The sequence below is a fragment of the Lampetra fluviatilis genome, chromosome 72 (genome assembly GCF_964198595.1).
Source record: "Lampetra fluviatilis chromosome 72, kcLamFluv1.1, whole genome shotgun sequence".
Classification (NCBI taxonomy): Eukaryota; Metazoa; Chordata; class Hyperoartia; order Petromyzontiformes; family Petromyzontidae; genus Lampetra; species Lampetra fluviatilis.
In genome coordinates this window covers 3,373,130-3,445,218 of record NC_136346.1, presented here as the reverse complement: position 1 = coordinate 3,445,218, position 72,089 = coordinate 3,373,130, and the positions used below count along the sequence as shown (strand labels likewise).

The following is a 72,089-nucleotide window of genomic DNA, read 5'->3' as shown; positions in this document are numbered from 1 at the left end:
GGTGATGATGATAGTGATGATGTTGGTGGTGGTGGTGGTGGTGATGATGATAGTGATGATGGTGGTGGTGATGATGATAGTGATGATGGTGGTGGTTGTAATGATGATAGTGATGATGGTGGTGGTGATGATGATAGTGATGATGGTGGTGGTGGTGATGATGATAGTGATGATGGTGGTGGTGGTGATGATGATAGTGATGATGGTGGTGGTGGTGATGATGATAGTGATGATGGTGGTGGTGGTGATGATCATAGTGATGATGGTGGTGGTGGTGATGATGATAGTGATGATAGTGATGATGGTGGTGGTGGTGATGATGATAGTGATGATAGTGATGATGGTGGTGGTGGTGATGATGATAGTGATGATGGTGGTGGTGGTGGTGGTGATGATGATAGTGATGATGGTGGTGGTGGTGGTGATGATGATAGTGATGATGGTGGTGGTGATGATGATAGTGATGATGGTGGTGGTGATGATGATAGTGATGATGGTGGTGGTGGTGGTGGTGATGATGATAGTGATGATGGTGGTGGTGGTGATGATGATAGTGATGATGGTGGTGGTGGTGGTGATGATGATAGTGATGATGGTGGTGGTGGTGGTGATGATGATAGTGATGAAGGTGGTGGTGGTGATGATAGTGATGATGGTGGTGGTGGTGATGATGATAGTGATGATGGTGGTGGTGGTGGTGGTGGTGATGATAGTGATGATGGTGGTGGTGGTGGTGGTGATGATGATAGTGATGATGGTGGTGGTGGTGATGATGATAGTGATGATGGTGGTGGTGGTGATGATGATAGTGATGATGGTGGTGGTGGTGATGATGATAGTGATGATGGTGGTGGTGGTGGTGATGATGATAGTGATGATGGTGGTGGTGGTGGTGATGATGATAGTGATGATGGTGGTGGTGGTGATGATGATAGTGATGATGGTGGTGGTGGTGGTGGTGATGATGATAGTGATGATGGTGGTGGTGGTGGTGGTGGTGGTGATGATGATAGTGATGATGGTGGTGGTGGTGATGATGATAGTGATGATGGTGGTGGTGGTGATGATGATAGTGATGATGGTGGTGGTGGTGGTGATGATGATAGTGATGATGGTGGTGGTGGTGGTGATGATGATAGTGATGATGGTGGTGGTGGTGATGATGATAGTGATGATGGTGGTGGTGGTGATGATGATAGTGATGATGGTGGTGATGATGATAGTGATGATGGTGGTGGTGGTGATGATGATAGTGATGATGGTGGTGGTGGTGATGATGATAGTGATGATGGTGGTGATGATGATAGTGATGATGGTGGTGATGATGATGATAGTGATGGTGGTGGTGGTGATGATAGTAATGATGATGGTGGTGGTGGTGATGATAGTAATGATGATGGTGGTGGTGGTGATGATAGTGATGATGGTGGTGGTGATGATAGTAATGATGGTGGTGGTGGTGATGATAGTAATGATGGTGGTGGTGGTGATGATAGTGATGATGATGGTGATGACAGTGAGGATGATGGTGGTGGTGATGATAGTGATGATGGTGGTGATGATAGTGATGATAGTGGTGGTGATGATAGTGATGGTGGTGGTGATGATAGTGATAACGATGGTGTTGGTGATGATATTGACGATGGTGTTGGTGATGATAGTGATGATGATGGTGGTGGTGATGATAGTGATGATGGTGGTGGTGGTGATGATAGTGATGATTGTGGTGGTGGTGGTGGTGGTGGTGATGGTGATAGTGATGATGGTGGTGGTGGTGATGATAGTGATGATGGTGTTGGTGGTGATAGTGGTGATGATGGTGGTGGTGATGATAGCAATGATGATGATGAAAGTGATGATGGTGGTGGTGATAGTGATGATGGTGGTGGTGATGATAGTGATGATGATGATGGTGATAATGGTAGTGATGAAGATGGTGGAAATGGTAGTGATGAAGATGGTGGTAATGGTAGTGATGAAGATGGTGGTAATGGTAGTGATGATGATGGTGGTGGTGGTGATAGTGATGATGGTGGTGGTGATAGTGATTATGGTGGTGGTGATGATAGTGATGATGGTGGTGGTGATGATAGTGATGATGGTGGTGGTGATAGTGATGATGGTGATGGTGGTGGTGGTGATGATGATAGTGATGATGGTGGTGGTGGTGATGATGATAGTGATGATGGTGGTGATGATGATAGTGATGATGGTGGTGGTGGTGATGATAGTGATGATGGTGGTGGTGGTGATGATAGTGATGATGATGGTGATGACAGTGAGGATGATGGTGGTGGTGATGATAGTGATGATGGTGGTGATGATGATAGTGATGATGGTGGTGATGATGATGATGATGATAGTGATGGTGGTGGTGGTGATGATAGTAATGATGATGGTGGTGGTGGTGATGATAGTAATGATGATGGTGGTGGTGATGATAGTGATGATGGTGGTGGTGGTGGTGATGATAGTGATGATGGTGGTGGTGATGATAGTAATGATGGTGGTGGTGGTGGTGATGATAGTAATGATGGTGGTGGTGGTGATGATAGTGATGATGATGGTGATGACAGTGAGGATGATGGTGGTGGTGATGATAGTGATGATGGTGGTGATGATAGTGATGATAGTGGTGGTGATGATAGTGATGGTGGTGGTGATGATAGTGATAACGATGGTGTTGGTGATGATATTGACGATGGTGTTGGTGATGATAGTGATGATGATGGTGGTGGTGATGATAGTGATGATGGTGGTGATGATAGTGATGATTGTGGTGGTGGTGGTGATGGTGATAGTGATGATGGTGGTGGTGGTGGTGATGATAGTGATGATGGTGTTGGTGGTGATAGTGATGATGGTGGTGGTGATGATAGCAATGGTGATGATGAAAGTGATGATGGTGGTGGTGATAGTGATGATGGTGGTGGTGATGATAGTGATGATGATGATGGTGATAATGGTAGTGATGAAGATGGTGGAAATGGTAGTGATGAAGATGGTGGTAATGGTAGTGATGAAGATGGTGGTAATGGTAGTGATGATGATGGTGGTGGTGATAGTGATGATGGTGGTGGTGATAGTGATTATGGTGGTGGTGATGATAGTGATGATGGTGGTGGTGATGATAGTGATGATGGTGGTGGTGATAGTGATGATGGTGATGGTGGTGATAGTAATGATGATGGTGGTGATAGTGATGATGATGGTGGTGATAGTGATGATGATGGTGGTGGTGATAGTGATAGTGATGATGATGGTGATAGTGATGATGATGGTGGTGATGGTAGTGATGAAGATGGTGGAAATGGTAGTGATGAAGATGGTGGTAATGGTAGTGATGAAGATGGTGGTAATGGTAGTGATGAAGATGGTGGTAATGGTAGTGATGAAGATGGTGGTAATGGTAGTGATGAAGATGGTGGTAATGGTAGTGATGAAGATGGTGGTAATGGTAGCGATGAAGATGGTGGTAATGGTAGTGATGATGATGGTGGTGGTGGTGATGATAGTGATGGTGGTGGTGATGATAGTGATGATGGTGGTGGTGATGATAGTGATGATGGTGGTGGTGATGATAGTGATGATGGTGGTGGTGATGATAGTGATGATGGTGGTGGTTGCAATTATGGTGGTGATGATGGTGATGATGGTAATGGTGGTGATGATGGTAATGGTGGTGATGGTGATAATGGTGGTGATGGTGGTAATGGTGATGATGGTGGTAATGGTGGTGACGATGGTGTTGGCGATGGTGGTGACGATGGTGGTGGCGATGATGACGGTTGCGACGATGGTGGTAATGGTGGTGGTGATGGTGAGGATTGTGGTAATGATGGTCACAATCATGGTGGTGGTGATTATGGTGGTTGTGATGGTGGTAATGGTGAAGGTGATGATCGTGGTAATAGTGATGATGATGATGGTAATGATGATGGTAATGGTGGTGATGATGTTGGTGATGATGGTCGTGGTGGTAATGGTAGTGGTGGTGGTCGTGGTGATAGTGATGATAGTGGCGATGATCATAGTGATGATGGTAATGGTGGTGATGATGATCGTGGTGGTAATGGTAGTGGTGGTGGTCGTGGTGATAGTGATGATAGTGGCGATGATCATAGTGATGATGGTAATGGTGGTGATGATGATGGTGGTGGTAATGGTAGTGATGATGATGGTGGTGGTGATAGTGATGATGGTGGTGGTGATAGTGATTATGGTGGTGGTGATGATAGTGATGATGGTGGTGGTGATGATAGTGATGATGGTGGTGGTGATAGTGATGATGGTGATGGTGATAGTGATGATGGTGATGGTGGTGATAGTAATGATGATGGTGGTGATAGTGATGATGATGGTGGTGATAGTGATGATGATGGTGGTGGTGATAGTGATAGCGATGATGATGGTGATAGTGATGATGATGGTGGTGATGGTAGTGATGAAGATGGTGGAAATGGTAGTGATGAAGATGGTGGTAATGGTAGTGATGAAGATGGTGGTAATGGTAGTGATGAAGATGGTGGTAATGGTAGTGATGAAGATGGTGGTAATGGTAGTGATGAAGATGGTGGTAATGGTAGTGATGATGATGGTGGTGGTGGTGATGATAGTGATGGTGGTGGTGATGATAGTGATGATGGTGGTGGTGATGATAGTGATGATGGTGGTGGTGATGATAGTGATGATGGTGGTGGTGATGATAGTGATGATGGTGGTGGTTGCAATTATGGTGGTGATGATGGTGATGATGGTAATGGTGGTGATGATGGTAATGGTGGTGATGGTGGTAATGGTGATGATGGTGGTAATGGTGGTGACGATGGTGTTGGCGATGGTGGTGACGATGGTGGTGGCGATGATGACGGTTGCGACGATGGTGGTAATGGTGGTGGTGATGGTGAGGATTGTGGTAATGATGGTCACAATCATGGTGGTGGTGATTATGGTGGTTGTGATGGTGGTAATGGTGAAGGTGATGATCGTGGTAATAGTGATGATGATGATGGTAATGATGATGGTAATGGTGGTGATGATGTTGGTGATGATGGTCGTGGTGGTAATGGTAGTGGTGGTGGTCGTGGTGATAGTGATGATAGTGGCGATGATCATAGTGATGATGGTAATGGTGGTGATGATGATCGTGGTGGTAATGGTAGTGGTGGTGGTCGTGGTGATAGTGATGATAGTGGCGATGATCATAGTGATGATGGTAATGGTGGTGATGATGATGGTGGTGGTAATGGTAGTGATGATGATGGTGGTGGTGATAGTGATGATGGTGGTGGTGATAGTGATTATGGTGGTGGTGATGATAGTGATGATGGTGGTGGTGATGATAGTGATGATGGTGGTGGTGATAGTGATGATGGTGATGGTGATAGTGATGATGGTGATGGTGGTGATAGTAATGATGATGGTGGTGATAGTGATGATGATGGTGGTGATAGTGATGATGATGGTGGTGGTGATAGTGATAGTGATGATGATGGTGATAGTGATGATGATGGTGGTGATGGTAGTGATGAAGATGGTGGAAATGGTAGTGATGAAGATGGTGGTAATGGTAGTGATGAAGATGGTGGTAATGGTAGTGATGAAGATGGTGGTAATGGTAGTGATGAAGATGGTGGTAATGGTAGTGATGAAGATGGTGGTAATGGTAGTGATGATGATGGTGGTGGTGGTGATGATAGTGATGGTGGTGGTGATGATAGTGATGATGGTGGTGGTGATGATAGTGATGATGGTGGTGGTGATGATAGTGATGATGGTGGTGGTGATGATAGTGATGATGGTGGTGGTTGCAATTATGGTGGTGATGATGGTGATGATGGTAATGGTGGTGATGATGGTAATGGTGGTGATGGTGGTAATGGTGATGATGGTGGTAATGGTGGTGACGATGGTGTTGGCGATGGTGGTGACGATGGTGGTGGCGATGATGACGGTTGCGACGATGGTGGTAATGGTGGTGGTGATGGTGAGGATTGTGGTAATGATGGTCACAATCATGGTGGTGGTGATTATGGTGGTTGTGATGGTGGTAATGGTGAAGGTGATGATCGTGGTAATAGTGATGATGATGATGGTAATGATGATGGTAATGGTGGTGATGATGTTGGTGATGATGATCGTGGTGGTAATGGTAGTGGTGGTGGTCGTGGTGATAGTGATGATAGTGGCGATGATCATAGTGATGATGGTAATGGTGGTGATGATGATGGTGGTGGTAATGGTAGTGATGGTGATGGTAGTGATGATTATGATGGTGGTGGTTGTAGTGATAATATGATGGTGGTGGGTGATGGCAGTGATGATGATGGTGGTGATGGCAGTGATGATAGTGGTGATGGTAGTGATGATGGTGGTGATGGTAGTGATGATGGTGGTGATGGTACTGATGGTGGTGAAGGTACTGATGATGGTGGTGGTGGTGATGGTAGTGATGGTGATGATGATAATGATGGTGGTGATGGTACTGATGATGGTGGTGATGGTAGTTATGATAATGGTGGTGGTGATGGTAGTGATGATGATGGTGGTGATGGTAGTGATGATGGTGGTGATAGTGATGACGATGGTGGTGATAGTGATGATGATGGTGGTGGTGATGGTAGTGATGATGATGGTGGGGGTGATGGTAGTGATGATGATGGTGGTGGTGATGGTAGTCATGATAATGGTGGTGGTGATGGTAGTCATGATAATGGTGGTGGTGATGATAATGATGTTGGTGGTGATGATAATGATGATGGTGTTGGTGGTGAAAGTGATGATGGTGTTGGTGGTGAAAGTGATGATGGTGTTGGTGGTGAAAGTGATGATGGTGGTGGTGAAAGTGATGATGGTGGTGGTGATAGTGATGATGGTGGTGATGAAAGTGATGATGGTGGTGGTGATGAAAGTGATGATGGTGGTGGTGATGAAAGTGATGATGGTGGTGGTGATGGTAGTGATGATGGTGGTGGTGAAAGTGATGATGGTGATGGTGATGAAAGTGATGATGGTGGTGGTGATGGTAGTGATGATGGTGATGATGATGGTGGTGGTGATGGTAGTGATGATGATGGTGGTGGTAGTTATGATAATGGTGGTGATGATGATGATGGTGGTGAAAGTGATGATGGTGGTGGTGAAAGTGATGATGGTGGTGGTGATAAAAGTGATGGTGGTGGTGATGAAAGTGATGATGGTGGTGGTGATGGTAGTGATGATGGTGGTGGTGATGATAGTGATGATGGTGGTGATGGTAGTGATGATGGTAGTGATGATGGTAGTGATGATGGTGGTGATGGTAGTGATGATGGTGGTGATGGTAGTGATGATGGTGGTGATGGTAGTGATGATGGTGGTGATGGTAGTGATGATGGTAGTGATGATGGTGGTGGTAGTGATGATGGTAGTGATGATGATGGTGGTAATAGTGATGGTGGTGATGATGATGGTGGTGATAGTGATGGTGGTGATAGTGATGATGGTGGTGGTGATGGTAGTCATGATAATGGTGGTGGTAATGATAATGATGTTGGTGGTGAAAGTGATGATGGTGGTGGTGATGAAAGTGATGATTGTGGTGGTGGTGATGGTAGTGATGATGATGGTATTGATGATGGTGTTGGTGGTGATTGTGGTGGTGATGATAGTGATGAAAGTGATGGTGTTGATAGTGGTGATGATAGTGATGATGTTGGTTGTGATGATGGGTGGTGATGATAGTGATGATGGGTGGTGATGATAGTGATGGTTGTGATGATAGTGATGGTTGTGATGGGTGGTGATGATTGTGCCACACAAGCGCACACGCGAGGCGAGGCTCCCCCAGTTGAACATCGCGGCAACGGAGGAAACGAACGAGGTCGCGATTCCCAACGCACCCAGTCGCCATACCTGTGGCCCCCTCCTCCTCCTGGCCCCCTCCTCTTCCTGGCCTCCTCCTCGTCGCCTCTTCGCCGTCGTCGCTCGCAACGCGGCCTCGCAGTTTCACTCCCGCGCGGCAGATTCCAGCCCCAGGGTCCGCGGTGAATATCAGAGGCCGAATCGCTGAGTTGAATTGTAAGGGGTCCGCGGTGAATATCAGAGGCCGACTCGCCGAGTTCAATGGTAAGGGGTCCGCGGTGAATATCAGAGGCCGACTCGCCGAGTTGAATTGCAAGGGGTCCGCGGTGAAACTCAGCTTCAGCCAGTTTTGCGGGCTAGGGGGCGCGGTGAATCTCAGCGTGTGGCTTGCAGATTTGAGTGCTAGGGACCGCGGTGAAACTCTGCTTCAGACAGTTTTCCGGGCTAGGGTGCGCGGTGAATCTCAGCGTGTGGCTCGCAGATTTGAGTGCTAGGGTCCGCGGTGAAACTCAGCTTCAGACAGTTTTGCGGGCTAGGGTGCGCGGTGAATCTCAGCGTGTGGCTAGCGGATTTGAATGCTAGGGTCCGCGGTGAAACTCAGCTTCAGACAGTTTTGCGGGCTAGGGTGCGCGGTGAATCTCAGCGTGTGGCTCGCGGATTTGAGTGCTAGGGTCCGCGGTGAAACTCAGCTCCTCGGTGGTTTGTTTTCGTACTCTTAGGTTTTTTCGGCAAAGTCACGTAGGTAAAAAAATATAAATAATAATATAAATAAAATAATAAATATAATTTCTATTAATTTTTATTTTTTTACCGACGTGACTTAACCAAAAAAACCTAACAGTATGAATCCTTGCAGTCACGAAAGCTTCAATTCTAGAATTAGTTTGTTTTCGTCTTTCAAGAACCCAGAATCCATTCAGTGGGAATATCAAGAGGGGGACGACATGCAACGTGGACCGGGCCAGACGTGAGGCACCCTCAAAATGATGGGCATCCAGGCTTGCCACCCTGACTATGAAACTACTCAACCAAATCTTCTTGGTTCTTTCGGTAAAGTCACGTAGAAGGGAAATAATAAAAATAATACAAATAAAACATAATAAAATGGTAATATTATATTATTTTATTATGTTTATTTTATTGTATTATTTCCCTTCTACGTGACTTTACCGAAAGAACCAAGAAGATGAATCCCTGCAGTCACGAAAGCTTTAAATCGATACTCAACCAAACTCGAAGTAAAATTTCGATTTAAAGCTTTCGTGACTGCAGGGATTCATCTTCTTGGTTCTTTCGGTAAAGTCACGTAGAATGGAGAATTATATTATTTTATTGTATTTTAGAAATATTTTATTGTTTTATTTTTTATTATTTTATTACTTCCATTCTACGTGACTTTACCGAAAGAACCAAGAAGACAAACTCGAAGTTTTAATATTTTACCAGCTAAGGCCCCCCAACTGAGCCACATGGCGCCTTCCCAGGATCGGCCTGGCGAGCGCAACTTTGTAGCAGCTCAATCAAGTGGCTCATCGTGAGGCTCGCGGTCAGAGAGACGCGCTCGGAGCACCGCCTCAAGCCCGGGCCGCGCTCTCTGGAGAAAGCGCAGTCGAAAGCCCAAAACCCACCGACTCGCGCTAGCAGACACCTCGTTTTGATTTAAAGCTTTCGTGACTGCAGGGATTCATATTTCTTGGTTCTTTCGGTGAAGTCACGTAGAAGGGAAATAAAAAATAATTGTTTTATATTTATAAAATAAAAATGATTTTTGATATTTATAAAATAATAAAATGTATAGATTTATATTTATAAAATAATAAAATATTGTTATATATTTTTTTAATAAATAAATAGCTTTATTTGTATTATTTTATTATTTCCATTCTACGTGACTTTACCGAAAGAACCAAGAAGATGAATCCCTGCAGTCACGAAAGATTTAAATCGAAATTGTTTGATACTTATAAAATAAGAATTCTATTGTTTTATTATTTTATTATTTCCCTTCTACGTGACTTTACCGAAAGAACCAAGAATATAGACACCTCGTTGTTTCACATCTCAGGCAACACACATAAATAATCACCAAAACAACCGCGCGCGGGGTTAAGCGGCCTCTCGACTCCTGGGATCCGGTGCAGTGAAGTGACTGCAAATGCCTGGGAACTTGCAACCTCCCTACTCGGACAGGTCACATAAATGTGGAGGCCCTGGGAGGTTCCTCAACAACAGCACGTGGCAGATGCAGGGCACGAACCACCGCATGGATACTGTGGTGGCCGGGAGTAGCCGAAATGCCACTCTGTCTAAACTCTAAAACACTGAACTTGACGATGCAATTCCTGTAACCACTCCCGTGTCACACTGCCCCAGGACTCTGTCTGAATGACTAAAACTACCTGAGAATAACGTGTATCAAGCACTCTGTCTCTGCCTGAAAAAATATACATGATCACATTAACCGGTGCTTTAGCTTTAAAATGAACCTCCTCTGAAATCACTTGACCAAGGCACACCTGTTGACATTTAGAAAACACACTCTTAGGTTTTTTCGGTAAAGTCACGTAGGTAAAAAAAAAATAATTAATAAAAGTAAAATAAAACAAATTAAAAAATTCACGACGTTTCGGAAGCAACACAAGCATCCGTCTTCGGGTGGAACCGACAATTTCATGAGAGCCCACAATGAAATTGTCTTTTCCGAGACCAAGGTGCTCTGCAAACCTACTGGCTACCATCAAAGGTTTATACACGAAGCCATACAAATATACAAACACAGACATAATTTCAACCGTGATGAGGGTTAAAAACTGAGTAATCATTGCAAAGATGTGATTAACCATGCAAAAAAGATGTAACTACACTTATTTGGACCATCTTATTTGACAGACAACTATTACAGGTCATTGATAGACAGCCAGTTTGTTGTTTTACCAGTTTTAGTTTTTTTACTTGCTTTTCTTTTTTCACACTTTTGTCATGTTTGCCATGTGTTAGTTACAACCCGCACCTCTCCATAACAAAGGCTCAGTCCTTTGTTATGCAGTCTACTCTTGGTCTTAAGCCTCACCTTACCATATTAATAAAAAAGTGTGCCGTTCCTGGCCCTTCCCCCCTCAACCATTATATATACGGGGTAGTATTTCTTGTGATCTCTCATTTACTTGATACAGCTGTCGTGGCTATGACGGTTCCACCTGAAGACGGAGGCTTGTGTTGCTTCCGAAACGTCGTGAATTTTTTAATTTGTTTTATTTTACTTTTATTAATTTAAAATGTTTTACCTACGTGACTTTACCGAAAAAACCTAAGAGTATGATTCCTTGCAGTCACGAAAGCTTCAAATCTAGAATTTAGAAAACACCCCGACCAGTGAACCAATTCGCCTGAAGCCTGCAATATCAACACTGTAAACTAGCTCTCTGCCCTGAACTCTGCGATAACATTTGTAAACGTATTTAAGGCTCACGTGTGCCCACCTTCGTAATGACATTAAGGTGATATCAACTGGGATGTGTTTAGGGGTAACTGAAATTCAGCCCTTTAGCTAGAACCAATTTTAGGCTGTCGGAAATTAGACCGTTACTCTGATAACAATCTTGTCAAAGTCTAACTTTTTAACGTGTGGATCTGGCTTCTTGGAAAGGAGGTTGAACTTGGAAATCAGGTTATCTTTGCATTTAGCTGACATTGAGGCGGCTGAAGAGGCTGTCATGTTATCTACATGTTCCCAATCAGGTGTAGACATTTTTTCGTCAATGTTAAATGTGATTTCAGGAGAGTCTTGTCTAAATTATCTAGTTCAAATCGGAGCAATCTTATTCTCTTTGAGATCAGGGCTAAGCCGGTCGTGAACCAGATCTGTTTAGCATTGGGAGAAATGGCAGCAGCAGATGTCAATGTAAAGGCGATCGGTATTACCTTAGTGTCGTGGCATCTCTTCAGGAATGTGAGCGACTCGATCAGATGAGCCTTCTTGTCTCGAAGTTTGTTAAAAGATCTAATAGTTGTGTAGAAGCCCTCCCCGCAGAGGCGGTTAAATCTTGACTTAAAGTTTTCGTGACTGCAGGAATTCATATTATTTTGGTCTTTCAGTAAATTCACATAGATGGGTTCAAATAAAAAAACGTCTTGTTATTTTCTTTGTTCCTATTTACGTGACTTTACCGAAAGACCCAAAGAATATGAATTCCTGCAGTCACGAAAGCTTTAAGTCAAGAATCAAAATCCTGTGGAACTTTTAAGTAAACATCGTCCAGAGATGTTCTAGAGATCATAAGGGCGATTTAATCAGCAGCTATCTTGGGTCCATTAGACATTTACCAGTGTCGTTGACATCGAGTGAGCACAAAATTAAGCTCAAAACAGAGCCTTGAGGCAAACTTTTTGTGATGGGGATTTTATTAGGTGAAACGTTGTCCACAGAAACAAGCTGAAAATACACAGCAAAGCCTTGCCCATTGAGGGTCTAGTTCCGTTCTTCAACATTTTTGAAATCCGCAACCTCATGAATGAGAAAACGAGGGTTTACTTCATGTTTTGTAATAGAACACCCCTCCTTGTATTTGAAGTTACCCTACATCAACCCAAACATTAAACCTAATGTATTTTGCATTTAAAATATAATTTTCTTTTGTTAAAATCGGGTCCGACGCACTTCACTGGAGGGTGGGAACACCACGTGATCTGGGACCTGCAAATGGCCGCTGGACAGGCACGATGGAGGCAAGACAGTGTTCTTCCGCAGCAGCAGCATCATCATCATCACGAGCAGTACAGTTACGATGTGTACCGGAATCTTGTGGTCGAGCCACATTGGCGCGCGATTGGCTTACTATGTACCTCAATACATTTGTAATAAAGGACTCTTTCACTGTGTCTGTCTCCGTTGTCCTTTATTTGGGTTCGTACAACTTCGCCCGCACGGCGCCTCGCTCAGAGCCTTCTCCACCTCCCGCTCGGCAGCCCTTCTGCTGCCGTCGCTCACGTAGCCTTTCTGCTGGCTCCCGATGCAGCTCCGCTGCTGGCTTTTCTCTCAGCCTCTCCGCCCCGATCTGCAGCCCCTCGGCTGCTCTCTCTACAGCCCCACCGCTGCTCTCTGTCTCCCCCGTACCCGGACACCGGTGGCCAACGGTGCCGAGTCCCGTCCTGTGGCGATCACGCCACTTTCCACCTCCTGCCCTGCGTGGCCTCCTCCTGTCTTTATTCTTACACTCTCCTCCCGTCTCTTCCGGTTCCCGCCCTTAAGAGCTCTCCCTTCTCCCCACGTGACCCAACTCCTCCCCCCTGTTACGTCATATCCGCGAGGCCGTTTACGCCCGCATTACACATTTGGCGTGAAATCGCAAAAGCTGAACCCGCAGGAGGGAAGGATTTGATGTATTTCACTACTGCACTGAAATTACATCAGATTTACTTAAAGCTAATCTCTGACTGGACCACACGTATAGCTGCATGCATTCTTGTGAAAGGATTCAGGTCACACTGTGTTCAGCAAGGTGTCTTTTTTAGATGATCTATAGGTAATGTCCCTGGTCAAATGGCAGGTACCACACAAGGCTTCAGGACTCCGCATCCAGAATGCCCCTCTTGCTCTAGTCCAGGGCTTTGTCTCAGATTATGATGAACTGGTCAAGCATAACTTTTTATACTTAATCCCTGCCCAGGGCTTTTGCCCCAGGTTATGATTTACTGGCCCGGTGCCACTGAGTCTCCAACACTGTCCCCCCCCCCACCCCCCTTCTTGAAAACAGCCAGCATCGGTTATACCAAGGAGAATCCTTCTACAGTCCTGTTGATTGTAAACGTGCAATGAATGTGTATAACTTTTGTATATAGTGATAAAAATATTAAATAATGAAAAATGTGAAAAAAATGTAGGAATAATAAAAATAAATGAATAATGCCAAAATAAGGTAATATGTAATTAAGTGTAATTATATTCTTGGTTCTTTCAGTAAATCGAAATGTAAGTGTAATTAAACAAAAATTGTGGTAAGTGTACTTAAGAATGTGTTCTTTTTTTATTAATGTGATTGTCTGATCTCGTGTGTATACAGTTAAGTGGTGCGATCGTTGTCTAGGGGAATCACCAATCGTGATATCAATGATTCTCGCGTTTACATTTAAGATTCTCGCTTTAACAATTATGCGTATAATTAAGTCAGGTCTCGGGATTCACCGCAGGATACAGTTCGTCATGACAATGATGCACGAGTTTAGGAAAGAAGCACTCGAAAACCTGTTTTTAATCGCAGGAACTTTAATCTCAACTTACCCTTACATCCAACAACTCTTATCATCAGAATTCCAATAACAGTGCTCATGTAAATATGCATACTCACCAATCCGTACTGGATGATGATAACAGCATAAATGGTCAAATCTCACGATCACGTGGTTAAACCAGAATAGGAAACCTGTACATGGTACAGTTAAAAATAGTGAGTGTAAAGTTAATGTTTCTCCTTATTTCTTCTTTTTTAACAATACCTCAAAGAATAATACCTCAAGTCCCACGACGATGTGTAGAACGGCAGGCTTGATCCACGGCTATAGTGCGCTCGCGGCCCCGCTGCTCGCTGCTCCTTTGCACCGTTGTCTGTGCGTCGTGCTCTATGCACGCTGGAGGGTGCTCGGGGCTCCCGAGTCAGCACGCTCGTGGTCAGCCGTTAGCTGCTGCACTTTTGCAGGTTATTTGCACGTCAATCTCGATCTGGAGTTGGAGTGCTCTGTGGGCACTCTGCTAAACACATTCCTTGTCTCCGTGATTTTTTATTTTTTTATTTCTATTATTATTTTATTTCTATTATTATTTTTATTACTTTTTATTTCATTTTTTTACCTACGTGACTTTACCTAAAAAACTAAGAGTATGAATCCTTGCAGTCACGAAAGCTTCAAATCTAGAAACATTCCTTGTCAGCAGCTGCCTGCTTTGCACGAGCACCCTTGGTGTCCCCCCCTCCCTCAGGGGATCTCACGCTGCTCCTCACTCACTCTCCAAAACTCTCCAAAATTCATAGAACATCAGTCACTTTGACAACATAATTTTTCCAGCCTATAGTTTGGACAACATTTCATGCACACTCAATATTGGTGTCTAACTCAAACCTCCACTTAACTTCTGACATGCCTTAGCTGATCACAGTATTATATGAAAATGCATTCGTACACCTCTAAGCTTCTTCCAGTACGACTCTGCCATGCGGAGACAACCTTCAGGAGGATCCAACCAAAACCATCACTTTACCGTATATAGCAGGGGTTACCAAAAAGATTTCCAAAATCTTAAACAAACACAAGATCCAGGTTCGTTTCAACACAGTACACAAAATCCGTGATTTAATCCCATCTGTAAAGGATGTGATTCCTGACATGCAATACCCTGGTGTCTACAAACTGAGTTGTGGTTGCGGCAGCAGTTACAGTGGGGAAACGAATCGACATGTCTCGGACCGCGTTCGTGAACACAAGGCAGATCTGAAACACGATAGGACCAATACCTCTGCCATTACCGATCATTGTTTTATCGCTGTGGGCTCACACGAAATTGATTTTCCAAAACGGAGGTGCTCTGCAAACCTACCGGCTACCTTCAGAGATTTGTTCATGAAGCCATCCAGATATATAAACACAGAAACAACTTCAACCGAGAGGATGGGTACAAGCTGAGCAATCATTGGAAGGAGGTAATTAAACAAGTAAAGTCTTAACTGACTGTGATGTTTTCATCCTACCTGCCTATGTCAGCTGTTATTTCCGACTCTGTATATCTCTCTCTCTCTATGCCTCTCTTTTAGATCTATCATGCTCACATGTCCTTTGCATTGCACTCTCATGCCTTTGGATTGCACTCTCATGCTCACAAGCCCTTGAGATTGCATCCGTTGGGTTGCACTCCCTCGTCGGGGAGTCCGCTCCCCTATCTTACAGTTACATGCTAATTTCTCCCATTAACATCATGCTAATCTCTCACATTAACATAGCCACTTCCGTGCCCTCGTCGAGGAGGCCACTCTCCTATCTTACAGTTACATGCCAATTTCTCACATTAACATCACTAGCCCCGGCCACTTCTTTATGACCCTTGGGCTAAACCCATTTCAAACCTTTTAAAACAGTCTGCCTCAGCAGCAGACCATGCTTTCCCACCTGGTGACTGATGCTTGTGTTGCGCCCGAAACGTCGTGATTTCTTTTATTTTATACCTACGTGACTTTACCGAAAGAACCAGAGTATGAGAAACGTAGAATACAACTTTCAGCGATACTCAAGAGTCTGTCAGCGCAGAACTCAACACTTAGCGACACAGGGCCTTTGACTGCAAAACTCAACCCTTGGCTGACTACGGGTGCCAGTCCCGGAAGTTGCCTCTGCAAACTTAACACGTGGCTGGTTATTGGGTGCCCCCGGAGTTTGCCGTTGCAAGACTAACTTATATGATTTTCGTATAATGTATTTCTTCCTTAAGACACATCAAAAGCCCAAAGCTCCTCCCACTATCACGCCCCTTGCATTAATCTGATAAGCCGTTAGTTACACTTTTGTTCTGGCTGCCCGGACATCCTGATGCCTGATGTTATAACCCTGATCAAACTCCCTCCCCTCTGGAGGTCATCCCACGATTTTAGTGGGTACAGACCCACTTAATTGCCTCGACGTGGTGTGTGTGTGTGTCTATAGCCATGCTCATTGTGAAACGGCATTCCTCCCTCTTTAGGTCGACTCATCCTTAAAATGAATTCCTGCTGAAGCATGCAATGACAGCCACTGGGAAGACAAAGGCGGTCGGGTGTGGCTTGGTTGTATTCCTTGCATTATCAATAAGTTTTTCCTGCTTATTTCAGACCGTATGGCGTGATAGTATTTGTTAATCAATATATGCCGAAAGTAATATTAAACCTTTTGACCTGAGCTACATCATCATATAACAGTACATTTTATCATCAAGTTAACGTTCAATACCATGATGTTTGAAAATATTCCTATGAGGTGGTGGTCAATCAAAACTTTTCCAAGCTAAGGCTTGTGAATAATTAACCTTCAAATACGAGTCTCCTTTGACTGAGGGACAATGCCGAAGCAGCACGTGGTGTTCCTTTGGCCTTTGTTGTCTCAAGGGAGGAGTTCAAAGGCCTCCATGACTGCATTTTTTTTTAGAACGCGCTCAATCCAGATATGAAAAAAAAGATAACTATTACATTAAAAATAGGCAATATCACTCTTAATATAAACATTTGGAAATGGCATATATACAATAGAACCAATAATATTCATATGCGTCAGAAGTGAGGCGCAAAACCACACGGCACAATGAACACTTGGCACAATGAACATGTGGTAACAGTGCAAAGCATAGCGCAACTGTGGTGACAAATGAAAAATGAACTGCACAGCTGTGCTGGAAAGTGGACAATGAACTGAACGCGACAAATGTCAAGCACGTCTCTGTGGCGAAGAAATTGCCATCAGCTGTTGTAGCCAAAGGCTCGCGTGTGTGCTCGGGTCACGGGTCCCTGGACGTTGAGTTTCTTTGGGCGAGCTGGCGTGGGGGAAGTCACAGCTGAGCCTACAGGTGGAACAGACCCAGGTACATCAAGCAAAGCAGCCGGCGTTTGGGGTCGACGTGTGACACCTCAAGTGTCGTAGGATGGTGGTGATGTGTTATCGGATGCAGGTAGTGGCGATATAATGGACAGAGGCTCAGCAGCGCAGGGCTGAAGGTAAGATGGGTGGACATACCACTTACAACGTCCCCACTGAATTAAAGCACATTGTGGGCATACTACTTTAAGGACCTTGACTGGCCCTTACCAGAGCTTATCCAGCTTTGGTGAAGTATGTGGAGGGACCTGGGGGTAGGGAAGCCATGCCGTGTCCCTGGGGTGAAAGGTTGGCGCATTAGCCGTGTAGCCCGGCCTTTTTTTATTTTGCAATTGGGAAGGCAATGAGGCTGACATTGCCCATTCGTGCACCTCGTACCAATGTGACAGCATGCTGCGGATGGACTGCGGTCACAAGGACACACGGACAGGAATGTCTGCCAATTTTTCCTTCCAAGGGAGAGTTGGCTCTCAACCGAATAGTTGGGAAAATGGTGAGTTGCCAGTCGACGCATGAGGAGCCAGGCAGTATGCACAGAGGGCTGCAGGAATATGTAGGTCCCAGTCTGTGTGTGTTGTTGACGACGTGGGACAGCATGAACGGCAGAGTCCTGTTCATCCCCTCTACCATGCCATCTGTTTGCAGGTGATAGAGTGAAGTTCGTATCTTTTTGGTGCCCATGATAGTGCAAATGTCATGTATTAATGTTGACAAAAAGTTGCGGCCCTGGTCAGTCAAGATGCATTCTGGGGGGCCCTTGTCAACGACATAGCCATTTAAGAATGCTTCTGCTATGGACTTGGCCATTTGGTCAGGGAGGGCCAAGACCACAGGCTATCTGGTGAGGTGTTCAATCCCGACAAAGATATATGTGTTCCCCCTCGAAGTGTGTGGAAACATCCGTAACATGTCAAGAGCAACTATTTTGTTCACACGGAATACAGAAATGGATTGTAGCAGAACTTGAGGTTTTCGTGGCAGGAGGTTCCGGCGTGTGCATGGGCGTATATCCTTACTCATGGCTCGCCAGAAGTAATGCTTCTGGCATAGTTGCTGGGTATTTTTATATTCTAGGTAGAGCAATTTTTCCCCATGGACATGGTCGAAAAAGTTTTTCGGACAAGAGAAGGCACACTTATCTGGGTTCGCTGTAACTGCGTGTCCCACCACATTAACAGTTTGTCCTGTACAAAGTTGTGAGAGGCCTTTCCCAGTGCTGTAGGCTGGCCTAATATAGTGGGGTGTTTCGGCTAAACACCTGAGGGAGGTGTCCTGGCCTTGCAGGCTAATTCAATCAGCCCTGGTGAATCCTAGATCATGGTCAGTAGCAGGCAGGTGTTTACCCATCGCCATGGTCTGTACTGGTGCAAGAGTATCCACTATCTGTGTATGAAGGGGCTTGTGCGTCGCTGTCCCTTCATGGCTGTACGTAGATTTGTGAGTAGCAAGCGAGATAGAGCATCGACATTTGAATGTTTGAGCCCCTTCTGATGTACAATATCATGTGAACTTCTGTAGTTTTTCAACCCATCTAGCTAATTGGCTTGAAGGCTGGTCAATTCGAAGGGTATAATTCAGGGTGGCGTGTTCTGTCCTAATGGTGAATTTTTGACATGTAAGTAAAGCATAAATTGTTGAATGAAATGCACCATGGCTAGTAGTTCTTTACGAGTAACACAGTAACATCATCCTGATGCTAACACGATCCTGCTCCCATATGCGATAACCATCTCATGACCACCCTGTATTTGGGAGAGGACTGCACCCACCCCAATGTCACTGGCGTTTTTATCTCAGATAAATGGCAGGGAGAAATCTGGATATGCGAGTGGCGGAGCACCTATACGAGCGAAATTAGGCGAAGGACTCTTGTTGTTATGGGCCCCATACGAATCTCAGATTTTAGCCTGCAATGGCATTTAGTGGTTTGGCAATTGATGCGAATTAAGGTACGAAGCAGCGGTAATTGGAGACAAAGCTTACGAACATGCATACGTCTGTGACTGATGTGGGTTTTGGCCAATTGCGTACGCATTCTGTTTTTGGAGGATCAGTGGCAACTTTGTTGGCACTTACAATGTGGCCCAAGTACTTGAGGGACGTCTGTATTAAGTGACATTTTATAGACTTTGACTTCAAATGTGCATCCCTCACCCTGGTGTAGACCTGTCGCAAGCGGTTCAGATGTTCATCGACTGTCTGACTGAACACTCTTATGTCGTCCAGGTATAGCAACCAGTGGAAACCTAACAAATTCCATCAACCTCTGAAAGGTTTTGGGGGCTGTATTTAAGCTTATTAGAGGATAATTGAATTCAAATAGGCCCTGTGGTGTCCGAAAACGTTTTTTGGTCTTGACTCGCTCGCTAGTGGCATTTGAAAAAATCTGCAGGACAAGGTGCTGAAAAATATGGGCCCAGAGAAGGTGTCCAGAGAGCCATCTATCCTTGGGAAGGGATACGCATCCACTAGAGTGATGTTGTTGAGGCACTGGAAGTCAACACAGAATCGGGAGGACCCATTCGATTTTTTCACCAGTACCCCAGGTGATTTTTGCCTAGAGTAATTCTTGCACACTCTTGGATTTGTGCCTTTTCCTTGGGGCTCATCCTGTGGGAATTTAATCGAATCTGAGCGGCATCTGTCTTGATGTGGTGTTTTAGGACAGAGGTCCGTCCAATGTCATAAGTGCACCGGCTAAAAATGTCTAAATACTCATGCAATAATTGGCGAAGGTGGTTCAATTCCTGTCCAGCTATTTCCGCGTTCCACAAGGACATAGTGTCCATCCATCCATCATTGTGTTTGGATTCTGGTTGTTGAACGGCCCCTACTATGGCGGGCCAGTGACTGTGCAGCCCAGTAAGTAGGGGGGAAATGGTTGCAATCAGTGTCCCTGCATGTACCTTAGTGTGCATCTCAGCGGTATTACGCACCTGTATAAATAGTTGTTGATCCCTTCTAAGTAATGTATCTGCAGCTATCAACGCATGGTGTTCAATGGTTTTGGTGACCAGCATAACGATGAGGTGCGAGTCTGATCGGTTTGCGGCGAGAGGTGTGCGGCAGCGCAGTGGAATGAGTGTTTTTACTTAAGGTGGAATGGTTATGTCCTGACTTATGAGAGCATGTAATGCGGCTTTGCTGTCCTTTGGTTCGTTGGTTTTAAGAAATAGAGGCAGTATCCGATGGTGTATTTTTATACTGTATATAGAGGCAGTATCCGATGTGTATTTTTAGGGGTATTTTCCTTCGAAAATCTGTCCTTAATAGGCAGGGCACCGTGTGCTGGAGACCAATATCGGTCCTGCAAAGGGCAGTCCTCCAATGCACAGAGGCCTCCACCTTCCCCAGTATTCCCATAGACCACCCCTTAGCTGCTATGTATTGGGTGTGGTAAGGGTGTAGTTTTTGGACTCTGGGTGGCAGTATGTCGAAAACATGTGTGGACATAATGGTCGCCGCTGCCCCTGTGTCTACCAGAATCCATGCATTGACCCCTCCCACGAAGCCTGTGAACAGTGATGTCCCCGAGGTCACACCAACCATCTGGCTAACCTGCGCCACAAAGTCCACGACACGGGCTATGGATGATTATGTTCATCATGGGGTATTGATCCTGGCCGTGTAGGTGATGTTACATTGGTGTCTGGTATGGCTCGTGGGACCCTGTGATTGTGAATGTGTTGGATGTCGCTGGGGGCCCGAGATGCCACAACTCGCCTGGGTTCCATCTGCAGAAGTAGTCGGCCGTGGTTCTCGAGAAGAAAACCCAGGTGGAGCAGAATCGGTTTGCCACCTGATGACGATGTAGCCTCCTTGGCCATAGCAGTGGTAGATTACTGGACCCTGGGTCTGGCTTCAGGTCCCCGAGTTCCTTGATGGCCATCTTCATGGGTGATGTGTCGGCTCCCTCTGCGCTGCAGACCAATCTCCAGATGGCAGCAGCCACCACTTCTTCCAGCTTCTCTGAGGAGAATTGTCCCTATTGTCTCTGGAGCTGCATCATCGGGTGTTGCCTTGTGCCTTCCAACTCCTGTGGAGATGTTCCCTGTTGTTGTGCTTGTCACCTCCCCAACTTGGGCTAGGATCTGCACTGGGCCCCTTCGGTCTTCATACTCTCGTATATTCTGAGCGACCCATAGAGAAGCACTTTTGATGGGCAGGAGGATATCAGTCCTCCTGGTGTAACTAACAAGATGCTCAGCTACCATGCAGTCGATGTTCTCTTCGTCGACTTTTGGGAAGGCTCTCCTGGCGAGCATGAGGATTCCCCAATAAGCCAGTGCTGACTTGGAATCGAATTGGCCTTTGAATTGGTCTTCTTCGCCAGGGAGATTCCTTTCTAGATGCTGAGAGCTTCATCGTTGAGGACGGTGGGAAGTAATTTCAAAGACTCAAATTCCTGCCAGTCCTGAGCTTGATATGCAGATCCGAATCACCTAACAAACTCCATCCAATCACTGTGGGTTGAACTCAGCCACCCCTGCTCGCAGGTCCGAGAGGCACTGCTGAGGGGTCACAACCTCCACCTGCAACGGGGGTGGCTGCTAGTCCTCCGTGCTCTCCTCCTGATGGGCCCGGCTTCCAGTGTCTGCAGTGCACCTCCTGGCCAGGACCGTCTCAAATGGAAACGTGGCGAGCTTGGTGGGGAGCCGCGCAACTATCCCCAATGAGGGATGCACCTCTCTGGAGACCGCTGGGGCGATGTGTCGAGAAGGCCCCTTCACATCAGCTGTCTCACAAGAATCGTCATCATCTTGGCCAAACAATTGACCCTGTCGTAGATGTGGGGCCATCTTCCTTTGCCCTCGGTGGTGTTGATTTTCCAGCCAACCATGTCAGCATCCAGGTCCTCAAGAGTCCTGGTGAGTATCCTCTTGGGCGAATGGAGAGAGCTCAGCTGGTGGGGTTCCCCAGGATTCTGAGTCTCCACCTGCTACTGTTCCTCCTCTCCCCCGGAGTCTCCTGCTGAACCCACTATGCAGTGTCCTTGAAACATGATCCCATCAAGGCCACCAGGTGAAAGGATTTAGCTCACATCATGTTCAAAAAGTGTCGTTTTTAGATGACCCACAAGTAACGTCTCAGGTCTTACAAGCAGGTAATACACCAGGCTTCAGCACTCCGCATCCAGAAATCACCTCTCTTGCTCTCGTCTCTTATACCCTGGTCCACATTCCTTGCCAGTCACTGATTGTTCAGGGCTTTGCCTCATACTATGATAAACTGGACAAGCATATTTGAGTTTCATACTTAATCCCTGCCCAGGGCTTTGCCCCAGGTTATGATAACTGGCTCAGTGCCGCCGAGTCTGTAAATAAGGTGAATGCTATGGAACTTCTTTGTGTCACTCTTGGTTACAGACCTTCCCGGACTATACTTCACATGTGCAGGGCCCTCCTATTCTGCTTTTTCCAAAAAGTCGACCCACACCTCCACATCCACAAACTTCTGGGGATCGCCTCCCTCTCCCTTACAGTCCAAATCCTCCTCCTGCTTCACGTTGCCGCCATGCACCTGGAGGTCGGGTCCTGAAGTCGAATCTTCATCTTCACATTTCACTTCACTTTTCACCTTTAATATTTCACATTCCATCTTCACTTCTTCACATTCCAGCTTCATTTCTTCACATTCCAGCTTCACTTCTTCACATTTCACCTTCACTTCTGGCCACGATGCAAAGCTGGATTTTTCTTCTGGTTCTTGTTTCACGATAGATAAGCTCATAGCAACACTCTGAATTTCACTTGGTGATTTAACTTTTTTCTCCTTGTGGATCTTCTCATGCTTGTTCCGGACTCCTGACCGTGCAAATGCTTTACCACACACAGTGCACTTGAAGGGTTTTTTTCCTGTATGTATTCTTTGATGATTGCGAAGATGTGAAGACTTTATAAATGTGTCCCCACACACAGAGCACTTGAAGGGCTTCTCGCCTGTGTGTGTTCTCTTGTGAATATGAAGATCTGCTGGCCATGTAAATGCCTTTCCACACACAGTGCATTTGAAGGGCTTTTCGCCTGTGTGTGATTTCTGGTGAATACGAAGAGATCCTGACTGGTTAAACGCATTCCCACACACAGTGCACTTGAAGGGCTTTTCGCCTGTGTGTGTTCTCTGGTGAATATTAAGATATCCTGACCGGGTAAATGCCTTCCCACACACAGTACACTTGAAGGGCTTCTCGCCTGTGTGCGTTCTTTGGTGAATAATAAGATTTCCTGAATTTGTGAATGTTTTGACACACACAGTGCACTTGAAGGGCTTCTCACCAGTGTGTGTTCTCTGATGAACATTAAGAGATCCTGCCTCAGAAAATCCATTCCCACACGTGGGGCACTTAAAGGGCCTTTCTCCAGTGTGTGTTCTCTCATGATTCTTCATGTTGCCAATGTGATCCGTGTTGTACAGACACTGCCCACATTGGTGTCTTTTAGCATCAGGTTGTGCCAAGTGTGTCTGATCCATGTGATTGAGTCTGCAGATAGAGGTACACAGTGCACACAATACACACACACGCATTACATGCACAGCGCACTGACACACAACATATAGAATCACATTATAAAATACAAATATCCCCCCTAAAGCCTAAACATACTCTTGGGGCAAGTGCTGGTAGTAGCACCTATGAAGGGAGTAACGAAATAACAGGGGGTAAAAGTTGCCAGCACAACACCCTGCCACTGTTTTCTCCCCAGTGGAAATGTTTACATACTGCACCAGTTATTCATTTGAGGCCGAGTCGATCTAGGGAAGGCCCAGGACCTGTTCAGATAATCGTCAGTGGTGTTGGACATAAGTGGGAATCGAACTAGGATTGCCAGGTGTGTAGCTATATTTGTCATTTCCAAAATGCAATAAAAACATGTGATAGTCTATTTTGAATGTCAGAGTTCCCTGTGGACATATATGCGTGTTCATTTCCTTCCAAAAGTAGAAAAATCACATGGGACAAAAAACAATTAGCACTCAATTGAGAAGATGGCTTGGGATGACAAATGGAAAGAACCTGTGAAACCTTTTCCTGGTAGCGAATACAGATACTCCCAGAATGGCCATGAATGGATACCCTGTTGTTTTCAAAGTGCCTATGGCAGGAAACCTACCACACTTGGAATCATAGCGCTTTTAATTAATAACAAGTCTTGGCGTTTGGAGAGTTGAAACCACGCTTCTGCGCTCTTGCACAATGGGGCGATTTTAATCAACACAATAGACAGGAAGGACAAGATCAAAGGGCTCGCATAATGCACATGCATAATGTACGTTGCCTCAGTAATCCCCCCCCCCATATTGTGCAAGAGCGCAGAAGCGTGGTCACCACATCTACACCTCTATATAAAGAACGAAACGATAAGACTTCTCCACAAATCTGTCTGTCACCTGATGAAGCTACAGTCATACCTCGGTATACGACCGCTTTATAATACGTCGAATTTGGTATACGTGGTGTTTTGACGATAAAAAAATGTCTTGGGATACGACGTCTTGCTTGGGATACGACGCGCTTGCTAGAACTTGTATGGGTCGGGATGAGTCACCACGTACAGTACCCGCGTACACAATACTGTTACAGCTCTAACAAGCTCTAACAAGCCGTAACAGTATTGTGTGGAATGACCAGACAATGTCACACTTCAGGAACATTCTTAGAAGGCAAAAACAAACTTCAATGGACAGGTTTTTAGTAAAACTCAAACCTGGTGAGCCTCAACCAAGTACAAGTCAAGAAAAAGGACAGAAAAGAGAAAGAGAAAAAACCCCAGAATTGCAGCTTCCTGAAGTTAATGGAAGGGGACTCTCCTTCCAAAAAATATCATCTCCTCCTCTTCCCCTTCCTCACCACCATCCTCGTAGGCTATCATCTCCTCTCAAGCAAGGGATTTAAATTTATTTATGCATTTATTTTAATTTATGTATGCATTTTAGTAATAAGTAGTGTCTAAATTATTTTATACAACCCCATTAATGTATAATATGCCATATAAAATATAATTTCGTATACTCTGGAACAGATTATTTCCTCCATTGGAACCTCATTTGCCAGTGAAAATATAATTGGTTTTTTACCCTTCTATCTGGCAACAAAACTGACACCTTTTTACAAGGAGTCATGGTTGCATAGACCACAATACCTGCAGTCATAATACAAACAAAAAACATAACTCTGATAATGTGCACTGTCCTTGAAGTTGATTGGTCCACACCCGAGACAGCTTTCCTTAGAGCCTAGTCTCACATGGGTTACCCGACGTGGATCTTCTTCACCAGCAACCCGAAGAACCCGGAGCCCCTCACGTTAAATGTAATTTGATTCACGTCGTTTCGATATTCGTCGCACCCTTCAGGAACGGATCACTGACGTACACACATCACACACATAATATAGACACAACAAACACGCAACATAAACATCTCACACAACGTACCCTATAAACGCCATTTGCCAATAAGTGGTGGTGACATCACCACGGCACCTGTGCATGGCTATGTGCACTTTAAGCCCAAAAATACACACAACGATGAGGTTCATTCTTCACAGTCTTATGTCCCCCCCCCCCACCCCAATGCGTGCAGTTACTGATATAAAGTCTGTAGATATTAATACTATATCGCTTACATAGCATTATTGCAGCGCGGGTGGGGAGAGCGACCCAGCCCCCAGCCTGGCAATGTGTCACCTCCTCCGGCTGGGCAATCTAGGCGAGGCCGCGGGCTCTGCACGGGACTAGGCCTCACCACGGCAATGTAAAGTACCATTTTATTGAATCTTTCGCTAAGAATTCAGGTTAATTATTGACTATTATGAAAAAATAAGTTGGCAAATATTACAATAATAATGTGTGTGTGCAGAAAACTAATATTTCACTATTAGGTTGCTAATTATTTATTTAGGTGTCTTTTTATGACGCTGCGACAGTGTACTGCCATTCTGTGCTGTGGCCTGCTGCCTGCTGATTAATTAACGTGAGTGCACTGGCACTCTATTATCTACACTGATAATTTTGCTTTTGCCCATTATGAGTGTATACCAGTCTATAATCTGTTGCCTGCTTCTTTACCTCACTCAGTGTACTGCCAGCTTTTCATGTCGACTGTATCCTGCTTTTTCAGCTGCTGACCGTATTGCCTGCTTTTTACGTCGACTTTAGCAATGCTTATGTCATTGAGTCGCCGTACTGGCAGTCTATAATCTAGACTGTAGCCTGCTTCTCAAATTACCTGTGCGTACTGCCGCTCTTTAATGTACACTAATTTCAGCTTATTTCTTCAATGCATTTCAATTGTTTCGATTGCTCACGTCATGCTATTTACTGCGATGCTGATTAATGTTATACTGCTAAATACGTTAGACTTTCTTAGCTACAGCCGATTGCATTTCGTCTATCGTTTTGTTACATTCGTGGGAACATCACTCATTTAAATTTTGACATACCGCACCTTTACTTTCCACAAAAGAGGGGAGCACGCAGGGAGGTTCAATTCCCTAAATATTGTTGACCTTGCTTTCTTACGGTGGGTGAGAAACATTGTGAGAGAGACATTGTTTTTCCATTCCAATAAAACACCATCGCACAATTTTCTGACACTAACAGAGCATACGATGCCCTACAATAACACATTTTCCTGTCGCAAGGAGAAGATGGGTACCACGTCAAGATTCCTCCAATTACAAAGCTGCAGGACAAAGACATCCTCACAAAACTGTCTCCTCTAAAAAACTTCTATTCCTTAGTGATCATGGACAGAGGAGGAAACCACATATTATGGTGCGCCAACCTCTTTCACCAGTATGTTGTCGATGAGTATGCCAACATTGAGAGTGAGCGCCTTCTTTACATTCAACTGAATCCAAACCGCCTGCGTGTGAACAGTATGCTAATTTCTGGGACGCCATCAATGCCGAAGGAGATGCAAATGGTCACAATGTGGGCCGATTAGTTATTTTGCCTTCATCCTTCACAGCTCCACCAAGATACATGCATGAGAAGACTCAGGATGCCATGACGTACATCAGCCAATATGCCATGCCCCATCTCTTCATCACCTTCACTTGCAATCCCAAATGAAAGGAGATCCAGGTTTACCTTTATCAAAACCAAAAGCCACCAGACAGACATGACATCTTAGCGAGGGTCTTAAAACTAAAAGTTAATGACCTCATGATGCTTATTACGACCAACGAAGGCGGCGTCTTTGGATAGACAAGCAGTAACTTGCACACCATTGGGTGGCAAAAACGTCATCTTCCTCATGCTCACATTTCGCTATGGATGAGGGAAACAATTCATGCAAGTCACATTCACAAATTTATCAGTGCTGAGCTACCTCACCCCCATCAAGACCCTGCCATTTTTCTATGTGGTCTGCAACCAAATGGTCCATAGCCCATGTGGCCAGTTCTATCCAAATGCGCCATGTATGCAAGACCACAGGTCTACCAAGAGGTATCCACGGAACTACTTGAAAGACACTCAGGTCAGCCCATGATGGCTATCCTCTATATTGTCACAGAAATACTGAGCATGGTGGATTTCAAACAACGCTCAGACCTGCCACTAACTCACCAATTAAGGTTCACAACCGGTGGATCGTTCCCTAATGCCCTCTTCTGTGCAAGATCTTCCAGGCCCACTTGAATGTGAAATTCTATTATTCTAAAAGAAAGCCAACAAATGTTTGCCAATACATCAACAAAGGCTCTGACATGGCTGTCTTGCCTTATAAAACAGAGGGGCAAAGTGTGCATGAGCTGAAACTTTTTTTTCCAAGGAACGTATATCAGCAACAATGAGGCCATTTGCAGAATTATTGGCTTCTCCATCCATGACCGTTCCCCCACAGTCGTCCATTTGGCACTTCATCTCCAAAATGGTCAACGCATCTACGTCACCAAAGTAGATGCCCAACAACAGGCCCTGGCTCCCTTATGGCATTCTTTGTTTTGTGCCCAAGTGACCCATTTGCTGCCAACCTGCTTTACCATTAAGTTCCCTCCAGCTAAAAAAAAATGGAAGTGACGTGCTGCTGACGGTGAATCTGATGCCTTAGGACAAGTCTACACAGTTCATCCCAACAATCAACAGTGCTATTTTCTCCCAATGCTTCTCCATGTTGCCAAAGGGCACAAATCTTTCTAAGACCTCTAAACAATGGAAGGAATTGTCTGTCAAACATACAGGTAAGCTTGCAATCTTCGTGCGATTCTTGCGCATGATCACCATCTTCATAAAGCTATGACAGAAGCTACTGTTGGTCAGTCCCCTTCCGAACTGACATTGCTCTTCTGCATACATCTTCAAGTTTGCAGCCCATCTAACCCCACGGGACTCTGGCAAAAAACAAAGAGGCCATGAGTGAGGACATCCTCCACGGATCTCAATGACAAAATACAAACCTCGACGTCAACTTTTCTGATGTCATCTTCAAACAGGCCCTCATCCTCCTTCAGGACAAACTGCACTCCATTTGTGGAAATATCTCACGTCTATGGGACTACCAATGCCCTACAGGGACAACCTGCATGCCCTTCCTCAAGAGATCCTATGTTAAATATGCTATGCTTTACAGCTTCGTACACTTGTTTAGGAAAATTTACCAAAGCTGATGGATGCACAAATAGAAGCCTACGCAACATCTTGGAACACATTGAGACGACAAATGTAGTCTTTTTTTCCCTTGATGCACCTGCCAGTACTGGGAAGACCTTTGTTTTCAAACTGCTCTTCGCTCAGTCTCGCCAGAGAGAGAAAATTGCTCTAGCTGTGGCATCATCGGGGATTTCAGTGTAAGTCGATGTGTGTGTGCGAGTCGATTTGTGTGCGTTTAGGTCCGTGTGCGTGTAAGTCGATGTGTGTGTGTCTCTTTTTTGCCCGGGCAACGCCAAATATCTGTGTGTGTACATCAATGTGTGTGTGTAAGTCCAAGTGTGCGTGTCAGTCCATGTGAGTAAGTCACTGTGTGTGTCTATGTGGCAGTCGATGTGTGTGTGTGTACGCCGATGTGTATAGGTGTGTGAGTCCATATGTGTGTGTATGAGTCCATATGTGTGTGTGTGTAAGTCGATGTGTGTGCAAGTCGATGTGTGTGTGTGGGTCCATGTGTGTGTGTGTAAGTCCATATGTGTGCTTAGGTTGATGTGTGTGCGAGTCTACATGTGTGTGTGAGTCGCTGTATGTGTGTACGTCGATTTGTGTGTGTAACTCCATGTGTGTGTGTATCTAAAGCCGATGTCTGTGCGTGAGTCCATATGTGTGTGTGTGTAGGTAGTGTGTGGGTCAATGTCTGTGTGTGTAGGTCGATGTGTGTCTGTCTTTTTCGCCCGGGCAACGCCGGGTACTTACCACTAATACACAATATACAGGCAATCCCTTGCGTAATCCGCTCCACCCTAGGCGCGAATTCACAGTTACGAGATTCATCTTTTAGGGACTTACGTGCTCAAGAAAATATAAAACAATTATTTGAAATGCACGTGGTCCACGCCGCCTCCTGCAACGATCAGCCGATAACCCTTCACAAGCAGCCCAGGAAAGGTTTCAAGAAGCCCTGAAAGTACTTCTCCTTAAGCAAGTAGAAATCGTTTTAAACTTTATCATTATAATTGATCAAACTCCGTATTAAGTAATTTTTGTAATGGAATAAATTGATAAGTACTTTGAAAAATCCAGGGCTAAAATAATTAAATACGCATCCCCCCCTTATAGCATGCATGTCTAAGGTAAAATAGGCTTTGTACAGCGTGATTCGACTGACCCGGTATTTTTCAGGAACGTATTGAAGGATACCTGTTTCCACATTACACACAATACACACACACTCGCAATCCGCAAACATCACACACAAATGTACACACATCATACACACAATATACCCAGATATCACACACACAAACACCACACACACAATGTACACACATCACTCACACATTGTACAGTGTACACAACGGTAAACACTTAGACTCCACACAAAACACATAATGTGCGTGTATACACACACAGCGTATACACAGTGTATACACACACAGCGTTCACACAGTGTACACACACACAGTGTACACACACACACCATACACACAGTGTACACACACAGAACCGGCCCTAGACCTTTGGGGGCCCTAAGCAAAATTTGGTTGGAGGCCCCTTTGATGTGTAAAGGAGAGCCGACACAAGATTGCAGGGGTCTCGTCCTTTAATCCTTTTCTTCCATCCACACCTGTCCCCAGCCGTCCCAATCTCGTTCCCGCCAAAGGCCCCCTCTTCCCGCCCGTTTTCTCCTTATATCTCCTCGATCACCCCTCCCACTAACCCACCTATTGGTGGGAATCCTTCCCCTGACACCCCTACATCACCCCCCCCCCCCCCCCCCCCGGAGAAAAAATAACAGTCCTTGGTTCTGCCCCCCCCATGGACCATTTAAGTCTCCCCATGCCTCCCACTACTGACAGTGACGACAGCCCTTACCCCCCCCCACAACCATACAATGCAATATAACACAACAAAATCAATTGCGTGGCCTGCCCAGGTCTCCAGCCAGCATCCCGTAACAGCCCGGACATCCACAGGCAGCAGATGACCGTGGCGGCCCCCTCCTTCGAAGGCCCTCTCGTCGCGGTCCCTGGTTCGGTGGTGCCGGTGTCGCCTTGCCTGGCGCCGCTGTCTCTCCGGCCCCCGCTCGTGCCGCCGCTCCGTCAGGCCTCACATGGGGTGCTGTAGGTGACAAGGGAACACAGGGCACCGAACCCCCTGCCGGTCGGCGCGTGGTGGTCGGCGACCTTGGCCTGGGTAGGGATGATGATGATGTTGGCAGTGATGTTGGTGGTGATGTTGGTGAAGATGATGGTGGAGAGATGTATGGCTTAAGGCGGGTGGGGTGTACAAACCATCGTCGCTTACCCAGTTGGACCTGGACGCACTGCGGTCGGAGTGCTTTAATGACCTCGACCGGCCCTTTCCAGGGTCGGTGCAGCTTTGGTGAGAGGCCAACCGGCACCTGAGGACAGTGTAGCCATGCCTGGTCCCCGACTTTAAAGGGCTTGGCTGTCACTGTCCTCTCCCGTATCCGTACATTACTCTCTTGGCTCGTGGCCGATGCGGCCTCGGCTGCTTGGCGGGCTTCTCTCAAATAAATGAGGGAGGTCTTTAGTGCCTTCGGCCATGCGTCGGCTCTTGCGGGAATGTCCGTCAGCTGCACCTCAATAGGCGGAACGGGATCCCGTCCGTACATCAGGAAAAACGGCGAGAACCCCGTCGCCGCGTGTGGGGCCACCCTGTACGCCGCTAAGACCGATGGAATGTGGAGGTCCCAGTCGGAATGGTTTTCGTCCACCACTTGGGACAGCATGGCCGCTATGGTGCGGTTAAGCCGCTCTACCATCCCATCGGTCTGGGGATGATACGGAGATGTTCGGACCTTTTTAGTGCCCAGGATAGAGCAGACGTCCTTCAATAGCTGTGAGGAGAAATTCCTGCCCTGATCCGTGAGCAACCGCTCCGGTGCCCCCTTATCAAGGACATAACCTCCCACGAAGGCATCGGCGATGGTCTGTGCCGTTTGGTCCGGAAGGGCCCACGCCATCGGCCACCTCGTGCAGTACTCGACTCCAACCAACAGGTATTTATTTCCCCGTGGCGTGACCGGCAGTGGTCCCAGGATGTCCAACGCAACCAATTCGTTGACCCTGGTCATCGTGATGGGCTGTAGGGGCGCCCGGCTTACCCGGGGTGGCGGCTTTCGCCGCGCACATTCGACGCAGGTAGCGACGCATCGATGCACGTCAGCGGTCATACCTGGCCAAAAGTACCGACCCTGTAATGTGTACAGTGTCTTCCGCCCCGCCAGGTGCAGCAGCTGGCGGCCGTGTACGTCCATAACCAATTGTTGACGCAGCGACTCCGGAACTATCAGGCATCGCCGGCGCCCTGTCGGGTCCCATCGCATGAGGAGGTCCTCCCATACGATGTACTCCTCCCCCCCTGCCTCTGCTGAGGCGCCCAGCCCATGACCTGCTCGTGGGCTTGGATGGTCCGGGCAGCCCACAGCGAGGTGCGTTCCCCCGGTGTCACCACGGGCATTACAACGCCGGCGCGGCAAGCATAGGCGATGAGGTGCTCGACCACGAGGTCCTCGAGTGCTTCTTCAGCCAGGCGAGGGAAAGCTCTCCTCGCCAACACGAGCAGCGCACCCCTGTAGGCTAAAGGGGATTCTTTAGCCCCTCGCTGGCGATCCTGGAACCGTTTAAAGGCTCCTTCCGCCGGGCAATAGATCTCCCCCAAAGCCTCGTAGGCCGCCTGTAGCGTGGACTTGCTGTGCGAGGGAAGGGAGGTGTAAGAGGAGAGTGCTTCTTCGCCCAGAACGGATGGCAGCGCTCGTAGTGCCTCTTCATCTGTCCACTCGAGAGCGTGGAAGGCAGCCTCGAATCGGCGGACAAACCCCTCCCAATCTTCTTCCTCAGCCACGAACTTGTCGACGGGCCCCAGCTGACGCGGCCGTCCGGCCACCTGCTCTCAGTGTTGGGTGTTTAGCCCTGGGGGTTTTGGCGGGAGCGGCGGCGGCTGGCGTGACGAGGTTGGTTGTGGCTCCTGCCCGGCCGGCTGGTCGGCCTCCGGGTCCCGTGGCCTCTCCTCCCGTAGTACGCGTGGGGGTGGGGGTCCCGGTGCTGGCGGGCCCCCCATAGGGAGCCTCTGCAGTAGCTCCTGGAGTGCCCTCTCCATGCGGGCCATGCGGTCCTCCATGGGGTCCTCCAGGCGATCCGGGCCCCCTGCTGCTGCTTCTGATAGCAGGCCCCCTTGTTGCCCGGGATGGGAAGGATCCCCGGCCCCTGCTTCCTCTTCCCTTGGCTCTTTTCCACGGGGATTCTTCTTTGTAGCCATTGTGATCCCACCGCTGCCACCAGATGTAAAGGAGAGCCGACACAAGATTGCAGGGGTCTCGTTCTTTAATCCTTTTCTTCCATCCACACCTGTCCCCAGCCGTCCCAATCTCGTTCCCGCCAAAGGCCCCCTCTTCCCGCCCGTTCTCTCCTTATATCTCCTCGATCACCCCTCCCACTAACCCACCTATTGGTGGGAATCCTTCCCCTGACACCCCTACAGATGTATGATTTTTTTCACCCACTAGCTAGCAGTGACTCTAGGGGGCCCTCTGCTAGTCACGGGGCCCTTTGCAATTGCAAGGGTCGCTTAGTGGCTGGGCCGGCTCTGTACACACACACAGTGTACACACACAGTGTACTAGAGGCCGACCGAAATTCAGTTTCGGTTTCGGAGCCGAAAGTTGGAAAATGGCCACTTTCGGCATAGTTTCGGTTTCGGCCGAAAGTAAATTTTTTACTTTCGGTTTAGGCCAAAACTGATATTGACTTTCGGTCGTCAACCGAAGATCTATTTTTAGAATATTATTCCAGTGCCAAGTCTATCAGCCGGTCAGTCGGTGCTAGGCAATCCTATGCGATAGGCTGCATACACACACGTCAGCAGCAGCAGCAGCTTGCGAGCAAGGTTACAGCCACAACCATGGTCTAGGACAGGGGTCGGCAACCTACGGCTCTGGAGCCGCATGCGGCTCTTTACGGGCTGCTTCTTGACGATATGTACGTATGTACTCAGATGCATTGCGGCCCTTGAAATACTGAATTTTGTACCGAATTGGAAAGAAATGGCTCTTCTTGTTATTTTGGTTGCCGACCCCTGGTCTAGGACCATCAATAAATGACGTCACGCACCTGGGGGGGGGGGGGCAGCGACTGCGTAGCGATTCGCGCGCTGCGCTACGAACCCGGCGGCCCGAGTTCGATTCCCGCTCACGGCCGATGACGATTATTTGAACCGGTCCTGGGACTTCCCTAGGTCGACTCAGCCTCAAACGAGTAAGTGGTGTGGTATGTCAACATCGCCACTGGGGAAGCCGGGTAGTAAAGCTAGTATTTCATAAATCTTGTGTTCGGTAACTTCAGTTATATACCTTTTCTGTTTTGGTTTCGGCAGAAAGTGTAGTTAAACTTTCGGTTTCGGCCGAAACCAGAAATTCAGTTTCGGTCGGCCTCTACAGTGGACACGCACGCACACAGTGTACACGCACGCACACAGTGTACACAGTGTACAAAAAAACAGTGTACACAAAAACAGTGTACACACACAGTGTACAGAGACAGTGTACAGAGACAGTGCACACACACACAGTGTACACAAACGCAGTGTACACACACAGTGTACAGAGAAACAGCGTGCATAGTGTATACACAGACCACACTCACTGCTATGCAATATTCCTTTAAGGGCCCCACACTTGTCTCGTTCACAACGATATTCACGTCGTTGTCGTCGTTTGCCGAGCTCACGCACCCAAGGGGCTCTGTAAAGCAGACAGAGAAAGGTGAAACGAATCAAAATCGACCTCGACTCGAAGGCCACTCCGATCGCAACACTCACAGCCTCATCATCATCAGTAGACCTCCACTATTACACTCACAGCCTCATCATCATCAGTAGACCTCCACTATTATACTCACAGCCTCATCATCTTCAGTAGACCTCCACTATTATACTCACAGCCTCATCATCACCAGTAGACCTCCACTATTACACTCACAGCCTCATCATCATCAGTAGACCTCCACTATTACACTCACAGCCTCATCATCATCAGTAGACCTCCACTATTACCCTCAAAGCCTCATCATCATCAGTAGACCTCCATTATAATACTCACAGCCTCATCATCATCAGTAGACCTCCACTATCACACTCACAGCCTCATCATCATCAGTAGACCTCCACTATGACACTCACAGCCTCATCATCATCAGTAGACCTCCACTATTACACTCACAGCCTCATCATAACCAGTAGACCTCCACTATTACACTCACAGCCTCATCATCATCAGTAGACCTCCACTATTACACTCACAGCCTCATCATCATCAGTAGACCTCCACTATGACACTCACAGCCTCATCATCATCAGTAGACCTCCACAATGACACTCACAGCCTCATCATCATCAGTAGACCTCCACTATTACACTCACAGCCTCATCATCACCAGTAGACCTCCACTATTACACTCACAGCCTCATCATCATCAGTAGACCTCCACTATTACACTTACAGCCTTATTATCATCATCAGTAGACCTCCACTATTACACTCACAGCCTCATCATCATCATTAGACCTCCACTATTACACTCACAGCCTCATCATCATCAGTAGACCTCCACTATTACACTCACAGCCTCATCATCATCAGTAGACCTCCACTATTACCCTCAAAGCCTCATCATCATCAGTAGACCTCCATTATAATACTCACAGCCTCATCATCATCAGTAGACCTCTACTATGACACTCACAGCCTCATCATCATCAGTAGACCTCCACTATGACACTCACAGCCTCATCATCATCAGTAGACCTCCACTATTACACTCACAGCCTCATCATCATCAGTAGACCTCCACTATTACACTCACAGCCTCATCATCATCAGTAGACCTCCACTATGACACTCACAGCCTCATCATCATCAGTAGACCTCCACTATGACACTCACAGCCTCATCATCATCAGTAGACCTCCACTATAACACTCACAGCCTCATCATCATCAGTAGACCTCCACTATTACACTCACAGCCTCATTATCATCATCAGTAGACCTCCACTATTACACTCACAGCCTCATTATCATCATCAGTAGACCTCCACTATTACACTCACAGCCTCATCATCATCAGTAGACCTCCACTATTACTCTCACAGCCTCGTCATCATCAGTAGACCTCCATTATTATACTCACAGCCTCAATCACCAGTAAACCTCCACTTTACACTCACAGCCTCATCATCATCAGTAGACCTCCATTATTATACGCACAGCCTCATAATCACCAGTAGACCTCCACTATTACACTCACAGCATCATCATCAGCAGACCTCCACTATTACACTCACAGCCTCATCATCATCAGTAGACCTCCACTATTACACTCACAGCCTCATCATCACCAGTAGACCTCCACTATTACACTCACAGCCTTATCATCATCGGTAGACCTCTACTATTACACTCACAGCATCATCATCAGTAGACCTCCACTATCACACTCACAGCATCATCATCATCAGTAGAGCTCCACTATTACACTCACAGCCTCATCATCATCAGTAGAGCTCCACAATTACACTCACAGCCTCATAATCACCAGTAGACCTCCATTATTATACTCACAGCCTCATAATCACCAGTAGACCTCCATTATTATACTCACAGCCTCATAATCACCAGTAGACCTCCATTATTATACTCACAGCCTCATAATCACCAGTAGACCTCCACTATTACACTCACAGCATCATCATCAGCAGACCTCCACTATTATACTCACAGCCTCATCATCATCAGTAGACCTCCACTATTACACTCACAGCATCATCATCATCAGTAGACCTCCACTATTACTCTCACAGCCTCATCATCATCAGTAGACCTCCACTATTACACTCACAGCCTCATCCTCATCCGCAGACCTCCACTATTACACTCACAGCATCATCATCATCAGTAGACCTCCACTATCACACTCACAGCCTCATCATCATCAGCAGACCTCCATTATTATACTCACTGCCTCACACTATACTCTTGGTTCTTTCGGTAAAGTCACGTAGGTAAAGAAAATAAAAGATACAAAAAATAAAAACCACGACGTTTCGATTGCAACACAAGCAATCATCATCAGGCGTGACAACCACAGCAAGAAATTTGACTGAAGTGGGAGAGAAGCTGGAGTCAAGAGGTTTATACTGGGCAGGGTTGGGGGGGGGGGAAGTGGGCGGGGCTATTGATGGTGGGGGAGGGGAAGCGGGCGGGGCTGTAGACGGGGGGAGTGGGCGGGGCTGTAGACGGGGGGGGGGGGAAGCGGGTGGGGCTGTTGGTGGGAAGAAGTGGGCGGGGCTGTTGGTGGGGGAGAGTGGGCGGGGCTGTTGGTGGGGGGGAGTGGGCGGGGCTGTTGGTGGGGGGGGGGAAGTGGGCGGGGCTTTAGGTGGGGGGGTAAGCGGGCGGGGCTGGGGGGATAGAGCTCCGCATCTACAACGATTGCCGCCAAAACGGATGGTGGCACTCACAACAAAATAGCCACGCTGCTGAGCGCTGAGGATGTAATTAACTCGGTAGGCTAGACCAGGATCCGGTAAATAAGATGGAACAAATATGAACACTCTCACTACTCTTCGTGACGTCATCGGCGTGAGACGCCCGAGCGGTGGTGTCCCGCGCTGGTGACGTCATGTCATCATGCGGCTGCGCGTGACGTCATTTACCTCTGCCAATTTCCTTTCTAGTGGCAATCCTTATTCCTGGTTCTTTCGGTGAAGTCACGTAGATAGAAAATAAAAATATAATTAAAATTCAATTCCAAAATAAAAGGGAGGGGGGCGGGGTGATAAGGGGGTCGGTTGGAGGAGGGGGTGGAGGGAGGAGGGATGAGGGGGCGGAGGGAGGAGGGTTCACCCCCACTTCTGACGCATTTCACCCTCTGCGCCGCGTGACGTCACGACACCCGAGTCACTTTGTTCGCCGCTCGCTGTGGAACAAGGTGAGACGCTGCGCCATATTGCTGTTGCTGTGATTTTTGGTTGTTGTTTACCCAGGTAAAGCTTCGCTTCTTCTTTCTCTCCTAGGGATATCAATTGAGTAGCAGCTACGGATCGATATCCACGTGCGGCCTTGCCATGCATTATTTTGTTTGCTTTCATTTTCTAAGTTTAAACAGGACCCTGCGGGGTGGGCTGGTAGGAATAATACTTGGTACCGGTACAGGGATATCGACCGGGTATAGAGGAGTTAAAGAAAAAATTACTGTATTCTAGTGTAACGTTAATTAAAGGTGTTTGTTTTGACAAGAAACGCTGTGAGATTTAAAGACTCGTAGTCTTTCATTTCCAAACGATCACATCTGAGATTAATTGACCTTAGATGGGGAAACTCGAATGCATTTACTAGTATATTGGAGCAGATAGAGCAACTGGAAAGCATACCAGTGAACGATGTAGTGAACACGACAGAGATGTGGTGAACACGGCAGAGATGTGGTGAACACGGCAGAGATGTGGTGAACACGGCAGAGATGTGGTGAACACGGCAGAGATGTAGTGAACACGACAGAGATGTAGAGATGATAGTGAACACGACAGAGATATAGTGAACACGACAGAGATGTAGAGATGATAGTGAACACAGCAGATGTAGTGAACACGGCAGAGATGTGGTGAACACGGCAGAGATGTGGTGAACACGGCAGAGATGTGGTGAACACGGCAGAGATGTGGTGAACACGGCAGAGATGTAGAGATGATAGTGAACACGACAGAGATGTAGAGATGATAGTGAACACGGCAGAGATGTAGTGAACACAGCAGATGTAGTGAACACGACAGAGATGTAGTGAACACGGTAGAACTATAAGCGAGTGAATAGCAGCAGCGACGAGGCCTCTCGCTGCCTCTGCTCTGCCGCTGCCGGGCTGCAGATTCAGCCGAGTCAGGTACCACTGCCAATATGCACAACAACAACAATAAACGTGCTGCGTTTCATCTCTGTGTTAATAAGCCTGCCGCACTAGGCCTCACGAAGCCTGCCGCACTAGGCCTCGTGCCGTGCTTTTCGTTGCTAAATAAGGCGATTAAATGTATCTTGTCTCTGTGTTAATAAATGTTTCTTGTCTCTGTGTTATAAAAACGTGCTGCGTTTCAGTAAAATAATTGTTTTTAAATAAACGTGCTGCGTTTCATCTCTGTGTTAATAAGCCTGCCGCACTAGGCCTCACGAAGCCTGCCGCACTAGGCCTCGTGCCGTGCTTTTCGTGCACAAATAAGGCGATTAAATGTATCTCGTCTCTGTGTTAATAAATGTGTCTTGTCTGTGTTATAAAAACGTGCTGCGTTTCAGTAAAATAATTGTTTTTAAATAAACGTGCTGCGTTTCATCTCTGTGTTAATAAGCCTGCCGCACTAGGCCTCACGAAGCCTGCCGCACTAGGCCTCGTGCCGTGCTTTTCGTGCACAAATAAGGCGATTACATGTATCTTGTCTCTGGGTTAATAAATGTTTCTTGTCTCTGTGTTAAAAAGCGTGCAGCGTTTCAGTAACGTAATTTTTTAAATAAACGTGCTGCGTTTCAGTAAAGTAATTTTGAAGCGAAGTTTAAAGTTTTGCCGTGATGCGCCGGAAGCGACGGCCATCTTGTTTAATTCACATATCGCAGGGGGAGCGGGCGGCCATCTTGTCAGACAGGGTCATTCCAAGTGTTTGCAGTAGGGGGCGATGTTGATACACGGACGGACGGACAAACGCGGACGGACGGACGGACAAACGCGGACGGACGGACAAACGCGGACGGACGGACAAACGCGGACGGACGGACGGACAAACGCGGACGGACGGACAAACGCGGACGGACGGACGGACAAACGCGGACGGACGGACAAACGCGGACGGACGGACAAACGCGGACGGACGGACGGACACATTAATCTATTGGTGGTCTGGTCCACTTCGTTCCTACCAGTAAAATGTTTCTTCACCTCGCCGCGTCTCAGTGTCCTCGTCCAGGGGTGCCCTGGCTGAGATGTGTACACACTACACTATTGTACACACACACACTACACCACTATACACACTACACTACTGTACACACTACACTACTGTACACACACTATACTGTACACACTACACTACTACACACACTACACTACTGTACACATACACTACACTACTGTACACACTACACTACTGTACACACTACACACACTACACTACTGTACACATACACACTACACTACTATACACACTACAATACCGTACACACTACACCACTGTACACTACACTAATGCACACACTACACCACTACACACTGCACTACACACCAACTTACTACTGTGCACACTACAATACTGTACACTATACACTAATGCACACACTGTACTGGCTGTAGTCGTAGATAAACTAACTCTATAGACGTGTCTACTGGCTGTAGTAGTAGCTATACTAACTCGATAATAATATTCTTTGGTTCAAAGAGTATTTTTTGGTTCTTTCGGTAAAGTCACGTAGATATAAAAATAAAGTGAATAAAAATAAAAAGAATAAAATAAAAATAGAAAAAAAAACACTCGTGTAAACTGTAGCCTGGTTATTAAGTGTGGTGAATGAACTGGCAGTCTATAATGTAGACTGTAGCCTGGTTATTAAGTGTGGTGAGTGAACTGGCAGTCTATAATGTAGACTGTATCCTGGTTATTAAGTGTGGTGAGTGAACTGGCAGTCTTTAATGTAGACTGTAGCCTGGTTATTAAGTGTGGTGAGTGAACTGGCAGTCTATAATGTAGACTGTAGCCTGGTTATTAAGTGTGGTGAGTGAACTGGCAGTCCATAATGTAGACTGTAGCCTGGTTATTAAGTGTGGTGAGTGAACTGGCAGTCTATAATGTAGACTGTATCCTGGTTATTAAGTGTGGTGAGTGAACTGGCAGTCTTTAATGTAGACTGTAGCCTGGTTATTAAGTGTGGTGAATGAACTGGCAGTCTATAATGTAGACTGTAGCCTGGTTATTAAGTGTGGTGCGTGAACTGGCAGTCTATAATGTAGACTGTAGCCTGGTTATTAAGTGTGGTGAGTGAACTGGCAGTCTATAATGTAGACTGTATCCTGGTTATTAAGTGTGGTGAGTGAACTGGCAGTCTTTAATGTAGACTGTAGCCTGGTTATTAAGTGTGGTGAGTGAACTGTCAGTCTATAATGTAGACTGTAGCCTGGTTATTAAGTGTGGTGAGTGAACTGGCAGTCTTTAATGTAGACTGTAGCCTGGTTATTAAGTGTGGTGAGTGAACTGGCAGTCTATAATGTAGACTGTAGCCTGGTTATTAAGTGTGGTGAGTGAACTGGCAGTCTATAATGTAGACTGTATCCTGGTTATTAAGTGTGGTGAGTGAACTGGCAGTCTTTAATGTAGACTGTAGCCTGGTTATTAAGTGTGGTGAGTGAACTGGCAGTCTATAATGTAGACTGTAGCCTGGTTATTAAGTGTGGTGAGTGAACTGGCAGTCCATAATGTAGACTGTAGCCTGGTTATTAAGTGTGGTGAGTGAACTGGCAGTCTTTAATGTAGACTGTAGCCTGGTTATTAAGTGTGGTGAATGAACTGGCAGTCTATAATGTAGACTGTAGCCTGGTTATTAAGTTTGGTGCGTGAACTGGCAGTCTATAATGTAGACTGTAGCCTGGTTATTAAGTGTGGTGAGTGAACTGGCAGTCTATAATGTAGACTGTATCCTGGTTATTAAGTGTGGTTAGTGAACTGGCAGTCTTTAATGTAGACTGTAGCCTGGTTATTAAGTGTGGTGAGTGAACTGTCAGTCTATAATGTAGACTGTAGCCTGGTTATTAAGTGTGGTGAGTGAACTGGCAGTCTTTAATGTAGACTGTAGCCTGGTTATTAAGTGTGGTGAGTGAACTGGCAGTCTATAATGTAGACTGTAGCCTGGTTATTAAGTGTGGTGAGTGAACTGGCAGTCTATAATGTAGACTGTAGCCTGGTTTCTTCACCTGAGGACGGCTGCTTGCGTTTTAGCCGAAACGTGAGAATTATTTTTTATTTTCATTATTTTATTATTTCCTTTCTACGTGACTTTACCGAAAGAACCAAGAAGATTAATCCCTGCAGTCACGAAAGCTTTAAATCGAAATGTAGCCTGGTTCTTAACTGTAGCCTGTTCTCAGTTTCCAGTCGGCATACACCCAAACTCTGGTCCTGCCTACTCGCGTGATGGGTTGCTTACACTCAGTCCCACCGCTTATATTAAATATGTTCACCCCTTATTCCTTTATAAACCTCATGGTTTGGGTATTCTCTTCGTCAAAGGGCCCAGATCTCGCCGTCGCGGTTATCGAGATGGCAGGAGTCATACTCTGCATGTTACTCCTCATGCTTCATGTGAGATTATCCATCTCGATGCATCCACTATCTCCCATCCTTAATACCACCATTCCCTCGTACTATCATCCACCACCTACCACCGCTTCATCATCAGCCTTGTGAATACCAATCATCTCCCTTAGCCACCCTCGCTCCACCGCTAAATATACTTAAGCTACCTGCTCCAGTCAAATCTTGATTTGAAGCTTTCGTGACTGCAGGAGTCCATACTCTTTGGTTCTTTCGGTAAAGTCACGTAGTTAGAAATAATATAAAACAAATCACGATGTTTCGATCGCAACACACGCGGTCGTCATCAGGCAAAGGAGTCAGCCTCTAAAGGCAAACCGTTTACAGTAGAACCTCTGATCACGAACGCTTCTGACCACGACCAAATCGAGTTGCGACCAAAAAAAATCACAATTTTTTTGTATCTGGTCATGAACACAAACTCGGGTGGCGATCAAACACGGCCGCGGCCGATTTCCCCTTCCGCGCCATTTTTTATAAGCGCCAAATTTCCTGTCGTTTTCTTAGGTTTTTTCGGTAAAGTCACGTATCAAGTACTTCATACAGCTGTCGTGGCTGTGACTGTTCCACCTGAAGACGGACGCTTGTGTTGCCTCCGAAACGTCGTGATTTTGATTTTATTTTGATTAATTTTAATGTTTTACCTACGTGACTTTACCGAAAAAACCTAAGAATATGAATCCTTGCAGTCACGAATGCTTCAAATCTAGAATTTCCTGTCGTTTGTTTACAATCAGCGACCCACGTGTGGCCGCTTGCTCAGTCAGTCTCGCTTAGTCAGATATTAATTTTGTGAGTGTAGTCATACCCCTCCCCCCTCATTCAAGCCGTAATTTAGAGAGCGAAAGCTCCGAGTACGTAAATCGCTAACATAAGAACCCGTTAATCTTTTCTCGCATCATTCATACGATGATGCGGTGAAGTAAACGTTCATACGATATTACGACGAATGCTTCCAAAAACAATACTGTACCCAAATATTACTGTTAACTTACTTTCAATAGAAACATGAATTGCTCATACGAATATTCTCTCTCTCTCAGAATCGACCGACTGATGTAGCAGACGAAACAATCATCTTGTTGAACGATTCTAAACCTTGACGCGGCAATGTTAGTTTTCTCTGTTATTCAAGGTTTTCTGAGTGTTATTCAATGTTTTTACATTTAGTTTACTATTACACTTTGAATTCTATGGCATAATTAACTATTTTTGTGCTTAAAAATAAAAAAATAACAATATTTATATACAGTTCGTAGGAGTCTGGAACGGATTAATCGTATTTACATACAATCCAATGGGGAAATTAGGTTCGAGTCATGACCAAATTCGGTTGTGACCAAAGTTATGGAACGAATTATGGTCGTGACCAGAGGTTCTACTGTATAAGGGTTTGGGGATGGGCGTAGCCCAAGTGTATCCACAACACCAGAAGCACGGGCGGTGCACGAGTGCTAATGCAGCAACAATGCCAATGAAGCAACAATGGCAATGCAGCAACAATGGCAATGCAGCAACAATGCCAAACGCTGGGGATGTGTGGGGGGAAATTAACTGCATTAGCATTGTTGCTGCATTGCTGAACTTTCCCCAACATTTCTTCAGAGATGACATCCGAATGTTCTTCTCCTTTCCTTTTCCCCTGACCTCTCCCGCATCTCATTCTGCCTGGTTTCTATCCAACCTTGGATGGCACGTCACTCTCTGTCCCTCAACCCTTCCAAAACTCAAATAATCTTTCCCCGGCCTCATTTTCCCCTCCTCTCTGCCCCACCATTCCCTGCTCTTTTTTCTATTTCCCCTATTTCCTTAGCCAGCAGCATTTGTATTATCTTTGACTCTTCCCTCTCCCTTACTGATCACATTTCCACCACTACCCATGCTTGCCGGTTTCATTTGTTCAACATTCGCAAAATCCGACCACTTATTTCCACCTCTGCTGCAAAACTTCTAGTCCATTCCCTTATCCATACCCATCTGGACTATGCTCGGTCTGCCCATTTACTCTTTTGTCCTCCTCCAACAAATCCAAAACAACTCGGCTCAGCTCATATTCAACCTTCCCTATAATTCCCATACTTCGGCCCTGCTCACACAACTGCACTGGCTCCCTGTGTACTACCATTACCTGTTCAAATTCCTCACCCTGGTCTCCAAATTCCCTCACGGTCTTGACCCCACTGTATTGTGCCACTATTGTATGTCTCTACGTCGCCTTCTTGCCCTCTATGTTCACAATGTTTGCCGTTTCTCTGTTCCTCCTACTCCTTGCGGTCAATCATGCTTTTGTTCTATTTCTCTTGTTGCACTCCTTCACTCGAACAAAATTCCCTTCCACATTGAACAGTCACCTTCGATTACTAATTTCCATTCCGCACTCAAGACGCCCTTAATCTCCACCTCATACCCGCCACAGTTACTTTTCCTTCATTTTCTCATATGGCTCTCACTCATTCCACATTCATTCAATCCATTCATCATTATTTATTGTCAATTTAGCTTTCACCAATTTCACACATCAGAGGTTTGCCCATTGCTTCTTCTCGTCTATTTAAATAACATCTCCAACGTTACATTAATATGTACCATTAATTCTGTGTAAAGTGCCTTGGATAAAGCGCTATATAAATTATTATAAGATAAGATGAGAAAAATAATACAAAACAAGAACAATGGTTCGCTTTAATGTTACTTCTTTAACACTCTATCAAACGAAAAAAAACCTGCAATCTTATATTTTGAACCATTTCTGAATGACACGCACAAACATGTTCATGGGGCACTTAAAATCGATATTTAAGGGCCTTAAAATGAAAAATCTAAAAGCCACCTATAGACCAAATTTCAGCTTTCTACCTTGACGGGAAGTACCCGAGAGGTTTTTGAGACATACATCCAGATTAAGATCTTTATTTATATATAGTAATCGAAATTATAATATACGTTTGTAGAGTGTACCACAAGAGTCAATCTCTTCTCTAACCCATGCCCCACACCCGTTTATCTATCCGGTCAAACAAAAGCTGTTTGGGCATGCGGTGGCTGGGCATGCGGGCCACATGACCCAGCCAAGCGCAGCCTTGCCTGCCAGATCTGCTCACCAATGGGACTTGTTTCATGATTTTTAGAGGATTTGTGAGCTCTGCACACAATCCAGCTGGGTTAAACCCAGGATGGATAGTAGGCCAATCACACGTCGACTCATTTATCCACTCACTAACCCACATCCTCACCCAACCTCACGCTCACCAACTAATATACTCTCACGAACCCAATCGCTCAGAACCAGGGTAAATGGCCATAAGTAGGCGGAGGGAAAAGGCCCATTTAAGGAGATGCTTTTCAAGACAGACTTAACTATGTCTCACGACTCTGTCTTACTAATCAGGGTGGCTGCTACATTTGACCAGAGTGGTGAACCGAGCGTGCTGTGATTTGTGACAGCACAGCAGTGGGTTTAGCCTGCTGAACGGCACATGGGCAAAACCTGCCCTGGCACTGGGAGAGGAAGAAGATTGAGCAGTACCTTCCAGTCAGCATGGGTGCCATTATACACGCAGCGCTCGCCTTCGAGCTCATCATGATGCATTCCTCGAAGTGAGCACCAATTGTATCAGCCCTAAAAGCGGTAATCATACCGCATTGTATACTACATAGGGATGCATTCCTGAAATTACTTATGTACGAGCAATATATGAGGGCTTCATTGGGGGTATTGGTAACAGTGTTCATAATAAGTGATAAACATTTCCGAAATAAATGAATGTATGGAAATATCAGTATGTATTGTACTCATGAGTGCTTTTTACTATGCTGCAAGGCAGTGGTGGGAGACAAGGTTAGAGGAGCTGCTGCTGCATTTCCAATCTGGTTTTTTTCTTGGAGAAGAGCTCCAAGAACTCCATGATCTGCTATGTTGAACTTCTTTTGCACCATACGTAGCCTACCGTGCTAATCGGAGGTCTAACTTTCTGTGCAGAGGTTTCTTTTAGGTGGAGCCCTGAGACTCTTATCCTGGTCTCACGAGTTCTCAACCTGGTTAAGTAAATCCATTTGTTTTTCTTCAATGTAATTGTGGAGGTGGGGTCTGGTTTGCTCAGAGCCGTGCGTTGCTCTCGTTGGCTGAGCGAATGATGGGAACAGCAACGTTTCCTAGACCAGCGCTGCTGCTGTGTGTTCTAACTTGCGAGTAAGCACTTTGTCGATTTTTCTTCATTTTAAAGAAAAAATCTCCAGGACAAAGCGCGATAGGGAATCGGTACTCTACGGGGTTGTGCTAAGCGAGGGCTGCTTGTATGTGCTGTGTAATATGTGTGTATATATTTGCAGAATCGTTCACGTGGAGCAGTGAGATTTGGGGCTGGAATTAAAAGGCATCGATGCTTCCAGTGTCCTTACAATACGGATGAGATGGGCAAATTGAAGAAACACCAGAGAACACGCACGAAAGAGAAGCCCTTCAAGTGCATGGTGTGTGGGGTGACATTTACACAGGCAGGATCTCTTAACATTCATCAGAGAAGACACACAGGTGAGAAGCCCTTCAAGTGCACTGTGTGTGGGAAGGCATTTTTACTTAATCGAGATTGTCAAATTCACGAGAGAAGACACTCAGGCGAGAGGCCATTCAAGTGCACTGTGTGTGAGAAGACATTTTCATGGTTACAATGTCTTCGTGTTCATGAGGTAATACACTTAAGCAAGAAGCCATTCAAGTGCACTGTGTGTGGCAAGTCATTTGGGCATCAACGATGTCTTACAAATCATGAGAAAATACACTCCGACAATAAGCCCTTCAAGTGCACTGTGTGTGAGAAAGCATTTGGAGATACAGCACATCTTAAAAGACACCTTATAATGCACTCTGACGAAAAGCCCTTCAAGTGCACTGTGTGTGGGAAGCCATTTGCACGGCCTGAAGGCCGAAGGAGGCATGAAAAGATCCACAATAAGTCGAAGGTGAAATCGAGACGTGGACGTAAAAAAAGAGCCGCATTGAGCCCATCTCGCATGGAACAAGGACCAGAAGACAACCCAATCGTCGCAACGTCGCTAGCAGTGAAGGTGAAACATAAAGAACTGAAGGTGAAACATAAAGAACTGAAGGTGAAACATAAAGAACTGAAGGTGAAACATAAAGAACTGAAGGTGAAACATAAAGAAGTGAAGGTGGAATGTGAAGTGAAGGTGAAATGTAAAGAGGTGAAGGTGGAATGTGGAGTGAAGGTGAAATGTAAAGAGGTGAAGGTGGAATGTGGAGTGAAGGTGAAATGTGAAGAGGTGAAGGTGAAATGTGAAGAAGTGAAGGTTAAATGTGAAGAGGTGAAGGTGGAATGTGAAGAGGTGAAGGTGGAATGTGAAGAGGTAAAGGTGGAATGTGAAGAGGTGAAGGTGGAATGTGAAGAGGTGAAGGTGGAATGTGAAGAGGTGAAGGTGGAATATAAAGAAGTGAAGGTCAAATGTGAAGATGAAGATTCAACTCCAGGACCTGACCTCCAGGTGGATGAAGTCCGCGTGAAGCAGGAGAAGGATTCAGACTCTGAGGGAGAACGAGGCCACCACAGGGAATTTGTGGATGTGGAGGTGTGGGTGGATTTTGGGGGAGTGGTGTAACAACGGCCGAGTTTGATTCCCGCTCACGGCTAACACCGGTGACGATTATTTGAACCGGTCCTGGGCCTCCTGTTGGATCTATGCCCTGTTTTCCGTTATTAATATTAAGAATAATTAAGAAAACATTTTTTTATCTATATATATACTTTTTTTAATTAATTAATGAAAACAACCCACTACAAGCACACCAGGAATCCATAAAACATGGAGGGCGGTTAAAATGTTGAGAATTCGGTCACAAAGAGGTCATAGACATCCAGATGGACAAAAGATGTATGGACTAGCCTCCCAAGACATCTGGAGATGTACAGATAAGGTGCAGAGAAAATAACGGTTGCAACTCGCGTTTTCTTAACGTTTTCCTTACCGAAAAGTAGAAACTTAACAAAGATAATTAACCAACAAACAATAATATTTTTACTATTATATGTTTCCTACCTACACGACCTTCCAAAAAAAACTAAAGAGTACGAATTCCAGAAAGCTTAAGTGGAAACATAGTTACGCTTAACCTCAGGACATTAAAATATAACTCAGAATAAACACCAATCTCTGGAGAACTAAACTTGGCGAAGCCCAAAATAATAATATGACGAGAATCATTACGAATATTCATTAAACATAGACGAATGATTACCACGATACTAAGACCGAAGGAACTCATAGAATATAATTCAAGAATAAATGTAACACACAGGACCACATAAATGTATTACAAACATCTCCTCAGCCACCTTTGTCTTCCAGCGGGGTCTGACAAGCAAGGAGGGAGCAAAAAGGTCACAAGGGGGGGGGGGGGTTTGTGCTGACATTGTTGTTTTCTCTCGCAAGAGACGCGGAGAGAGGAGAGGGTGCTCAAGTTTTGAGTTAAAACACGGCAATCTTCGTCTCTCCGCAACACGGACAGCAAGATTTGCACACGCAAACAAATAACATTCCCCACCCCTCCTCCCAAAATGGTTACACAGCTGGGTCTTTACTAATAAACACGCACACGACACACGAAACACACGGACGCAGATGTGTTCAACCCACAGAAAGATATATGACGGCCTTCAAACAACTCGGGAAGATTGAGTGGATTTTCTCAATATAAGCCGGGGAAAAATCCATCCACCACAGATCGTCAGGGGCCCTGGCCCCCACCACAGATCGCCAGGGCTCTGAGGCCATCTCGTCGCCAGGGCTTCGACTCCACCACAGATCGTCAAGAAGTTTTCGTCATCCAGAATGACGAGGTTCGCGGGGTAGCGACGTGCCGCTACAAGCCGAGGTCTGCACCACCTGAGAAGAATCGCTACCCTGAGTCGCCGAGCTGTGAGTGAAGCCAACAAAGACGCCAACGTCCACCCTGCCACGAACGAAGCATCGCTCCTCGTCAGAGTGACGACCAGCGAACAACCCGCAGGAAAGGCGGAGATCGCCAAGCGAGCGCCACCCAAAGCCAGCAGAGCTGCGCCACCGTGCGCCACCGTGCGCCACCGTGCGCCACCGTGCGCCACCGTGCGCCACCGTGCGCCACCGTGCGCCACCGTGCGCCAATGAGCGACACCCAGCGCCACCGAGCGACACGAGCGACCGAGCATCTTCAAGGACAGCATCGTGCCAACTCGTCATCGAGCAGTGGAGAGAGAGAGAGAGCACAAGCAGAGACACGCCGATCGAGGGAGCAGCAGGAGCAGAGCGGCGGCCACGCCCAACCCAGAGAAAACTTCTGGCCGCTGTTTGTATCCTCCCACACCACACAAGCTAATGACACAACTCCTGGCTCTAAGAATTAATTAATATTACAAGGGGACAACGTATACACAGCACGTACACGAATAAGACTTTAAAAGAAAAATTGTCTTTGCGTTTCAAAAAGGGTTGCCATTTCGAGGTGGTGCGTTCAATATCAACTGATCGTGCAAAGCAGTTGCTGCCGTTGAGTTACATGAATAAGAAATGTTTTAGTCATTCATTTTCGTTAACTGCATAATTTCGCCAATGAAGTATTTTTAGTCATTCATATTAGGTAATTGCATAGTATCGCAAATGCATAAGTGTTTATTCATTCATTTTAGTCAAATGCATAATATCGTAATTGCATAAGAATTTTAGTTATTCATATTAATCGAATGCATAGTATCGCAAATGCATAAGAGTTTGGTTATTCATGAATTATTGACGCATGTTTGACCTGCATGATAGAATGTCACATGCTTGTTAGAATAAAATTACTTAACACCAACTGTTCGAGTGCTTCTTTCCAAGTCCATGCAAAACTATCTTATTCATAAGAGCTGTTGCCTGTGATGAGATCTGAAACTGGTGACCTAAAATAATAATAAACACACTAAGATAATCGGTAAACGTTTAATCGATGATAATCGTGTTATCCTGATTGATATAACTCTGGATAAACGAAGCTAAGCCTAATTATCACAACTGCTCACATTAACATCATCGCAAGCATCCGCATAAATTACTACGATTATCTCCGTGATTATCATAATTTATGCATATAATTACACGCATCATCATAATTTATGCATATTAATACACACATTAACATAATGCGATTTGCGCATTTTTCGGAAAATTATTAATTTTATTATTTTCATCAAAATTTCATGACCCGACAAATACAACACTCCCCTAGGTCAACTCGGTCACAAATGAGTACCTGGTACAATGTGTAAACATCGCCACTGGGAAGACAAAGGTAGTTGGGCACGATGCTGGTCACCCATCTGTCACGTTACCTATCCACGGAGGGCTGATGGTTGAGGTGTATTGCCGTCGAGCTGGTATTAGACCACTCAGAGACTTGGCTGTTAGGGATGTGTGTATATATAGGCCTTTTTCCAAAATTCATATCAAGAATAATTCGGCCAATATATATTTTTAATAAATTATTTTACCCCGCTACCCCTAACAAGCACCCAGCATTTGGAGGTCGTAAAATGCCATTAAATAATAAACTCAGGGCAGAGGAAGGTTAGCGACTATCTGGAAATTTCCAGATTGACAAAGGGCATATGACCCCGACCTTCCAAAACGTTCTGGATAGTTCATAAACAAATATGCAGAGCCAGGAAAAAAAACACTCACATAGCAGAGACAAACAAACAACATTACAACTCGCATCTTCTTTAACGATAAACATTTGAAACTCAGCAAAAAGAACAAATCCACGTTATAGGCTGGCAGTCTTATCAGTGGTTTTATCATTGTTACTTATTTTATTTCACCCTTATTCAACTCATATTATTTTGTATGGTATCTTTCTATGTAACTTCACCAAATGAACCAAATACACGAGCCCCTGCCATCACGAAAATTTAAGTCCAAACTAATGCTATTCTTCCAGCATCAAAATATAACTCAAAATAAAACACCAATCCCTGGAGACAGACTTATAACCAAGCTTGGCAGAACCCTCAAAATAATGACGTAATGAAGAGCATTACGAATATTGATTAAACATGAACCGAATAATCACGATATATTAAAACCGGGTGTAACTCATAAGAGATACAAGGAATAAATCCAACACACAAGACCACATAATATGTATTCCATGGAACCAAAGCCTCCCTGGCCACCTTTGTCTTCCAACAATTCGACAAACATGTCAGCCATAAATAAGAATGAAGGGTGTCTGGCCTCGAGATAACACTAAGAAGGGGGGGGGGGAAACGCAAACAAGCATAAACTTGATGGAAAACCGCCCTCTCGGGGTCACCAAAGGAAAAGGTGGGGGGGCAATCAGGCGTGGCCGCGGGGGAAGAGCAGAACAGAGTAAGCATGTGTTTTTTTTCCTCGCAAGAGACGCAGGGAAGGGAGAGAATTCAGATATAAAGAGAGACTCAGCCATACATCAAAACACCACCAACACAGAAGAAGCTTGCCAGCAGAAGAAGAATCCAGCAGACGAAGACTCTGCAATCAACCAGGATGGCGAGGCCCGCTGAGTAGCGATGTGCTACCAGTGCGAATTCGGCGCTGACCGAGACCGAAGAGGTATCGCTCGAAAGCCACTCTGCCCTGAGTGCCCACTCCACCGAGCCGCTGCAGTGCGAGTGGAGCTGACGAGAATTTCAGCAATCATCCTCGAGAAAGGGCGGAAAGCACCAAACATCGACCAAGCCAGCATCACAGAGAACCAGCTCCATCAGACATTTGTGCCTGCCACCAGCGAACGAAAGCATTGTTCATCGTCAGAGAACCCGTAGCCAGAGAGGGCGCACAGCCGTGCCGCCAGTGCCACCGAGCACAGGTGTCCGCTTGCCAGCGGACGAGCCACACGAGCGACCTAGCATCTTCAAGGACGAGCATCGTGCCGACGCAGCTCATCTAGCAGCATAGAGAGAGAGCTGGCGGCTAACTGCAGACACGCCCGTGCGAGAGAGCAAAAGGGAGCCACAAGCTGTTTGTATGCCCCTCCCCCACCCTCACAAGCTCACGACACAGCACCCGGCAGAGGTCGCAAACGGGTTTTGATTCCTTACCCGTACCCGGCCGCACCAGGGTCGCAAATGGGTACCTGTACCCGGCCAGGTACGGGTTCCCGTTCCCTACGCGTACCCGTACCCTACCCGAAATGAGTGACAAACGGTTACTGACCAGTGACTCACGGCCTACCCGTACCCAGCCGCACCAGGGTCGCAAACGGCTACCCGTACCCGGCCGGGTATCGGGTAGGGTACGGGTATCGGGTACCCGGTTGCAACCTCTGGCGCCCGGCCTCTGCTTAAAACAAAGAATTTATCAAGGGGACAATACACACACCCATGAACCATTAACTGGTCGTGAAGGCATCGATGCTCATCGAGTGATATGAACACGGTCGTTATAAGTACATTAGTCGTTATATTATATATTTTTTAATCGCGTAAAATTACCAATAGATTCATCGATGCAAACTAAACTTTTGAAACCTTCGTTAAGAATCTACACGCTCACAGGGAGAATATTGTGTTAAAACTTTCTTTTGAACACTGAATCTTGCCCACTAATTAATTGAAGCTTAGTCAAGAGATAAGCATATCGCGTAAGCAGGACACACCGTCGCACACCATTGTCTCAAGACGTTTCGTTAATTATATAATCTTGCCGGTGAATCTATTGACGTATACTTTTGCCTTCGTCATATAATAATTTGCTTTTTATTGCCTTTCGTATGAATATCGTCGCATGCATGTTTTAAGGACTTTCCCTATCGCTGTATTTGCTCGCGTTACTCGGTGGAATTAATACATTTTTCGGTTGCCCACTTAACACAATCATTGATGGTTACATGTACTGATCAGTGAGGGGTGATTCCCCGGTGGTACCGTGGATAATTCCAAGCATGAGAGTTCGCATATTAGAGTCATGCTTTTGTTTAGAATTAAAATTGCTTAAAGAGTCTGAGTGCTTCCTTCCTGAGTTCATGCGTAATAATCTTATTTTTAAGAACTGTATCCTGTGTTGAGATTTGAATTCAAGACCTGACATAAACACTCAGACATAATCAGTAAATGTTTAAGCAAGAATAATTGCATTTTCCCGATTGATAACACGACCCTAGACAACGAAGCTAAGCATAATTATCATAACTGCCCACATTAGCATAATAGCATACATTGGCACAAAGGAAGAGGAGTATCTCCACAATTAACATAATACATGTACATAATTATATAAATTAGCATAATTATATAAATTAGCATAATTTCCCAGTAATTACTTTGTAGAGCAATCTCCCTTTATTTTTTCTAACATTTTCAAGACCCGACATACAACATATGTTTGCTTTTATTTACACCTTCCACCCCGAAGCAGAGGAGTTATATCCTGGTAGCAGGCTACCACAAAGCAAATCAAATGAATAAGAATAAATCTTGACTTAAAGCTTCAGTGACTGCAGGAATTCATATTCTTGGGTCTTTTGGTAAAGTCGCGTAGATAGGTTCAAAGAAAATAATCAAAAATAACAGAAAAATACGACGTTTCAATCGCAATGCAAGCGGTCGTCTTCAGGAAAAGGGAGGGTTCGCTTCCAAGAAAAACTGTTTATAAGGGTTTGAAATGGGCGTAGCCCAAATGTCAGCAGCCAATGATAATGTTCGGCAGGGAGCCCGGCAGTGGTTCGTTTTCTCCAATCAAAGGGCTGCCAGGTAAAAATTATCATGTTAAAAAGAGATTAGCATGTTAATGGGAGATCGCAGAGCCGCAACCAAGGGGTCGGCGCGCGAAGTGACTGAAAGCACAAGTTTGAAATGGGCGTATAGCACAACTAACATTGGAAGGTGGTCGGATGGAAACATCATAGCCAATTATGACTTAAACTGGTCGTTAACGTCCTTCCAATGATTGCTCAGTTTGTACCCATCTTCTCGGTTGAAATTGTGTCTGCGTCTATATATATGGATGGCTTCATGAACAAATCTTTGTTGATAGCCAGTGGGCTTGCAAAATACCTTCGTCTTAGAGAAATCAATTTCGTGTGAGCCCACCGCATTAAAACAATGATCAGCCACGGCTGAGTTATTGGTCCTTCCGTGTTTCAGATTTGCCTTATGTTCACGAACACGGTCTGAGACATGTCGCTTAGTTTCCCCAATGTAACTCTTGCCGCAGACACAGCTTAGTTTGTCTACGCCGGAATAAGTTTGTAGATGCCGGAATACGAATAAGCATAAAACAACCCACACATCCAATCACACCTAGTGTTCCTAACGCCTTCCCTAGACTCACACAAGTTTTTTTTTTTTGGGGGGGGGGGGGGTCAAACACCTCCCCTACTCTCCCACACACAACTCTGCTTTACAGATGGCCCCGTGTTCCTCAGGTGTTTCCACCCCTTGCCTGCTAACCCCTCGCAGTGGGCAACTCGTGCCTCGAGCTTGTCCCCTCTTCGAGCAGTGGGAGATGTCCGCAGCCACCCAGGGAACCAGATGGCAAGTCTCCACGCTTGGCCAGTGCCAGGCTGCAGCCGGCTTGGTTCCCCGCTCCTGCCGCTCCTGTCATGCCTTGCTCCGTCCCAGAAATCCCAACTGCCCTAGTTCAATCCCCAGGTCAGCCGCTGGAAACATAACAATAATAATACTACTGTCACCTAACGTTTCCCTATAAAATATATTCCGTGGAGTGGGAGACAGCCTACAGTGAAGATCCCCTGGTCCTCACTTGCATTGCTGCTTGAGGGTGGGAGCTCGCCCAGCCACTACTGGGGGTGGTTGTGGAGAAATGCAGCCACCACCACCGCTGCTACTGCTGCTGCTTCTGGGTTGAGATCCGCCCAAAACCCCGCCACTGCCGATTTGGGTGCTCCTTTTATAGTGCTGCTCTCAGCCCATTTTTTAGCCCCTGGGTCAATCACGTGAGAGGTCCGACTATAAATGGTCTGACATTCCCTCCTCCTGGTTGGCCTGTTCCACTAAAACCTGTCCCCACGTCGGTCGACCACACTGGTGGCTCCTGGCTCCACACAAAGGACTGCGCCCAAAAACACGAGTTTCCCTCTCCTGCTTAATGGGTATGCGCACGCACTATGCAACATCATCCCCTTGTATACCATGCCGGTCTTCTTAGGTACTCACTAACAGCAATTGTCCCAAAAGTGTTAAGACTATAAGGGGAATATTTGTCTTTGGAGTTGTTGGACAATGCAGAGTAGGAGAGTGCTGCATATTTGAAGTGGAGTCTGGGAAGATTTGGAACCAGGAGCTTGACACAAATGATCCCCATAGTAGTTGCTGTATTCACAGGCTTCTCTCACTACAAGAGTCAAAAAAGCTGTATGCACCATCCAGCCTGAAACGGAGCTTTCAGCAAATCGAATGTTATTGCCGTACAGTCTTTAGTATCCATTTTACAAATAGTAGGGATGCCTTTTTTTGTGTATAATTTAGCATTGTAATTGTTCGGTTATATATTTCGTGATTGTGGTTCTATTGTAATGGTTGCTCATTGCTTTAAACTTGCAGCCAGGTATGGTTCTGCCATTCTGTTTACTCCGCAGCTTGTTTGTATAATGTTTTTTGAATGTTTACTTTTCAGAATTTAGGTTTCATCTACTTTAAATAAAAAAATTAATGTTAAAATGTAACATCGGGCCTACCTATACAGGCTTTTTCCAATGATCTTGACTGCCTTTGTTTCACATTTAACTTATTTCCCATTCATTACTTTATTTAGTTTATATAATTGTATAGGTGTATGTTTATGACACCGGGTATTTGTGAAAACCAACTGTACATTCCTCGTCTATCCCTCCCCAGCGTCATCACTGTTACCCTGCCCGTCTCCATAGTCATCCTCCATCAACTTATTCTTGTCATCTTCACCTCCGTTTCCTTTCACGCATCATCATTTATAACATTCACCGCACCATTCCAGCTCGTCTGAGCCGCCACCAAAGTCAGTCCACGAACAATTCTGTCATTCGTAGCCCCCAAATCGAGCGGCTTCCTCAAGCGGAGGGAAACTAACATCTGCGTGCCGGGAGGGATTCTCACCATTCGGCGCGCGAGCGCCTGCACCTTAGCGTTGGCCGTCCACAAACGGGTGGGGGGAAGGCAAAAATGCCATACGACAGCCAGATGGCAATTCCAAACAGCCACGGTCAATGCGGATTTTCAAAGGCATCCTTCCAAGGAAATCGGTTCCAAGTAAACATGGAACAGTCAGGGACATGGAGACAAGAATATGTCTCGACAATTTAACATCAGCAATGCGCACCTCGGCCATTATCCGACCAATAATATCCAATGAGCCGCCGTTATCAACGAAACACGGTTCATCAACAGGGTCTGCAACCCGACACTTCGGGGGCAAAATATTGTACATTAATTCCGAGATGATAGTTGCCGACGCACCCGTGTCGACTAGCATCCTTATTTCCACACCCTCAATAAATCCAAGCACGGCAGATGAACCCGCGGCCGCAGCCACCACTCGATGGGCCAGCTCCGACCACTGATCCGGTCGGAGCGGACGAAACGCACGATTACGCATAGAACCCTCCCGTACCGACTCGCGATCGGTACGCGAACCAAAACGCCTAGATGGGTGAGGTGAAGCCAGGGGTCGAGTGTGTCGTGACTCGCCTTAGGGTGTAGGGAAGCGTAGGATGGTGGCGAAGCTGGGGGCGCCATCGTGGTACACGGCAGCCCGATGACACGTGCCCCGGCAGGCCGCAATTGTAACAGGTAACATGGCCGCCTCCGGAAGGAGATGACGACCTTGGCCGCCGCTGCTCGTTCGTCCGTCACGCCCCACCGTCACACCGGTCGCCTCCACCCCGAGTTGACGCGCATGCCGACACGGGCTCCACTCCATCCGATGGCCCCGGCTCCGTGCGGGATGTGGCACACGTCACCTGCGCCTTGTCCCGTTGCAGAAGTTGCTGAAGTTGGATGCACTTAGCGATCTTGAGAGACGAGATGTCATCATCTTCGGCTGGAAGAATGGTGTGGAGGACTTTCGCCAAGGCCAGCAGTCTCTCGAGGACCAACGCGTCGATACCGTTGTGGTCCATTTTCGGGAAGGCGGCTTTCGCTAGCGCCAAAAGTGCGATACGGAAGGTGAGGGCCGACTCGGTTTCCCCCTTCCATCACGTAGCGAACTTGTGGCATGTATTCGCCGGAGGCTCGTAGATTGACGCCATCTGGTTGAAAGCCTGAGTAAGGGTGGACCTCTCCAGTGGCGGGATGGTGATAAACGCCACAAGGGCGTCATCATCAAGGGCGGCAGGCAACGCCCGCAGCGCCTCCGTCCATCCCGCCAAGTCGGCATTCTTGAGGAACCGCCGCTTGAAGGCCACCCAGTCGCCACTCGTGGCCGCAAACTCTTTAATAAAAGGAAACCGACGGCGGAGAGCCGGGATGTCCATCGACGTCAATGGCGCGTTTTCAAGTTTAGCAAGCTGCGCGCTCCGCGCCTGCGACAAAATAGCAGCCGAATACGCAGGCCACGCCGCTGAATTTCCCGCCTGCTGCGAAATGGTGGCGGAGTCGTCATCCACGAGCGGCATCGCCGTTCTCTCCTTCACCAGAGAGACCGTGGGACTGATCTCCGTAAGGAGCGAAGCCGCAGCATGGAGGAGCTCCGCGAGGTGACCGTGCGCCTCCCGAACGGTCGCATCCGCCGACGGCGAAGCGTCGAGCGCCCAGATGGCGCTCTGCTCCGCTGGCAGCATCTCTAGATTTGAAGCTTTCGTGACTGCAAGGAATCATATTCTTAGGTTTTTTCGGTAAAGTCACGTAGGTAAAACATCAAAATTAATGAAAATAAAATAAAAAACAAAAATCACGACGTTTCGGAGGCAACACAAGTCTCCGTCATCAGGTGGGACCGTCACAGCTAGATTAGCTGCATCAAGTGAGGCAATGTTTCAAGATGTAATCCCTTAAAAGCGAGTTGAGGGGGGAGGAGAGGGAGGGGGGAGCTCATCAGAATATGGTAGCCAATGAATGGAACGTATCGGGAGGGGGGGCGGGGCCAAAAGGGTGGGCGACGGCGTGAAAGCGATTGTGCGCAAGCGACAAACTACTGCACACGCCAACACAATGGACAAAGAGGGGGAGGGGAGGTCTGATACACATGATAGACAAAAGAACGAAAATGCCCATGTTTATACCAATGCTGGCTGACCAATGAAGAGAGTAAAGTAAAGTAAAATAGTGCCTGTCAGATAAGATGGTCCAAAATATTGTAATTACAATTTCTTTGTCCATTGTGTTGGCGTGTGCAGTAGTTTGTCGCTTGCGCACAATCGCTTCCACGCCGTCGCCCACCCTTTTGGCCCCGCCCCCCCTCCCTCCCGATATGTTCCATTCATTGGCTACCATATTTTGATGAGCTCCCCCCTCCCTCTCCTCCCCCCTCAACTCGCTTTTAAGGGATTACATCTTGAATCATTGCCTCACTTGATGCAGCTAATCTAGCTGTGACGGTCCCACCTGATGACGGAGACTTGTGTTGCCTCCGAAACGTCGTGATTTTTGTATTTTATTTTATTTTCATTAATTTTGATGTTTTACCTATGTGACTTTACCGAAAAAACCTAAGAATATGGCAGCATCTCCCCCGCATCCTCCGGAGCTGTAGGCGGCACGAGGTCCTCGGGGCCGGCTCCGCCCTCAGCCCCACCCACCTTCGCGAGCATTCTAGCTCCCTCTCAATCTCTCTCTCTCGAGAGCTCTCCCCGGACACGGGATCACCCCCTAGCCCCCCCCCCTAGCCCCCCTCCCCGCCCCCCCCACGTGGGGCCCTCTCTGTGGACACTCCGGATCACGTGCCTACGGAGTCAACCAGAGTGCCATGACCCGGGGCAACCCTATCCCTGGGCTGACACTCTCCCGCTCCCCCTTGTGGGAGCCCGCGCTACACGCCATGCGTGGTGCCCGCGCTATCCCAGTGCTCACCAAGCCCCGCTAGGGCTGGTACTACACCCACCTACGGGGTGTACGCGATGATGGTGCATCGCACGTAGTGCTATGCTAGAGCCAGCCTCACACAGCAACACATGGTGCTGTCTGTGACGTAAGTACATCGCACGCCACGGCCCTCCCGGGCCGGCACCATACAGTGACTTCCCCGATGTCACTACATCTATATAAGTACCTTGATTGTTATTTTGATGTGTCTTAATTCAATGCACTTTACAACAATTATACAAATTGTATACATTAGATGATAGTGGTTAATATTATAAAGAGTGGTATTGTTACTAATATTGGTGGTATAGTTATGGTAACAGGACAGGTGGGAGTGGTTTAGGAGGGGTTGGGGTAGTTATAGGGGTAGTGATAGTAGTGATATGGGTAATGATATAGCTAGTGGTAGTGATAGGGTGTGGGGTCGCGATAGTGCCACGGTGGTGAGATGTTAACTGCTTCGCCAGGTATACAGGAGGTAGTGGGTTCGAGCCAGACCCTGACGCCTGCTGTATATTTGGAGTTTGCATGTTTCTCCCCCCATTATCCAGTTGATTTTTCACCAGGTCCTCCTTTTCTATCCTCCACATTTATAATCAACATGCGTTCAGAGTAATTGGATGCTATACATTTCCACGTAATACGCCGCCTCGTTGAGCTATCAATTGTTGCCAGGTTGCTTCTGAAAATGAACTATATAGCTCAGTGGGCCTATCCTGGTAAAATAAACTGTTTAGTTCATAGGGGTATTGATAGGGGTTGTAATAGGGGTTGGGGTAGTAATAGGTCTAGTGATCGGGATTGGGGTCATAATAGCAGTTGAGGTAGGCCTGGTCGTAGCTGGGGTTGAGTTGCAGCAGCAGGATGATGATACTTGGCTAGGGGGGGAAGATATGGGGGTTGTTCTCAGGCAGGAACAGAGGAAGCTGATTGGTGAAGATGGTTGCTCAAGTGGAGGTGGGCGAGAAGGGAAGCAACTGGATATATGCACTTTCAAATCTACATTGAAAACTAATATCTTTAGACCTGCTTTTTGTATTTAGTATGTTGTCCGTCCTCAGCACCTCTGATTAGCACGGTTGGCTACATAAGGTGCGAAAAAAGTTCAACATACAAGGGGGAGAGGAGCGAGAGCGAGACTGGGCGCAGGGCAAGGGAGGCACAGAGAGGGACCGGGAGTCACAGCTACATCCCAGTAACTAGGGGGACTTGCCACAGAGCAGTGGAGTGCGCAAAACCACAATGTTGATGAACTGTCTAGCAAAACGACGGTTAGGGTCACATTCTTGTCTTGCAGCGATCTAGTTTCCCGTTGCTTGGTGTTTTTTTATCTAATAGTTGAGGTCAAAAGTCCATTGGGTCTGTGTGTGTCCACCCTCCTCCGTGACAACAAATGTAAAAGTGCTAGACAGGATTTGAGCTGTGAAGAACAGCAAGCCAGCCCTGCATGGCCCGACCCCACGCTGCAACGTGTTAATGTTACAACCTGGACATCGATTACACAGTTTCTGCTACTCAATTGATATCCCGACAGACGAAAGCAGAAACGAGGCTTTACCCGGGTAAACAACAACAACCATGATAATTGATTTTTTACCCTTCTACAAAACTGACACCTTTTTTTGTGTCAGTTTTGTTGCCAGATAGAAGGGTAAAACACCAATTTTCATATTTTTTACTGGCAAATGAGGTCCAATGGTGTAAACAACAACCATGTAAACATTGCACCTAGGGTCAGAGCGGCCAACAGTTAATCAACTTCTTCTCCACTTCCTGGTTCTGGGTTGCTCCCGTAAATCCGACTAACAATTGAACACAGTACAGTATATGTTCCATTAGTTTAATTATGGGTAGTGTTAGGGAAGATATATTCGATCAAATGAAAGAACGCTAGGAAGTCCAGAGCGTATGTACAGCAATACGATACAGGTAGCGATAGAAACCTGACAGCGCAATACAGTACTGAGAGAAAACGGTAAAGGAGGCAGCATTATTTCCGGATATGGGATTTATCTTAAATTGGGGGAAAATTGTTCAGTTTCCGACATACGGAAAATTATGGTTATGGACATTTATCAGTAACCCAATCCTTCCGTAACCCGGGAACTGCCTGTACCTGATTTGTTTGCCTATAGCTTTTGAAAAATGAAATTAAAACACAAACTCTAAATGATAGAACATTCTTTAATTCATGGAGATTAGATATAATTATGTATGAACCCCAGGACCTGCAATTTTGTTTGTTGATGAAGCCACGAAGGTGAAAATGAGCTTCATCTGATATAACATTTATTATGAAGCATCATCTTGGTCTGCAAGTTCAATGAAAGCACGCGAGTTCCCTAGGAGGCTATGATGGTCTCTAGGCTGCAATTCTTGCACCAGCTAAATCTTATCTAGAATAGATGCAAGTCCTGTACCAAGATTCGCTGTAGCGACTATCATGCAATCCCCAATTGAGCGGAGCGTCTCCTCGTCGGAATTTCGGGGTTCTCATTAATACTCTCCCTTACTTGCTCAATAGAAGTCGGAGATTGACTGGTTCGAGGCCTGCCAACAACAACGCTTTGCATCCACCGTTGTTCCTGATTCCAGAAATCGGGAAATCAACGCCCGAATACAGTGCGGAGTTGAAGCCGTTCGGGTCTTAAAATATCTGCGATAGTCTCTGTGTTGAAATAATTGAAAAATTGTTTCTGAAATCATTCAACTATTATTGCCCGCTGCGAAGGGTGTATACCAGTTGATGGTAAACTCCTAGGTTTTTTCCTTATTTCTGCAACAACAAAAAATTACACATAATACCGCTATTTCAAATCAGGTAGTTACTTATGACTCACCCTGTATTACTGTAGTGTTTTTTTTCACGCGGACAACTACTTTTTAAATCCTTTATATTAAGTTCACTTGCTTGCTTGCTTAGGACCGTGCAAATCTTTCGGTCGTTTTTTAACCCACTTCCCGTGATCCAATCGAGCTGACATTTTGCACACAGACTCGTTGTGCGTGACAATGAATTTTCGTGAAAATTTTTTTCCAAAATGTTACACTGTTTAGGGAATTTTTAACAAATATTTATTTACCAATAGGTTAATGCTGGCACACAATCATCTGACCCATAGGTGGCAGCCATCTCAAGCCAGAGGACGAGAGGACTCTAGCCGCCACGCATATAAAGGATTTATAGTGAAAAACTTTTTTTTACGGGTTATACTTGTCTCCTGTGTCACTTTTTATTGAACAGAACTCGCGTTCAACAGCCCGTAACTCCGTCGAACCTCTCCCGCTTGCGCTGCTCGCCCGCTTCGCTCACTCCGCTCTCGCTCTCAGCCTCTCCGCTGCTTGCCTGCTCTCTCACTCTCTCCTAGCCTCTCTACTGCTAGCCTGCCTGCCATGCTTCGCGCGCTTCGCTCTCTCTCTGCTGCTGGCCTATCACTACACCCTCTGGTAGCTTCCCACCGTACACTCTGCTATCCTCTCCTCTGCTAGCCTGTTACCGTACACTCTGCTAGCTTATCCACTGCTAGCCTCTCACTATATCTTCTGCTAGCTTTTCTACTCTAACCTATCGCTATATGCTTTCCCACCTGATGACGGACGCTTGTGTTGCGCCCGAAACGTCGTGATTTATTTTATTTGATACCTACGTGACTTTACCGAAAGAACCAAAGAGTATCGCTATATGCTCTGCTAGCTTTTCCACTACTAGCCTTCCGCTATGTACTCTGCTTGCCTCTCTACTGCTAGTCTTCGCGCACTCACACTTAGGGGTCCGCTAACCTCTCTACTGCTAGCTTGTCTGTCCTCACTTCTCCAACTTCGGCCTTGCCTCCAGTGGGGGATCAGCCATCACCGGTGGAGAGGACAACATGGACAGGACCGTGTGGGTGGCTGTGTGTAATACTAGCCCTAGCGGGGCTTGGTGAGCACTGGGATAGTGTGGGCACCATGCACAGCGTGTGGTGGGGGCTCCCACGAGGGGGAGTGGGTGAGCGTCAGCTCAGGGGCAGGGTTGCCCCAGGCCATGGCACTCTGGTTGACCCTGTAGACACGTGATCCGGAGTGTCCACACAAGGGGCCCCAGGTGGGGGGGGGGGCTAGTGGGTGATCACGTGTCCGGGGAGAGCTCTTGAGAAGGATCGAGAGAGAATGGAGAATGCTCGAGAAGGCGGGCGGGGCCGAGGGCGGGGCCAAAGGCGGAGCGGCCCTGACCGTAGGAGGATATAAGGTGGGTCCCTGAGATGGACCGGGGTTGCTGCATTCTACAAGCTGGAAGCTCAACATCTGGAAGCGGGAAGCTCTACGTCTCAAGCTGAAGCTCTTCGTCCTACGAGGCAACCACGTGGTCGGAGACCCGAGTGAGGGTCTGACCCTTCGTAGCAATAACTCCTCTGGATTGGGTAGTTAGCTGGGTGGTCCCCATCCTAAGCTGTATCTGGTAAAGGGGCACTTACCCCTTTGTGTTACGGTGTTACAATAAATGTGTTTCCTCTAAAAGAACGTCTGCGACTCAGTTGGACTCACGACACATGCACACTGTTTGCAAAATCCCACGCGCGTTACTCCACTACATATCTGATGGGTGTATTGCGTGTGAGTGTATTTTGCATGGATAATGTGTATGTAGATCTGTTGGGTGTACAATGTGAGTGTGTAATGCGTATGTATATTTTGTGTATTGTGTAGGAGTGTGTGAGTGTCTAATGTATATTTACATTGTGTGTAATGTGTACGTGTGTGTTATGTGTGTACGTGATGTTAATGTGTGTGTGTATATATATATTGCGTGTAATATGTGTAATGTCTATCTGCAGAATCAATTACATGAATCAGAGACCCAAGACAGAGCCCGGTGCTCAAAGGTAGCAATGCGACGAGGGTTCATATGGCACGGACCACACTGGAAACGTGAATCTGCACCAGATATCGCAAACTGCCAAGAAGTTCTTCAAGTACACTGTGTGCGAGAAGGCATTAAGACGGTCATCACATCTTAAAATTGACCAGAGAATACGCTCAGTTGAGAAGCCCTCCAAGTGCACTGTGTGTGGAATGGCATTTAGACTATCATCAAATCCTCAAATGCACCAGAGAATGCATACTGACGAGAAGGCCTTCAAGTGCTCTGTGGCATAGCGTAACACAGTCGGCATATCGTAACGTTCACCTGAGAACTCAATCAGGCGAGAAGCCCTTCAAATGTACTGTGTGTGGAAAGACATTTGCACGGGCAGGACATATTCGTATTCAACGAGAACACTCGGTCGAGAACCCCTGCAGGTGCACTGTGTGTAAGAAGGTATTTAGACAGTCAGCACATCTTCAAAGACACCTGATAACACACACTGGCGAGAACCCCTTCAAGTGCACTATATGTGGGAAGGCATTTGGAGGGTCAGAAGGCCGAAAGAGGCATGAGAAGATCCACAAGAAGACGGAGGTGGACTCGAGAAGTTAAAGTCAGAGTGCTGCATTTAGCTCATCTCGAATGCAACAAGAACCAGAAGATAACCCCACCTGGGCAAAGTGTAGAGAAGAAGTGAAGGTGGAATGTAAAGAAGTGAAGGTGGAATGTAAAGATGAAGATTTAATTCCAGGACCTCACCTCCAGGTTTATGGAGGCAGCGTGAATCAGGAGGAGGATTCATATTCTGAGGGAGAACGAGTTTGTGGATGTGGAGGTGTGAGTGGAGTTTTTGGGGTGAGCGGTGGTGCAGCGGTAACCCTAGTTCGATTCCCACTCATGGCTACCAACACCAGTAACGATTATCTGAACCGGTCCTGGGCCTCCTCTAGGTCGACTCAGCCTCAAATGAGTATCTGGTGTGATGTGTAAACTTTGCCACTGGGGAGACAACGTATTTTGGCATGGCTCTGATCACCCACTCCCTCGTGTACTGTGCCGGCCTTAATAGGTGCTCACTAACAGCACTTGCTACGAAAGTTTGTTAAGGCTACAAGGGGGAGATTTTGGACAATGCAGAGTAGGGTCGCCCTTAATGTGTGAAAAGGAGTCTGGGACGATCTGTAACCAGGAGTGCGACACAAAGAATACCCATTGTGATTCCACAAGGTCAGACAGTGAAGCAGTTTTATTTGGCTCTTCTGAAACGCCTAAGAGATGCAATTTGACAGAAACGGCCTGAAAAATGGGATTCAGGTGTGTGGATCTTGCATCACGACAACAGAGCGTCACATTCAGCACTATCTATGCAAGAACGTCTGGCCAAGCACAACATCACTGTATTCGATTAGGAGGAAACTACTTTGAAAGAGATACGTTAGATGAGATATGTTGTCCTTAAGTTGCGTCTAAATACTTGTTGACCAATCGTATTTCTATTCAGTTCAGTCTACCTTTTTAAACATTTGTAATAATTTATATATTAAAAAAATACATGTGAAAACAAGGCCTACCAATCCAGGGCTGTTCTGAAGCCCATGCATACTTTTATTGGTTTTCTCCGAATGTGTCTTTCCCTCTCTTTTTACTTTGTGAGTTCATATAGTCCAGTTATTTGATATAACAGCAGGCTTGTGTGAAATATTTCAGTACATCCCACATGCTCGCTGTACAAACACACCATATACAACACAACACCCGTTCACCACAGCGCTTGTGCCAGGCTAGGTGAACTTTGAGGCCACGTGAAGTGTTGAAGACGAAGGTACTTTGCAAACCCACTGGCTATCAATAAAGATTCGTTCATGAAGCCATCTATATATATTTATAGACACAGACACAATTTCAATCGAAAAGATGGGTATAAACTGAGCAATCATTGTAAGGACGTTATCAACCAGTTTAAGTCATAACTGGCTGTGATGTTCCCATCCTACCACCTTCCGATGTTGTTATTTTCGGCTCTCTGATTTTACATTAACAGGTTACATTTCTCACCCTAACACAGCTCACCGAGCTCTAGGTTTTTGCTTTGCGATCTTCCATTAACGTGCTAAACACTCACATTAACATAGCCACCTCAGGGCGCCCACCATGGAGGCCGCTCAACGATCTTACATTATCATGAAATTTTTTATTGGGCAGCCCTTTGGTTGGTGGGAAAACCCACCACCGTCGCGGTCGCTGCCCACCACTTACATTAATATTGGCTGCTGACATTTGGACTACGCTTATTTCAAACCTTTATAAATAGTTTACCTTTAGAAGCTAACCCCTTCTTCCTGATGACGAACGCTTGTGTTGCGATCGAAACGTCGTAGTTTTTTTGCTATTTTTTGTTATTTATTTGAACCTATCTACGTGACTTTGCCGAAAGACCCAAAGAATATATTGAAGGCCTGCTGACAGGAGGTCATGGAAACAGACCCAGGTGCCATGGGTTGACTAATTGAGATTACTGGCAGCTAATATATAATTTACACACTTTCGCAGACAATGTATAAACGTCACACACATCACACTCACAAAGTACACAAAACACACAATATACACATCGCACACAAATGAAAAAAAAATACATTAAAAAAATATACAAACATCACACCCACAATGTACACAGTACACTCACAATATACACACATCAGGATGATGTCCATTAGGATTGGTGGTTGGCTCTTGACGTGGCTGAGGAGTCTAATTCTGGATTCGCAAAGTTTTGGGCATTGGTGGCACGTAGTGAGATCTGCAGTACCGGGTTGGCTTCCTTTTCCTTTCTTTCTTGGCGGCAATCCACTTCAGCATGGAGACGTTGGGTCATCAGTGGGCTGCGGCCTGGGGGATATGGTGGTGGCACCCTAGGCCGTCGGAAGCCTGCTCCTCCCAGTCTTGAAGACTGACGTGTGCACGCTTCAGGGAGAGCTTGATGGTGTCCTTTAAACCACTTCCTTTTTCCTCTCCTCTTTGCTGACCATTGTAGAACTGAGAAAAAAAGATCTGGCGGGGAAGGCGGTTCTCAGGCATGCAGATGCAGTGGCTAGTCCATCGAAGTTGTTATTTTTTAGAAGTATTCCTTCAATGCTGGTGGTGTCCGCTTAAGGGAGGACACTGTCAGGTGCAGATGTTTTCCCACTTTAGCCCCTAAATTTAGTGGAAACAGTGCTGATGGAAGCACTCGAGTGCAGTGACATGATGCCGATAGGTTGTCCACGTTTCACTGCAGTAGAGGAGCATTGGAATGATATTGGCCTGGAAAACTAGGAGCTTTGTTCTGCGGAGATCTTTATTATTGAATACATGCTGGCACAGTTTATAGAAGGCGGCACTAGACTCTGAGTTGAATCTCCTTGTCGACGGTGGCCATTTGGGAGAGATGACTACCGAGGTAAGGAAAATACTTCACATATTCAAGGGCCTCTTAATAGACATAGTCAGGGTGATATTTGGCTGGTCCGATGGCAGTTGGTGGAGGACCTTGGTTTTGATGTTCAAGGTTAAGCCAAGTCTCTTATATGCAGTGTTGAATACATCCAGGGTCATCTGGACCTCCTGCGCAGAGTGAGTCACGACGCACGAGTCGTCTACAAACTGCAAGTCGTGAATGTACTTTGTGGTCAGATTCTTCTTTGCCCGGAAACATGAGGTTAAAGAGCTTCCCGTTTAGACAGTACTGGATGCTGACGTCAGATGGAAGAAGACCGTGGGCGAGGCGGGTGACTATGAGCAGATAGATGGCAAATAAGGCGGAGGTGATCATGCAGCCCTCTTTGCCACCCGTTTGGATCTCAAAGGCATCCTTTTCAGATCCCAAACTCAGCACGGTTGTGGTCATGTCGTCGTGCAGGAGCCGCAGGATGGTGACAAACTTCTCCAGACAGCCAAAGCTTTAGAGAAGACTCCTCCAAGGCCAACACGATGCGTGTGAAGTACCGGTAAGTACGCTGGACACCCAGGTTGAGGCACACGTATGTTTATTACAAGTTGTCGGTACAGGACAGCACTAGAGGGGGTAGCGGCCCCCTCACCCGGATAACTGGGGATACACCCTAGCTAATCCTGACCTACTCCCAAGTCCTCCACTAACGGGCTAGGGGAGGCTAACTGGCCCGACACTGGTGAATCGGGCTACGGTCTCCGGAGTCCCAGGGTACTGACCCTGGTTCACGGAACCACGCCTCTGGCTTGATCCTCCGCAGCCCTGACAAGGGCGGCGTCGAGGGGAGTCCAGGGCTTCTAACTAGGAGATCTTCCTTCTTCCTCCTTCGTTCCCAGACTGAGCCACGAGCTCTCTCTGTCCTCCCCTTTTATACCCCCCCGTCAGGATCACAACCCCCCAGGCTGCCTGATGCGGACGTCGCTGCGGGCACCCCCCCCGTGTACTCCCGGAGCTCCGCCCACTGTGTTTATTCCCCGTTGGTTCCCATGCACCTACAGCCCTCCCGTAACAACCCTACATCACTCCCCCCATTACAGCTCGCAGCCGTCCCGGCTGCAACAATTCCAATAAAGGAACATTTACCCCTCAACCCCGTGTGTGCCTCATTTTTTTTCAACAAAATGCAAATTGAACAACAACAACAAGAACAACAAGAAGAACAAGCACACCCCCGAAGGGAATGTCCGACGCACCCCCCCCCCCGTATAAATACGAAATCCGTAAAAGCGCGTATATACAACTAGCCAGGAACTCCCCCAGCACACACAGCACACCCACGACACACAACGCACCCACAACACACACACCCCGCCCACACACACAACACAACACACACAATGTGGCAGGAGCGCACCACCGACGCAGCATACAGCAACCATGACACGTGAAATAAAAAAAAATTTCTTCTTTTTGTATATTATAAGAGTCTGCGCATCTTAGCGCGCGTCCTTGCCGCAGGCCCGTCACACGGGGCAACCCCGGACGGCGGACCATCCGGTGGCGGCTGTCCCTTTCGAGATGAGGTCGCGATTGAAGTGGCGCGACCGTCGGCATCACCCGTGTGGGTTGTAGGGCATGAGCCCGTCATTCCCGGTGCACCTGTGGGTGGGACAGCCGGCAACACATCAGGCGAGAGCAGCGACGGACCCTCCGAGTCGGTCGACCCCCCACATGCTTGGCCCCGCGCGTGTGGAGTGGGCCCTCGCACCGCAACAAACGGTTTTAGCCTAGAGGGGTGTACAAACCACCGGCGCCTGCCCCATTTGATTCGAACGCACTGAGGCCTCAAAACCTCGACAACCTCGACGGGGCCCCGCCACGGGCGCACGAGTTTAGAGGAGGTCGCGAGTGGTACCTGGGGACAGTGCAGCCATGCCCTGTCCCCCGGCTTCCACTGCAGCACGTGCGCGCGAGCCAGCCTGAGGCGCTCGTTCGCCTTTTGACGCCTGTCAGAATTTAGCCTCGCAGCATCCCGCGCCTCAGTCAGTTTGTCAAGGTTAAATTTAACGTGTTCATCCAATTTAATTTTACCCAGCGGCGCGGGGATCTGCAGCTGTGCCGAAACAGGTGGGTCGGGTTCGCGGCCATACATAAGAAAGAATGGTGAAAATCCCGTCGCAGCATGGGGAGCCAATCTGTATGCCGCTAGAACCCCTTGAATTTGTAAGTCCCAATCAGTCTGTGAGTCCGAGACTTGCTGCGACAACATAGACGAGATGGTGCGATGCAGACGCTCGACCATCCCGTCCGTTTGCGGGTGATAAGGAGAGGTTCGAATTTTTTTCGTTCCTAGGAGATCACAGACTTGTTTTAGGAGTTTCCCGGAAAAATTTTTACCCTGGTCGGTCAGCAACCGCTCCGGAGCACCTTTGTCCATGACATAACCCTGGACAAAGGCGTCGACGATGGCTGCTGCCGACTGATTTGGCAGGGGCCAGGCCATAGGCCAGCGCGTAAAATATTCGACCCCAGTAAGCAAATATCTGTTTCCCCTGGGGGTGGCGGGGAATGGCCCCAGAATGTCGAGTGCGACCAGTTCATTTACTCGGGAGACCTGGATGGACTGCAAGGGCGGGTTCGACTCCCATGCCGGTGGTTTGCGCTGCGCACACATAGGGCACGCTGCCAACAGATCAGTGACATCCCTTGTCATGCCTGGCCAAAAAAAATTCAGCTGGAGCAAGGCGAGAGTTTTCTGGGTCCCCAGGTGGAGGAGGCGCTCATGCGCAGCCCACACCACCTTACCCCGTAATCCCGAAGGGACCACCAGCCGGTGACGGTGGGATTTGCTGTCCCAATGCATGAGCAACCCTGCGTGCATGCCCCAAGCGTCGGCCTCACCCGTCCCCCGCCCCCTCTCCCCGGCGCGACGACGCAACGCGAGGAGGGAGGAATCCTCCATTTGGAGGCGCCCCCATTCATTAACGGGCAACCCAAGCAGGGAATCTTTCCCCTGTTCCGCGATATCAATGGTGACCAATGTTTCGTCATTGGCGGCGGCCGCCAGGACCGGATTCATCATGTCCCCTGCCGGCTTGCAACGCCCAGACCCCAGGAGGCATGCGCATTCGGAGGCGGTTGGCATCCGTGACAGAGCGTCAGCGTTGGTGTGGCGAACGCCCTTACGGTAGGTGGTTTCGAAATCGAAATCCTGGAGGACCTCCAACCATCGGGACAATTGTCCCGATGGCTGTTGAACCTTCAGGGCGTACTGCAGTGCCGCATGATCTGTGCGGACGGTGAAACGCCGACCGTACAGATATGGGCGATACTGTTGGATGAAATAGACAATTGCCAACAGTTCCCTACGGGTGACACAATATCTTTGCTCCGCTGGAGACAACACCCGACTGCCGTACGCAACCACCCGTTCCACGCCGTCAACCACCTGGGAAAGCACACCTCCAATACCCGTGTTGCTCGCGTCGGTGTCGAGCAAAAACGGCCTAGAAAAATCTGGGTAAATCAGGGGAGGAGCCTTTACCAGGGCGTCCCGAAGGGAGCAGAAAGCAGCTTCCTCCTCCTGACCCCAGTGGAACCGAACCCCTTTCGATGTTAACGCGTGTAGGGGTTTGGCAATCGTTGCAAAATTAGCGACGAAGCGTCGGTAATATGATGCGAAGCCAATAAAACTCCTGACCTCTCCCACCGAGGTGGGAGTCGGCCAGGAGCTGACACACTGCGTTTTGGCGGGATCGGTAGCAATACCCGAGCGCCCTACGATGTGCCCCAAATAACGCACCGACTCGCGTAACAAATGGCATTTCTGGGGCTTAAATTTCAAATTAGCAGCCCGCATCTTTAGGAAAACCGCCCGCAACCTCTGGAGATGTTCATCAAAAGTTTTACCAAAGACAATAACGTCATCCAAATAAATCAGGCACGATTCCCATTGCAATCCAGCCAAAACCAATTCCATCAATCGCTGGAAAGTTGCCGGCGCTGAGTGTAAGCCCATCGGCAACCGGTTGAATTGGAACAGGCCGTGCGGTGTACGGAAAGCAGTTTTAGGCTTAGAATCATCGTCCAGAGGAAGCTGCCAGAATCCCGAAAGTAAATCTAGTGTGGAGAAGAATCGCGCTCCCGCCAAGGCGTCCAGCGATTCGTCCATCCGTGGGAGCGGGTATGCGTCGGCAACCGAAATTTTATTAAGGCGCCGAAAATCCACGCAAAACCGCAACGAGCCGTCCTGCTTTTTAACCAGGACGATCGGCGCTCCCCAAGGGCTGGTGGAGGGAGAAATGATGTCGGCGGCTAACATGTCATCAACAGCCG

At 46.9% G+C, this 72,089-nt stretch overlaps 3 protein-coding genes across 9 annotated transcripts in view; 1 reads left to right on the top strand and 2 right to left on the bottom strand.

Moving 5' to 3' along the window:
• LOC144953096 (uncharacterized) overlaps window positions 1-8,056 on the bottom strand; it is an 18,584-nt gene extending 10,528 nt beyond the window's left edge. Inside the window, exon 1 of one of the 3 annotated variants that reach the window (XM_078883626.1) lies at window positions 7,881-8,056. Coding sequence is in view for 1 of the 3 variants with exons in the window: in XM_078883624.1 (XP_078739750.1) it covers window positions 7,807-7,836 (30 nt within the window). In the remaining 2 variants the exon portion in view is untranslated. The other 2 variants (XM_078883625.1, XM_078883624.1) reach the window with 2 other exon arrangements.
• A 6,045-nt stretch (window positions 8,057-14,101) lies between these two features.
• Window positions 14,102-37,258, bottom strand: LOC144953103 (uncharacterized). Of its 3 annotated transcripts, XR_013640756.1 has the most exons (4): window positions 37,081-37,258; window positions 34,709-34,806; window positions 21,172-23,929; window positions 14,102-17,413 (listed from the first exon to the last, which is right to left on the bottom strand). XR_013640756.1 is itself a non-coding variant. In XM_078883637.1 (3 exons), exon 3 carries the CDS (start codon window positions 23,917-23,919, stop codon window positions 22,852-22,854), a length of 1,068 nt encoding a protein of 355 aa, XP_078739763.1. In that variant the 5' UTR covers window positions 23,920-23,929; window positions 34,709-34,806; window positions 37,081-37,258; the 3' UTR covers window positions 14,102-22,851. The 3 variants fall into 3 exon arrangements, 1 of the variants encoding a protein (XP_078739763.1); XR_013640757.1 differs by lacking the exon at window positions 34,709-34,806 and having other exon boundaries at window positions 37,084-37,258; XM_078883637.1 differs by having other exon boundaries at window positions 14,102-23,929.
• Window positions 37,259-37,962: 704 nt separating this feature from the next.
• On the top strand, window positions 37,963-50,300 carry LOC144953098 (uncharacterized). 3 transcript variants are annotated; one of them, XM_078883630.1, is made up of 2 exons: window positions 37,963-38,049; window positions 46,787-50,300. In XM_078883630.1, exon 2 carries the CDS (start codon window positions 46,868-46,870, stop codon window positions 48,068-48,070), a length of 1,203 nt encoding a protein of 400 aa, XP_078739756.1. In that variant the 5' UTR covers window positions 37,963-38,049; window positions 46,787-46,867; the 3' UTR covers window positions 48,071-50,300. The 3 variants fall into 3 exon arrangements, with proteins under 3 accessions (XP_078739756.1, XP_078739755.1, XP_078739757.1); XM_078883629.1 differs by having other exon boundaries at window positions 38,039-38,104; XM_078883631.1 differs by lacking the exon at window positions 37,963-38,049 and adding an exon at window positions 38,751-38,997.
• The last annotated feature ends 21,789 nt before the right edge of the window (window positions 50,301-72,089 follow it).

Coding starts and splice junctions, on each gene's coding strand:
- LOC144953103 (XM_078883637.1), bottom strand. CDS start 23,919: ATGGATCAGACACACTTGGCACAACCTGATGCTAAAAGACACCAATGT.
- LOC144953098 (XM_078883630.1), top strand. CDS start 46,868: ATGGGCAAATTGAAGAAACACCAGAGAACACGCACGAAAGAGAAGCCC.